Genomic DNA, 72,089 nt, shown 5'->3' with positions numbered 1-72,089 from the left:
GTTGGATGTTGGTTATTGATTTCTTTGGAGATACTGTGCTGTGAGGGTCCCATTGCATATGTTTTTTTTCCGTTTGGTCTCGTTGATGCTTCCCCCCTCCTCAGCCTGCCTACACTACCTGTATTTGAATAGACACCAGACAGTGATTCATCCTTCTGTCACTAGCACTCCCCTGCACAATAAGGATCCCCAGTCTCCTGCCAGCAAATACAAAGCTTGTAATACTGCCGTTGTGTGTGTGTGTGTGCGTGTGCGTGTGCGTGTGTGTGTGTGTGTGTGTGTGTGTGTGCGTGCGTATGTGTTTGTGTGTGTGTGTGTGCGTGTGTGTGAGTAAGAGCGGAGCAGGGGCAAGATCAGTGGACCACGGCTCTATGTGGGGGGATGGGAAAAAGGACAGGATGTGTGTGGGTCTGTGTCTGTGTCTGTGTGTGGTGTGTGTGTGTGTGTGTGTGTGTGTGTGAGTGTGTAAGAGGGTCGTACTGCACAGGAAATGAGTGCCTTTGATGAGAAGCTGTGCCACGCTCACTAAAAAAAAGGGGAAGAGTCCCTTACACATGTCCGGTGTCTACAGCCCAGCTCCCGGGCCCTGCCATCCACACAATGCCATAAAACGATGTTTGGGTTTGGGAACATCACCTCTGGCTGGGGCGCAGCCTCTATTCCCCTCCACCCCCAACCCCCACCACCCCTCTTGCTGCTACTCTCTCAGGCCAGTGACATACAAGCACTTAGAGCCCCCCCCCCCTTTCTCTTTTAAACCCCCCTCTCGCTCCCAATCCTATCTCCTGCCCTAATTCAAGGTTCATGGAATCCTGTTAAGGCCCCGTCCCCTACCATTCTTGATTGGACTGATTGAAAAGGAAAGAAAAAAAAAAACATGCCGTCTGTGGACTGACCGCTCTGGTGGATGTCCGTTTGTGGTCTAGTGTTACAATGACTGGAAACTCTAGCGTTGGGGAGGACTAGACTAGAGGTGAGATGGCCCTGGGAGTGAGCAGTTCCTCTTTCCGTTTGTGTCAGATCAGCATGGTTTGTCGTCTGGGCATTCTCATCAGCGCCGGTCAGGCTGAAACCGTGAGAACCAGGAAGTCTGTGGAGGGGCCAGTATGGTGTTGTTTCAGTGGCACTGGCGGCCTGTCTGACCTCTCCTCTATTTACCTGACCCACAGGTATGAGGAGGTGGCTGTGAAGACAGAGAGAGGGGGGGGCATTTAAAGCGACAGTGGCACTGGAGACAGACCACTTACAATAGAGCCATAGGTGTAGATTTGCCCTCACTAGGCTGTAACAAAACAAAAACTCTTTCAATATAAAGTCTGTATGTGCTTATATATTCGCTTTTGATGTGAGACGGAGCCAAAGATATTGGTTGTGACATCATTCTCAGGGTTCAAAATCTATGGCTGTGTTCCCTGATGCCTATGGGATGTAAGTGCTTTGGCCTGCCTGCTGGCAATCGAGGGCTGAGGCGGCGTGTGCCGACCCACTATAGCCAAAGACCTCTGGCTGACCTCCCTGCTTCTGTGCCTAAATGCAGCCAGGGCGGTGTGTTTTGATAAGATCATACTCACCCAGACTCATACAATTAAACCCAATTTAAGTTGTTTAACTTCCGTAATGGGTGTTCACAGAGGCTACTTTGTGTGTTCCTTGGAGCCCATAGGCTTAGCAAATGGTCCACGCATTCTTGTATTTTTTGTTTTTTTGTTTAAAGAAAGAAAAAATGGAGGTGAAGTGAAATGTGGCAGTTGGTGAAGTGAGGTGAGCTCTCTGCTCAGATCTGAGGGCATTTTGTGCAGATTACGCAGATCAGGCGATTCTAGAATGGCATCTGCTCCCACAGAACAGATGCGATGGCAAAAGCTCATCACATAAAACAGACACAATAGCAGCGTGAACTTGACCTAGTGGACGCACACAACTCGCTCTCAACCCCCCCCCCCTCCCTTTCTCTCTCTCTCTCTCTGCTCCATGCAGACACTCCCACACCCACACATTTTAAACAAACGCCGGCGCCTCTCCACGCGTCTAGTTTCACATTCAGTCTGCCTTTCCCACTCCCACTAAACCCACACCAAATGCTCATTTCCTCCGTCTCCTATATACTGAAGACTTCCTTCTTCACACACTCCCCTCCCCCCTTTCTCTCCAAACCGCAGACTAAATATTTCAGTGATGCCACACTCTAGACGTATCTAGATGATAACTTCTTTCTCTCCCATGAAGGCCATTAAATAGTGTTCTTTTTACTCTCCATAGTAATGCTGTTTGTTTGTAGATATATCTACTTAAAATTAGGAAGTGAAATTGGAGGCACTGCATTTGAGGAAGCATATGTCTATAGTTGACTGGCGATAACAAGCCTAAATCTGAGCGATGTGGTATTCAGAAGGAATAGGAAAAAAAACATGTACTTGTTTAAATTGATCTCGATACATATACAGACCATGGTTGATATCAGGAGCCAGGTGGTGAGGAAGTGGGTCAGTACAAAAATCATGGAGGCGAAGCCCGACAGATGAATCAGAATGGAAATGGGAACTACTGGGACTGTTGTGTTGATATCTTTTGACCTTTTGAACACAGGTGTCCCCAGCCAACATCTGTGTTTACCTAAAGAGAACAGAAGTCAGAGGATAAAACCTCATGAAGAGTGAAAATGCATTTGAAATTAGTTGAAAATTAACTCTTGCACAGTTCAGAGCACGACTGCCAGTGTCATTAAGACATAAGTCGTGGGCGCCCGTTGGGAGTCTGCATGAATTATCAATGCAAAAGCATAAATGTTTCCCCAGGGCACTAAGGCTCTAACGTCCCAACAGCTATATTTAATACATTTTGGCCTGTCACACAGAGCTGCATATGCAATTGTATGTAAATGGGGCACAAAACCACTGAGCCAGAGTAATTCTGAGCACGCCGTTGGTTCTGTCTAATATAATTGATGTCCAGTTGATTCTGGACTTTTAAATACTCCCAAATCAGCAGTTGCTGGGTAACACATTGTGACATCCCCAGTCGTTAATATGTGTAGCCAGCCAGGCTAATGAATAAATGACAGATAAGCCAGACTTTCTCCATACTGGAGGATGACCTGGGTCTGACTGTATTAAGGCAGCTCTTGATTAGCAAGTCCTCGTATGAGAAATATGGGGCCTGAATCCAATGTGTGTGTGTGTGTGTGTGTGTGTGTGTGTGTGTGTGTGTGTGTGTGTGTGTGTGTGTGTGTGTGTGTGTGTGTGTGTGTGTGTGTGTGTGTGTGTGTGTGTGTGACTAAGCTCTAAGACTTACTAGACAGAGAGGAAGCCTCAGCTGGAGATAAGACCTGCAAGGCAAAGGTTTGTAATAATTTAGGATTAAACCATAATAAATGATTGCAGAGACAGAGAGGGGGATAGATAGATAGAGCGAGAGAGGGGACAGAGCAATGGCCATTTTCTACTAAATACAATTTGCTACACTAAGACATTTGACAGGTATGTATGTATGTATGTATGTAAAGCTCATTCCACATTAGCTAATGCTTTCTTACTCATCCCATATACTTCACTTTAATCCAGCGAGGTTTTAGTTCTCCTGGTGATTCACTCAAAGCTCATCCTCTAACCTTTGGACACTGGGAGAATAAGTGTATAGATGATACACGCACACACGCTCTCTCTCTTTTTCTCATACATTTGACACACACATGCACACACACACGCACACACACACACACGCGCACACACACACACACACATACATGCACACACATACATGCACAATCACACCTTCATCTCCATTACAAATCCCTGCCAGTCTTAGACAAAATAAAAGTCTGACCTGCGTCTAGGCGGAGAGGGTGCGAGAGGGAGCCTCGGCTGAAAGCAGGCCGGACGTCTATGTGTCTTTGACAGCATGGGGTTGAGTTACAGACTCAAGAGTGCCCCTGAGTGCAGAGTGTGCGTTAAGTACGTCAGTGAGTGACGTTTATGGGCCTGTGAGGTCATTACTGCCATAAACATTAACTTGAAGGAGGGAACGAGAGAGAAGCTTAGAGACGAGTACCCTCATGAAGGGATGCACAGCAGTAGCACATACACAGACAGACACACACACACACACATATGCAGAGAAAGTGTTAATTCACTCCAATATAAATATACATTTTAAATACTAAAGAATGGTGAATCAGATTCACACACACACACACACACACACACACACACACACACACACACACATTTTTTCACACAAACAGACTTCCGAAAACACCATCTATTATAGTAAAGAGTGTAGCAAGAGCAGAGAGATGGAGATTATCCACAGCCTGAAGCAAATAGCATGACAGTGTGGCGTCTACAGAGGAGATTAAAGCTGGATTAATCCTCCCAAACAAGTACTGCATTTAGCTTTTGTTTGGTTCCACACAACCTTGAGGAAAACATTTACAGCATGGCATCATCAGCGTTTTGTTTGTCAGGCTTTGGTTGTCCTGCAGTCATTACTACAGAACTGCGAAAGCTTATGAGAGCTGACGGCAGTAGCGTCCTTTTGTGTCATTACCATTTTTCACCACAGATAACAGGGAAAAGAAGCCTATTGAAGGAATGAAAGTGGTGCTGATTGTTGTGACACATACATGTGCAATCACACACACACACACACACACACACACACACACACACACACACACACACCCACATGTATACACTTAAACTCAAACTCTCTCAACAAAGGCAATCTCACAGCTCAAGCAAACACACCATTACGCAGATAAGTGGGTCAGGGTCTGTGATCAGGCTATGAGTCCATCTTGGAAGATTGTCTCCTAAAAGCTCTGACAGCTCAAAGATTTGAGGGTCAATCAGCCTGACCCAAAACAATAAGGAGAAGCCACAGCGATGGAGGCGGAAGATGGGGGAGGAATGTCACGGCTTAATCCAGCCAACACGGCTGCTTCTAGAGAACTCTAATACATATTCATCTCCTTAAACAGCCCTTACTCACACAAACCTGCTGCTCTTTAGACCCAGTGAGGGCCAAAAGGCTCAATGAGGTTCCAAAGCAGATGTTTGGTGTGACCTCTTCCCCTGTTTCAGTGCTCGTGTTAAGTGGGCATAGTGAAGCACACAGATGAGAGATTATCGCTTGCTGTCTGCTAGTGGCAAATTAATTTCAATGACATTTTGTCACTTTCAGCTCTAACATGTCCATTTATGCAGTGCATGTCATATTCACGGCACACCCTTCTCATGAATTTCTCCTGCACTGGCAGTGGATCTGTAACCTACACCAGCGAAATTTGTCATGGAAGCACAGTTCACTTCTTAGGATAAAGAGCCTTCTCCACAGGTCTAAAAGAGAAGGCCTTGCTATGCACCATTAGACTAAGATATGTGCTACTGGCTGGCTACCTTAAGCCCCACACCTAAAGCGGTGAACACAATGTGTCTGCCACTCACTGTCTGGCTGTGCAGGTGTGGGGGGACTGATAAGGCACAGAGGCAGAGCTTCCCAAATGTGATGTTGGAGAGGATTATCTGAGTCCCAGTGTATGCTCATATTCACATAAACACACACACACACACACACACACACACACATTGACAAACACAGAGAGAAAAGGGGCGAGAGTACCAGGTATAGATGAATGACTGATGAAGATTATTTTTAAAATATGTGTTTACATGTGTGTGTGTGTATGTGTGTGTGTCTGTGTAAATTACTTGAGGATGCACACACATGCACATTATCTCTCTCTCTCTCTCTCTGTCACACACACACACAGACACGCACTTTCCACACGAAACCACGGCAGATCACTCTGCATTAACAGGCAGAATTCTGTACCGTTCCATACCATTTCCAGCATCTCCTCGACTCCCATACACACTCTAGGATCAGGGGGAACTGGGGCACCCTCCAAAAGGGCATCTATCAGTCTTCTGCATTAGTCAAAGGGACAGAGATATGTGGTAGACGTCCTGAAGCTGGTGGAACCCTGCCGGTTGAGGGTTTCTCTGAGGTCTGGTTATCTACTTGAGTTTTCTTCTTCTGTAATGGTGAACTGAATTAAAGAAACAGAGGCTTCACGTCTGGCCTGTAATCCTTCTGCGGTGGCACACTTCATTTAAAAGCCTCACATAAAACAAAATGCAATCTTTAATTTTAATAAGAACTCATAGTAAGATATTTAAATCATGGACGCGTCTCGCCTTTAGAACACAAAGCAGCTCTTACTGTCATTCTGGAGAGGGACTGAAGAGCATTAGCTGTGTCAAAAGCAAGTAGAGAAAACAGTGCAAGGTTTTGCTGCTTGGCAGAACTGACAAATGAAGGTGTGCATTAATAATACATGATTGCTCTCCATCCTTTTTTTCTCTTTTCTCCCCCACTCCCTTAACTCCTCTTCCCTCTTACACACACTATCTCTCTTTCTTCCCCCCTCTCGACAAATACCTTATCTCCGACCATACACACCCTAACCCCCCCCCCGCCCCTCCATCTCTCTATCATCTCTCTCTTTCTCTCACTCTCTCTCCTCCCTCACTTTTTTCTACCCATCTCAGAGGACTGCTCACAGGAAGCCGAGACTGGGGTTCAACTCAGGGTAACGGGAGCAGTGCAGCACAAAAGCTCCAAAATCCCTGAATGATTCACCGCGCAGCTCCCCGCAAACACGCTTTTGCCATCAGGCTGGCTGGGTAATTGGCTCTCAGAGTGGGGGAGCAGGGGGTCTTGCCGCTGTCTCCTCCCCCAACCCCCCCCCCCCCCTGGTGAGCTGAGAGCTTTGGTAAGATGTGGGTCGATGGGTACACTATGCATTTTTTAGATGATCGGTGGTCGGAATGTTGTCAGATGCTCTCAGTGTCTTCTATGGCATCCTGTTCAAGGTGGAGTGTATACATATACAGTACACGTCCATCTGACTTTCATTTTCCTTAAATGTTCTTTCCTTGTTCTATCAATCATAATTGCAAAATGACCACAAACGGAGACCCAACAGAGCCTTCAAGTCAGTGCTGAATGAAAGTTGAGCAGAGGCACTAGGCACTAAAATTCAGCTTTTTATTAACAATTTTTTTATAAGCACATGAACCTGTTTGAGTTGAATTATCTGGCGCCTTCGGTGAACATTCAACGCTGTCGGTGAGTTTGAGCCTTTGATATAAACCATCGACCGTTGACTGTACCCCGAGGGGGCTGCCGTCTCTTCTCCTCCCGGCGAGGCAGGAAGCAGCCGGTGAACATGAAGTCTCGTAGAGGCAGCCATCTCGAGAGACCCGCCGCTGAGTCAGTTTGGGGTTTCACAAAGCTGCCATAATGGCTGCAATAAACATTCATTGCTGTCGGTGGGTTTCCCATGGATACAACTCACCGGTCAATGAATGCAAACTGCGGTGCTAACACCACAGGGCTTCCTCCAGATCAGATGGTGACTACGCTGGAAAACTGATAAGTGGGAAAATGGGGCTCCCACACTCTCCCCACCTCCAACCCTGATGATGGAGTCAGCACCAAATTATTGCTGTTGTGGAGGAGGGAGTATCCTGGACTCCCCTGACTTCAAGATAAGGTAAATACAACTTCCAGTCGTAATGATTTACTTCAGTTGTTGTTCTAGTTAATCCTGGGCACTGACCCGAGAACAGCCCAATAGTCCCGTACTGCTGTTTAAAGTGCTTTGCTTTCTCATTTCAAGCCTCATTGTGTGATTACTTCTATGAAACCATAATGATTCCAGGCCATGTTCAGGACAGTAAAAAAGCACTTCTGTGAAAATCTACAATCATTTACAGTTACTGTGCTCTGTGTCAATTATAGTCTATTCAAAGCAATGGCTGATTTTGTTTCACAAGCAAGTCAGACGAGGGATCCACAAAACATTGTGAAAATATGCGTTTATTTACAGCATAACTAATGTCACTTTGTTATGTTTGACCCACTACGGCACTGTCTATTTAGTCTTAGTCTTCCTGCCATGTACAAATGCAGGCCCTGGACTCCGATTGGAACTTTCATGTCATTAAAATCATTATTTGTTTAGATGAAATAAATCAGAAGATGGGAGTTTACTGGCAAATAAGTGTCACCACCGTCCTGAAAGGGAGAGAAAATATTTATTTCCCCATATTTGTCCATCACCAAGCACACGGTCACACTCCCTACTGTGGTTTTCTCCCCTCAGACACCATGACGCATTTAGAATCAAAACAAAAAGTCATGTGGAAATGTTCTCACCAAACCCATAAATGAACCAAACGGATTGGATGTGCTGCAGTCGAGCTAAAAGAGTTCAGCAGCTGAACCCCTTGACTCTGCTCTGCTGTAGATGTGTGTTTTCAACATGGTGAAGAGCGCCCCATGCCTTCATGCTGATAGGCCTGTAAATGGCCGTGGATGTTGAAATGAAAGCAGGCTTTGCCCTGGAAACACAGATGTGATCATTTAATGGACCTTGACCTGGGAGCCTGGCAGAGCACCAGATTACTGATGTTACAGATAACACCGTTTGTAGTGCTCGCACTAGTCCAATTACCATGAGCTTGTGTCCTAAAGGTGAAATGTGACTTTTTTTCAGTGGTATGTGAGTGTGTGAGAATGTGTTTTTCAAACTAGTGATTCTGACCCCACTCTGTAAGCTACAAATCTCCAGAAACCATACAGAGTGTTCACGCTATCATTATACTAAAATAACAGCTCCTAAAATAGATCTTGACTCAGCAAAAACATCCTGCTTTAGAGAAATGAGTCATCTGAAGCTGAGCTACCACCTTCTCTGAATGGGTAGTTTTTTCTTTTCAGTTTCACTTGATTTTGACCTCCACAAATGAAATGTGAAACAATCAGCTCAGTCAGTGCCTGAAAAGACCATTTCCCTTCTTTTTTTTCTTTTGTCGAGCCAGAGCTGATAGAATCATCTGGAAACAATCCCGCGGTAATTGCCCTGTAAAGTTTTCTTAGCATGCTGGGAAATTTCAGACATTGACATTTTCCAGTCAGTCTAAACCAAGGCCCTCTCTCTCTCACCCACCCACCAACCTTTATCCAGGCCCTTTCGTATCAATGGTAAGTGTCATACATAAAACAAGCACCTGGCTATGTTTCTGTATATGCATGGACAGCATAAAAAGACCTTCACACAGAACACTCCTCCTTAGTCATATGTTACTTTAATGCCTACACTTTTGAACTTACTTAACATAGAAGGCTGCATGAAGATACCCCATTGTCAACTCCATTAGCGAACAGAATATAAACAGAAATTATTTTGGTCAGATAATTCCTCTGATGTGAGTTTAAGAGTCAGCAATTTAACCATGTAAAAGTTTACAGCATTTGGGATGTGCAATGTAGCTAGAGGAACATCCATACGTAATGCACAGTAGCACAGTTTAGCATCCTCTGTCATTAGCTACACTGATGTTACAGGAACTGACAAGAGGAACAATCTGACCCATTTCTGCATGACCTGGAAACATTCCAACGCTGTGACCCCTCCAGTCAAACACAGGCGCAAGGTGCTCCAAGCAAAAGAGGAAAACAACAAATGAGATAACTTAGAAACCATGAAGTGGAACAAAGAACTGCATATACACATATTCAAAGGTGAAAAATATAGAAACTGAAAAAAATACTATACTGTACTGAAAAAAACACACAAGTGCTTAATAAAAATGTGCAATATCCAAATTACTATTAATTTGTCTGTCTCCCTGTCTATGTGTGTCTCTTCTTTGTGTTCCTTTCTCTGCACATGTTTAGGATATGTAATGCTTGTGTGACACATGCGCAAAGAATAGTGCAACATGAGCTGACAGAGGATCAGCGGGCTCAACAACAAAGGACATTTATAAGAAACCTGATATGTTACAATACCCACATGAATTCGGTTCACTGAATCACTACCAAGCCAATGGCTCCTTCATAGTTTTGTTATTTACTTTCATTAAATCTGTTCATTTCTATAATTAAAAGTTTTATGTGTTTGAAATTAAAACCTAATTAGAATGGAAAGAAATTACCGCCCTTTACTCCCAAGTGAAGACAGGAAAACAGTCAATGCTCGATCTGGAGTAGTATAAAAGTAGTTTAGCACAGCCAGAGCAGAAGCATGTGTTTTGCTCAGTTATGTGAGGACAGAACAAAAGCATGTGCTGGAATGGGGCCAAATCTTTCCATCTGTGTGTTGGGTTCACTGAGGCCACAGTGGAAGTTAAAGCCTGTTCATCCAAAAAAAGAAAAACTGACTTCTGCCTCCCCGTGGACAGTCTGTGGCATTACAAAACCACTGAGTCCAACACTACATTTGGAGGTCAGCATGTGCATAGGTTGTCTGTTGACATAAAGGTTTGTTTAAGGTTAAAAAAGTGAATTGTGTGGAAATATATTTATTTCTAAATGAATGCATAATATATTATAATCTAATCTAATTTCTTAATTTAATTCCTTACAATTTAGCCCATATAGGACTCCTATGAAGCACTGCATACACAATACAACACATTTTTGAATCAGAGTTCTTTGGGATTGGCAGAACCACCATGACCTTGATGAAATGTCTGTACTTCACTTTACACATATTATCTCAGTTTCATTGCCACTGTGAAGTCTTTGTTCCCAAGGCTCTGTTCAAACTCCCGACCCTAAAGAGGACTAAACTACTCATCCCTCACGGGGCACAAACAAGAAATGAAAACAACAACAAAAACATCTCATCAGCGTCTTACTTTAACATCATATCCAGAGTACTGCCTGGTCCCCATTCACCCCTAATCCAGTTGGTCATGCCTGCCTCTGAGCTCAGCCGATTGGCTGCTGAGTTCAAGTATCCATGGCAACTGGAGGGATGGATCAGGAAGTTGACAGGTTGCAAAGATTAAGCGCTGCCTGGATCGGCGTTCTCCTTTGTTTGGGGCTTAGGCTTTAAACAACTCTATTAGCCGGGATGCTCATCATTTTGGCCATGGGCCCCTAAACATGCCCATACTGTACACAAACAAAGAGATTCAAGCGAAATACCCTGCATTCTCTCTCTCTCTCTCTTTCACACACACACACACACACATATATGCACAAACAGAAACACTCACAAACCACAGAGAACACAGCTGTTTGCTTTTGAGGACATTTAAAATGTGTTTATTACATCATGAAGAAGACACGGTTCAAAGAATGAGCAGATTTAAATCGGCGATTACAAGACGGGGCGACAGGAAATGAGACCCCTGTGCATCCCTGATATGAGTGTCAGCTAGGTTTGCCATGCCCTGAGTTGTTAATTAAGAACACAGACAGACATCTGAGCTGAATCCTGTGGGCAGAATGCAGATCAGACACAGCATCAGAGAGCCGGACACACAGCAGTGAGTCGTTGCTGAGAGCATTTATGCAGTCTGGGTGAAGCCTAAGCATAAGCCCCTGCCCCTTCTTTTTGTTGCCCAGTCGGACTGTGTGTTATCAATCAATTGTCTCCCCCTGCTTTTATTAACAAGGAGCAACAATAGGATCCTTTTTTTTGTAGCTGTACACTGGTTTAACAGGTCTCCCAAGCTTTTGATGCCGCTGACCAGTGGTTCCCACAGGATCTCTAAGGTCAGGGCATGGGAATAGAGGGGTTGCTCTGGAGGTCGGAGCAAAAGTGGGGGTTGCGGGTCAGGGTTTCTGAACTGAAACTGACCCCATCCATCCCAGCAGGGACCACCTGCCATACGAGTCTAGGAGGCACAACGGAGCGATGGAGAGAGATGAGTGAGAGAGAAAAAGAAAAAAAAGAAGGGGGTGCCGTTGGGCTGAGAGAGAGGGACGAGGGGGTAACAATGAACTTCAGTTGAACCTGGACCTGACCATCAGAAGACTTGCCACCCCACTGATAGCGGAGCAGAGGTCTGCCATCGCTAACCCATATGAATGCCGAGAGGTGAGGGTTCAGTGAAAGAGCACAGCTTCACAGGCCTTTCCCCATCACAGTTACAAGCACACACACACACGCATACGCACACATACACACATTGACAGTCTGACAACCTCACAATAAAAGACATATGTTCTGTAATTTAACTTGTTTGTCCTCTCACCAGACATATTGTGTGTAAATGTGCATCCAAATGTCTGCAGGCTATGATCATTGCCTATGGACAATTGTACATTTTAAAACTTTAGCAGAATATTTAGGTATTTTTTTTCACAGTAAGCAACAACACCACAGCCATGCTTAAAGCCAATAAAAAATAATGAATGAATACCTCAACATACTGTTGAGTTGACTCCTGTCAGTAGATGACTGCACATGCTTTCATGTCACTACAGGTAGGACTCAGGATACATAGGGCTTGTGTAGTGGTGTGTGGAAATGAACAGCATTCATATTGTTTTGGTGTTACCATTATATTGGTAAGATACAATAGTGACCAGCTAGTGACAAAATGTGGATCTGATAAAAGTTGAGAGGGGGTTGTAGCTCACACTGGTCATTTTTGTGAGCAGTATCTTATACTTTTTGCAGGGTTAGGGCCACGGTCAGAAGTCACGGTGCAGTTCACACCATTGTTTGGACATACCAGTTTGCTATAAATTCAACACAACAGGATAAAGGCAACAAAAAAATCCAAATACATAAGTCTAGGTTTCTTTTTATTTATTTTTAACAGTCATAGTGTGATTGACTAAGTCAGATGCCAGTAAGCTTGAGCTAAGCTTAGCCTGGTATGTTACTAACTTGCTAACAGCTTTAGGTTTCTGGCTGGAACTTGCTCGTGAAATTTGGTTCAGCATTACATTCATCAATCTTTGCACATAGGCTACCGTGTTTTGTCCATACCATGATGGTTCGGGAAGAATACACATACTATTATACCCCTACATAATACAACTACAGGGAGCTCCAGGGACTGGTTACTTACTGGTCAGTGCCTCCAGCACCTTGCACTACAACTGGTTAGTAACACTAGGGAGAGCCCCAAAGAATGTTCAGTGTCACTGACTAGTCAGTGCTGTCATCAGCCAATAAGTGACGCTGAGCTCCTGAAACTGGTCAGTGACCATACTGGGGAATTTGGCACTTGCCATAGAAAAGCAGAGTAGCTCTGATCCTGTTGTTCAGACAAGCATTATCAGGAAGTCATTTAAAAATGTCAATATCTTTTTCCTGAGTTTACCTTTTTCATACATTTAAACTTTTGTAATTTTGGTTATAGCTTACTTTATATGTTACTGTGAGATGTGCAGTCTGTTTTCATCTATAAGCATTGTTTCTTCACATTACAGCCTGACAGGAATTGGTAAATTTGGTACGCGCATTATATATGTGACAACAAATCAATTTAGAGGCTTACGTTTGTGATATTCTCTAAAGTAGTGTGACCAAAAAAAAAGTCTGGTTCATTCTCTGAAATGAAGTAGGGTCTGTATTGTATTTCCACTATTTTTTCTTTTAAAAATAGTATCTGTGATTTTAAGTATATGCTGCATTAACATTGCATTAGCTTTCTAAAGTCTAGTCACAGCATTCAGTATTCTGAAAATGTTTCAACTTAAAGTGCCCATAAAGTGCCAGTGGCCCCATTTGGTCACTGACAACTTTCAAGAGGTCCTCCTGCTGAAATAATCCCTGTTAGTCAGAAGTGGATGGAGGTATCAGTGCTTAGTGCAAGGTGTCAGCCATGTAACCATTCCCTGGAACTCTCTCTGGTACTCATTAGTGGCTATTACACTGTGTCAGTGGTCTTAAGCTACAGCTGCTTCTGTAAATGTTATTATTTAACCCTTACATTCTCCACACAAGCTTTGAAAACATATAATCTATAAACAGAAAAAAAAAACCCATTACATTCATTTCTGATGAGTTGGATTCCATTGTCACTTTGAATGGAATCAGTCAGGAGCAAGGGGGTCCTCCCTCCCTTAGCATCCCCAGTGCCCTGTGTACAGAGACAGCCATCACCTGCAGCTCTGGCCCCTGGAGGGCTTCAGGGGATCCCTCAGGCTGCACACATAAAGCCATTTCCCCTCTTTTAGTTTCACCATTAGGCGCGTATTCGTCTCCCACTGGGCTAGGCGCCAGCTCATCAGAATATAAAGGTTTGGAAACCTGCTGAGTGACAGGTGATGACTACAGGGGGTTAAAATAACAATGGCTACCAACCAATATCCTTACTCATCTAAAATCAAACCCATTCTCTATAACATCACTAGAATGATAGGATAACCAAATACATTCCTCTCTATTACTGACAAACAAAAATGTGAAGAGGGATTGAGAAAACTGCTGTTACTTGACAGTTTGGGGAAACTGTGCCCTCTTGTGGAATCAGGCCATCTGAAGGGCCAAACATTTGAAATGGAAAAGGCTTTGTTAATCTGTGAAGAAAATGTGTTACATTTTTCCTGTAGTAGGCATGCATGTTGGTCCCATTGGGGCACACCTGCTCTTTTTTTGGCCTTGATTAGTTGATCACATGCATGAATCTCTGCTCTGAATGTTAAGTTTCAGTCAATTTCCATTCCTCAGTCCACACCTGTCTCCAGTCTCTCTGACCAAAAGTGATTTTGATCAGTCAGGTCATGGAAGGGGAATAATGCATTAAGAAGACATAATGTATATCGTTCCGATGCCAGTAAACAGAGAAAAGAGGAACATTCATAGTGTAAAATGGTTGTAAATTCATCAGGTCAGGGCAGATGCATTTCCATAAATGTGATCAATCATGCTTCATTCTTGCTAACAGTGTTCATGAACTGAGTCCAATGTATCTGTTTGTATAGTTCGAGTACACCTAAAGGTGACATCTACTTAAATGACAGTTAAGTTAAATTAGCTGCTAAGTTTTGAAACTCCACAGAACACACAGAACCCTTCTGTGTTTATCACAGAGTCCCTCCCCCTACGTGCATACTGCCTTAGCACTGACGCATGATTAATGGCCAAATCATAGTCCTTATTAGTTGTCCTTGTTTTGATTGGCTGAACCTTAGCCAAATTAATTTCATCTCAATTACTAGCCTAGGGAAAAATGTAAAAAGGGGGCAAAAGAACCACTGCTCTGTGGTATGCCATGTCATTAATATTTAAATAAACAATCGCCCCTTTAATTCACTGACAGGTGAAAAGGTGAGAATATAATACAAAGCAACAATGCCCCAAATAGTATCGATTTAGAAAACTGATAACTTCACTTGTGAGTTCCATTATGGACTTGTGGCTAGTTCACTAGGTGGCATTATAACACAATCTCAGATGCATCATTTGCTTCACAATCAAACAAAGTGATTTAGTTCTGGAATACAGTGAGTAACTGGAAGGTAGGGCATTAACCTTTATTCATTTGGCTGTCAAATATTTTTGTTCCCATGTTCAATTATTTGGCCCAGGTTTTGACCAACAGTTTTTCACTGGCCAAACAGTATTGATTCATCATTCAGCTCTCCTACTAAAATAGGTCTAAAAAGATTATACCTGGACACCTTTGTGTTATCTGATATCTGCATTTGTATTTCAAAGTAATTTGTAAATAAAAAAGCTCAGTGTGAGCCTGCATAAACGTAGCTGTAAGGTAATGTTGCCAGCAGTATTTCTTATGGCACATTCCATGGCAAATGTTATGATAGGTAAATGTTCATATACTTTTCTTCTAAAGGTGGAACACATGCCTTTCTATGTAATTTTGAAACAGTTTTACATATTTGAATTGAAGTGCATCACTGTAAAATTACATTTATTTTAATATGCTGAAGTGTATTTATGTGCATACCGGTATTCTATCTATAAAAATGAGCACGATAAAATCCAAATAACAGCAAACTGTCAAACTTGAATGATTGACTTATTATGTAAGACTAACTGTCCGATTTGTGACTAATTTAGCACCTGTCTGGCTACGGGTCTTGTTTAATTGGTTGGATTTCTTGCCTCAAAACGGAAAAACAAGGAGGTATAATATAAAATGTCATCAGTAAATCACCATGTGATTAAAGACCAGGTTTCAACTTGATTGGCAACCTCCAGCCAGAGCACAGCAGTATTCCAGTGTTTGCTCTAGCGTTCTCTGGAGGGTTAGAATGCAGTCAGCATTGAGTCACACCATTCTTACAGAAACACTGATTTCACACTTTTTCAAAACACAGTTTTTCACTTTGTTGATATCATTGTTACCATAATTCCCTGCCTATTAACCTATTATACATTGATTTTACAAAATGTAAGCAGCCTTGCGGTTAATACTCGGGTGCGTCCTATACACAGAAGTAGGGATGTCACGAGAACCGATACTTACGATACCTTTCGGTACTAAAATAACAAAACACCAACGATACCAATTTTTTTGAAGTACCGTAAGTACCGTGAGCGCCGATACCAGCTGTTTTCCACATGCAGATGTCATTTACTATTGTAAACGATGAAACTAGTGGAGGCGGCCAGGTGCGCACTGTTTCCAGACTGGAAATGGCGAATCGTATCAAAAGGCTCAGTTTGGAGGATAATTATCATATCTGGCAACACTGGGAAGGCGGTCGACCAATGACAGTCCTCTCTACAGTCAGAGCTCGCGCAAAAAGGTGGAATGTAATGGAGATACCCTTTCCAAAACTATGTAATAATTAGTTTGTGAAAGATCCAGAGAAACGCAAATATCCGACGAGGCAAAACCCCGGACGCTTTTGGAATCCCTGCCGGACGCATTTTTTAGCTCTCGAAAAGAGGACATGTGCGGGTAAAAGAGGACGTCTGGTCACCCTACTTATGCAAACAATGCTACCGTGTTCCTCAGACCAAAGGAGGTAATACTTCCAATTTAGCTAAGCACCTGAAAGACCGTCATCCGGATTTGTTTAAAGAATTCAAGGAGAGTTTTGATTCATATTAACAACATCCAAAGAATGCACTTTTTCAGTTTTTTTAATCTGTCATACTGAAATACACGTTACATGATGTTTAAGATGGTGAGCACGTGTGTTAAGCCATTGTATGTTATGTACGTAGTTTAGGTTAGCTATGCTGTAGTTTTAACGTTAGCCTATAGTCTAACTTGGTTAGAAGGAGAGAGAGAGAGAAAGAGAGCATGTATCTTGCAAGTATCATGTCAAAACTAGCGAAATTCACTGAATGTCCTAGTTTAATATAGTTACAACTGAATATGCAATTGGTTTGAAAAAACACGATTACCCAATTTATTTATTGTTTTCGATGCATTAGACACAATGTAGCCTAAAAGACGATTTGCGAGTGACAGCTGGAATTTCGCCGCGACCACACTGAACATTGATTTATTTTTGTATTTAATACGTCCTTTAAGAAGCTTTACTCTTTAGGGCTGTGAAATGCTGTGAAAAATGATGCAATTTTGCCCAAACTCATGTTCATCTTGTTAGCTGAATGGCTGCACTGTTATATCCACTGTTCTGTTTTGCACTGTTGTTGTTTTTGCACAGTACCTTTTGAAAAGATGTCTGGAAGTCTGGAATGTGTCTGGGGACACTAGTTGTTGCACTATGACCATACATTTCACTTTATTATGTTGTATATTGCACATGTTTTGTATGTCTTATCAAATATTTTAATAAAGAAGTTCAAGTTTCAAGTTTTAGTACATGGAATAGTGGAAAATCCAACCCCCCCCCCTGGTATCGAAATTGGTATCGAGAATCGTGTTATTTTACTGGTATTGGTACCGACTACTGATTTTTTGGTATCGTGACACCCCTACACAGAAGTAATTTCATATTTTCATTCATACACATTCGGTCTTAATTAATGATAAAGTAAGGGGTGTTGTGTATTCCCACCAGACTGTATTTAACAGGATGCTAGAGTGCAGACCTCCGCAAGAGGTGTGCAAGGTCTCATGCCAGTTAACCTGGCTATTAACTATCCTAGCTATCTCTAGCTTAGGGAACCATCTTAACAGTTCGTAGTTACTAGTGTGTGATGAACTCCTGTTGATATGTTTGAATATGGAGCTGCACAGGCACCCTGAGGGTTTCTATCTTTTCCTATCATTATAAGTTAAATCAAGAAGACTAGGATATTAAAAAGTTTCCTTTGCTAGTCAATTAACATAGCTACTAGATAACCATAGCAACCAGGAAATACAACATTAGCTGCAAAGTTTAACTCCTCAAAATCAGCTCACCAATAAAAGGTGGGTTCAAAGTCATGACAACCACTTACCACTTGGCTTCACATTAAACAATCCTGAGAGAAATAATGGGGCATCAATGGAGTAAGGCTTACTCTGATGTCAATGTAATGTTTGCAAGTCCCCCTTGCCCTTCTCGAAAATGTTCATTTAATGGTTGCTATACAGTGAGGAAGTCGACCAGAGGTTTGTAGTTTTTAGTGTTAGCATTTTAATACTTCCTGGTTCCAAAGAAAAAAATCTCTATGGAAAAAAAATGGGTTTTCACAAAATACAAAACTTAGCTTAACGGTTTGGTTAGTTAAAATGTGGTTATCTTTCGTAACGTACTGTTGTCTTGATCAGTAAAAATAAAGATGTTTCTACCGATATGCCAAAGTAGAAAAAGAATGGACTACATGGAGTGCGTACGAAACGGAAGGTTGCTGCCTCGTTGCCATAATAGACAGGTGTCTCACAATACATGACTTCGAGTGAAGGCATTTTCAAAAACCATTGGTTTCAAACGACCTTTTAGGATAGCATTTACGGTAACGTGTGACGTCAGCACGCTGTGTAATTAAACTTGTTTGCTCCCTCCCGGCGTGCGCTGTAGCTTCTTGTATCCTTTCTGATTTAGGTATTGCTTAATGTTCTGAATGAATGAATGAACGCATGCATTTTCTAACCAATTTTGTTAATATTTTATAATTGCAGGCAGTTTCTAAAGAATGACCAAGGAGGGTGGTCGCTCCCTGAGCCTAGGCCCGCCCTCGCCACTGTTGCCCAGATTCATTTTGGCTTGCTTGGGGAGCTTTTAAAAAAAAAAAAAGATATTTTAACTTAACTGAACTCTGTTGTTGTGTCATCTAAAAATCTACAAAAAAAAAACATAATGCTGTAAATGTTTAATTATTTATTACTTTTTCAGCAATCCTCTCGAGGATTGCCAAAAGTCGGCTGAACCGCTCCTCAGCCTTCTTCTGCCTCTCCTCCTCCCTAGCCTGCTCTGCCTCGATGCTCTCCCTCAGGAAATCCATGAAGCTACTAAGCTCCCTTCCCCTTTCCTGCCTCTCCACTTCACACTCCACTCTCTCCTCTCGCGTTGGTGGGGAAGACATGGCACATGAGGAATGTAGCTCTGCCATGGATGAGATGCAGGCCATTGAGGCACGCACCACGGGTGGTGATGTAGAGTGCCTCTGGCCAAGCAGCTCATCCATGGCAGAGTACCATGACCACGAGGCAGCCGTGTCCACTTTATTATCCGTACCTGTCCCTGTGGGTGGACACTTCAGCTCCTACAGATGAAAGTACATACTTTTTTCACACTGCCGCCAGTACATTTTGGATCATTACATGTAATATTTAAATGGTAGATCTGTTACTATCTGGTCATACCTTATATTTTCTTTTTAAATTGTCCCACTTTTTTCTCGCTTGTTGCGGGCTGACCTTGGTCCCAAGGCCAATGGAACTGAGTACCTGTCTGAACATACAGCAAATTGTATTGAATATGTGAATGCCACTACTTCTCCAACTGGCAACTGTGGCTGAAGTGTACATTTGTTTAACTTCTAACTTTGTCATTAACTGGATTACTTAAATTTTCATAGACACAGGTTAGGCTTGCAACACTTACTTCCACCCTTCCACAGCACTGTTCCTCTGCCCGGTGAACAAGTGTTCTGCCTGCCCTCTGGCCCGGATAAATTTGGCTATATCATTAGACGACCCTACATGGAAAACATTTTTAACCATCACAAGACAACTGGGTAAGAATTTCGTGTTACAGGACCTGAGTTGCTGACTGACTAGCTAGATACCGATAGCTGACAGTTCTGACAGTTGGATGTCCAACATTAGCCTTGATCCTTTTAAATAACAGATTATGTTTACGGTAGATTTGTCTACAGCTAGAATGCAAATTTTCTAGATGGTCATAAACAACAGTTCACTTGTTAACTATTTTGTATTTTGGAGATTAACAAATAGCTGAACTAACGCCAGCTAGCCAGTTAACAATCGCTAGCTAACGTTAGGGACCTGGCTAACGGATGCCTCGCTAACGAAATCAGACACATTTTGTTAGTCAGCCATAGCATTATAACATACAGTACAATGTTTATTTCTCGGTAACTTTACAAAAAAACTAAGCTTAAAAAAACTTACATTTGTGAATGAAGTCGCAGGAGTCGACAATTTGGCCCAACATCTTTTTAAAATGTGTTCGGTCTTGAGGGATCTGGTGCGCAGATTTATGGGTTCATAGGCTTCGATGCTGCCTTCAAATCGGACCGTCACGCGGAAGAATTGAAGTCATCTTACTAAACAGGAAAAGACAGAACAAACCACTCTTAACAAACAGGACACGGGATATTACGTACTCTAGTAAGTTGTATACCCACATCTCGCTGTCCAGTTAGACACCCAGTTAGAAAGCATTTTAGCTAGTTTTAAACGCACTCATGTGCCTTGCTTCAAGCAACATGAGAGATTCCAGAGTGGTATCCATGGTTACAGACAACGTTTAACTCACACCCTGTGGTTTCTTATTAAACTTAATGTGTCAGCTCTAGCGCATAAAACATCTGATTTATTTTATTCATCAGATTTGGGTAATGAAATCCTTAGGTAATCTGTGTGTTTACTTAAAATTACTTTGTGGTTGTTGTGAGAACACTTGTAGTCCCCGGCCCGTTCCGTAAAGTTAGCAATGTTTAGCTTCACTGGTAACAGAGGGATGGCAACAGACATATTTTAGAGATATACTCTTACCTGTCCAATCTCATCACTGACATCATAATGTATGATGCTTTTTATACTTGTTGCAAGTTTAAATATTTAAACTTTATTTTTTTATTAAACTTTATTACAGGCTCAAGGCCCACATGGAAGATGCACAATACATATAATCAATGAATTACATATAAATACATACAATCATAAATACATATAAATATACAAGGAAAGAAGAGCTAAAAAATGCACTCATGCCAGTGTTCCCAGATCTTAGATGTGTACTTGACAGAGCTGCGGCCAGGGTCTGTCATCAGATCAATTATAAAATTTCTAGAGCAGTCCAGCCGACTCATAAACTTAAAAGTAAGGTTCCTCAGCAAGGCCATGAAGGTGGTTAGATCCATATTACAGAACAGCTGACTGGCTCTAGTACTCATGGGTTTCTTCAGGAGTATCCTAAGACAGTCATTATAGGCTACTTTCAATTTACGCAAGCTCTCCTTCTTGTAATTCACCCAGAGTGGCGCTGTATAGAGTGCCCTAAGTATTTGGTACTATTGGACACCCCCAGAGCTTGCCCAGAAAGATGAAAGGCAGGGAACTTAATATCCATGCAAATCATTTTCTTTACAGCATATTGTAATTTGAGTAGAAATACTTGGTGATTTAAATTAAATTAATCCATGTTAAGATTCTTATTTTCCCTGAAAATCTGCATGTTTGTGATGAATGTGTTCTTACTTGTTAGTGGCTTGACATGGTCCTTTGACATAACCAGAGGACCATGTCGTGCATAATGTGTGCAACAAATATAACTAACTGTGAAACTGAAGTGCATTACACCCAGAGACATTGACCATCCAGAAGGCAGGCATATCAACACATTGTGACCACATTATGGAAGCACTAACAACTTGCACTACACACCAGCTGGCTGACATGTATATTCAGTGGCCATCACAATTCAGATGTCTCCAATTATCCAACAACACATCCTCAAAGATATTTGTTTTAACAATGTTTGTAAAATGATGCAGCAGACAGCTACGTAAAGATGCACTAAGGAATGAAAAAGACCTGCACCATTTAAGTGTTGGTTGCAGATATTGGGTAAAATAGAATAGAATAATTCAATACAATTTAATTTAATTTATATAGCTCCACAACAATACAATTATCTGAACCCCCCTAGAGCAAGCACAATGGAAACACTCCCTAACTGGAAGAAACCTTGAGCAGATCCTTGACTCATAAGGGGTGGCCCATCTGCTTGGAGCCGGCTGTGTAGAGTGGTAGAGATAGAAAAAGAAGCGGGGGGGCTTGTGGCAAAAGCGGATGAAGGAGAAGGGGAGGGAAGACAATCAGAAACATGGCAGATGAATTCACACACGTAACAGGATAAGCATGCTAGCATACATGTGGTAAATGTACACAATATAGAGGGTATACAGTGTGCTCATAAGGTTACTATTACAAGGGGAAGAGTAATGGAACATAAATGTATGTGGCAATTATTTACATTGCAGGGAAATGCTAGCACATAGTATGAGGTAATATAAGTGCATGGCAGTGTGGTGGGCGTGGATAGGTGTAGGCCAGGGATTTATGCAAGTAGATCAGGTGGAGAGACTACAACAGCAGCACCCCACAGCAGAGATAGTCTACACTAGGAGGGGAAGAAAGAGACAAAGTGAGTGGGTAGAGTTTGGTGTCCTTAATAGATACGGTGATGAGGAACAATGTTTCCACAGCCATTGGCATTTGCAAGCAAAGGTCACACTATAAGAGAGAGGACATTTGGTTAGTAAACATCAATTTGCTAAACAGATGAAGAGATACATTTAAGTAAACAATCAACAGTAGGTAATAAAAGAGCACTCCTTCACAGTACAACATGTGCTGTCTGTAGCCCAGTTTTATTGATATTGGGAATTTCGTATTTCTTCAGTTCTGATGAGTTATGTTTAGTTATATTGGCTGACTTGGTGCATGGAGATTTTAGTTATACAAGCATAGTAAGGGTGGCAGGATAAAACAACAGTGCACAACTGGCTGGCGAATGCCGCAACACGCGCCCATGCTGTACCTGGGATCCGTAAAGGCCCTCCTACACAGTACAACATGTGTGGTCTGTAGCCCATTCCTGCTAAACACAACAACATGGCTGACAAGAAGTATGAAGAATGTTGCGACAGTTGGTAGGTTTTTGATGCATTATTCATGACTGTGATTGGATGGCTCATTGACATGAACAAACTGAAGACAGTCAGAAAGGTAAGACCTAAACCAGGATAGGACACAGTCTTTGTTGCCAACATGATGTTCAAGTTTCTGTAGCAAAATATGATAATCTATTGTGTCGAAAGCAACACTAAAGTCTAGAAGATCCAGTATTGAAATACACCCATGACTTAGGTCATACCGAACTTTTACTAACACCATTTCAGGGCTGTGATGGGCTCTCAAGCCAGGTTGGACGTCTTCTTGGATATTGTTTTTAAGTAGAAAGGAAGTGGATTTGCTATTACTTTTTCAAGTATTTTTGACAAGAAAGGGAGGTTGGATAGGCCTAGTTAGCCAGATCGTGGAATGTACCTTGAATTTAGTAAATTGTTCATTACTTTAAGTAGTGTCTCATTTAATAAGGGTGTTTAAGTAGTGTTGTAGGGATAGGGTCTAGTAGGCACATTGATGATTTAGATAAGGCGATCAGGGAATTGAGTACCGGGAGGTCGGTGGGTGTGAAGGATTCTAGGAGTGCACCAGGTTGTGGGGGTGTTACAGAGGTAGTCATAGTACATCCTGGATGAGATATAGGGTCATAGAGGATTATTTTTTTCTCTTCTTGTTAAAATAAAAAAAAAGTTATTGAAAAAGGTCACAAAATCGTTACAGCTACAGGTTATAGGAACAGAATGTTCGATGGTATTGTGTATTTTTGTTGTGTAACAGGTGTATCTTCAACTAAAACTTTAAGTTCGTAATGGGCAGGCGCAAACACATTTTTAACCTCAAAGTTAAAGTTAAGGTATAGTGTACTGTTCGATTTTGTAAAATTCCTTATTCACATGACGCAAATCGAAGAATGAAGCATTATGTAACAGATATTATAATTCACCCCTGCTTTCAACTGCAAAAGCCTTTCTGCCCTCAGACAAAACCCCACTATTTATATAGCAGATATATTTAGGACACAGGCTTCCCCTTATGATACCTCTGTATAAACATGCATTCATAAATTCAAAGTAGGTGCAGTCCTATTCGACAGGGAGCTCTTTGTCAGAAAGAGCAATAAAATAGACAAAGTTTGTTCTTTAACTCTCATCAGACACTCTCACCTGATCATTGGTGCCTGAGTCTGCCTACCTAGTCTGTGGAGCTCTGATCGAGCTTTGCCGTTTGATGCCACCATGTCGAGGCCAGTGATAGACGTGGTATCCAGTGTCATCATGGGCCTCTGCTGTCTCGTGGGCATCCCCGGGAACATAGCAGTGATGGTGATTTCTCGGAAGTATCAGCTGGACACCTTCACCCTCAAGCTGATTATGAGTCTGGCCATGTCAGACCTGCTGTCCCTTCTCTTCCTGCCTGCGCAGATCTACAACCTGATGTTCAACTGGCTCCTGGGAAATGTCGCCTGCCGGCTGCTCTTTTTCATGATCTACTGGAGCATGCATGCCAGCGTGTTCACTGTGACCCTGCTCAGCATTCAGCGCTACCTCCAGGTGTTGCATGCCCACTGCTGGACCAGGCTGCAGGTGTCCGGGCAGTGGGCTCTACTCGTGGCTGTCTGGGCCATGGCAGCCTGCATAGCGTCGCCATGCCTATCGGCCAGGAGCCTGCAGGATTCCCACTGCAATGTGAGTTACCACAGTGATGCTGAGGAGGCAGCCATCCTCCTGTGTCAGACTGTGTTCGGATTTGTGCTTCCATTCACAACGCTGGTTTGTTTTTACTTCTATCTCCAAAAGCGCGTGAGCAAGATGGTTTTTCTCAGAACTCGGAGGATGACACGACTGGTGACCAGCATAGTCATGTCGTTCAGTGTTTTCTGGATACCGCTGCACCTCTTTAACCTGCTGGCACTAACTGCGCTGGCTACCAAGTGGGAAGTGCTGAAGGATGTATGTGACAGTAGTTGGGCCACTCTCACAGCTCTTACTTTCATCAATGCCTGCCTCAACCCTTTTCTCTATGCGTTCGCACAAAGTCAACCCCAAACAGTGTGTCAACAGCATAATATACAATTGTCCACACACATACCCACGTCTAATCCCTTACCTCGCTGACCACTGGATTTATTTTCCAATACCAAATATGTCATATGTAAATATATTATTCAGTTAGTTGTGCATGACAGTAACCCACCTTGTCATGATTAATTTAGTACGTCTGGGTTTGTTAACACTGTGGCTACTATGTAAATATGTTACACACATATGTGAAAATATGTTCATAAACTGTCATTTTGTGTATGGTGCATTACTCTGTTATAGAAAATGAAAACAGATGTGTTCTTTATTTATGTTTAATCCCCCTCCGATACCATTTCAGAAAGATAATTTTGTTAATACATTTATCTAGGTGAATTACGTTTTTAAAAGCCTTTGAAAGCAGGTTATTAGGGCCCGCTTGAGTGTTACAGAAAAGCGCTAGATCTTGTGCGGTGGAATAATTGTCCATCGCTGTTAAGCGAAGGGATGCGATATTTGTTTTTGTTTTGTTTTTTTTATACTGAAAAGCTTCACGAGGAAATGGAAAGGGGTCAACTGTTATCTACAACAATGTGCTAGAAGGTGATATTCACCGTAAGCCAGTAGGGTGCGCTCTGACTACATCATTTCAACTGTTGTTGACCAAGAAACGGTGGTTTAAGCGGCTGTGAATGAGTGAAGATGCGTTTTTGTTACATAAATTATTGTGATTTTTCTCAACATTTCAGAAGAACGTGGACAACAGTTCTACACTGTTTAATGGATATTGTATGTGTCAAACGTTGTGCATGAAGCAGAATGTTGAAGAACCGAATTTACTCACCTCACAAAGTTCATATTCACAGCAAATTGCAAGCAGATGTGTTTTTATTTGTAGTGTTTCGGAGCAGCCTTTGTGTGCCAGTAGGAAACAGAACTGAGACAGATGTGAGAAGATGGCAGGAAAATAGCAAATTAAGGTTTGTCACGTATATTATTAATAAGACGAGCAATGCTGTTTAGGCACGCAGGTCTCTTTAGAGATCCGACAGTGGCTTGAGCTGATAGCTTATCAGAACATTCAGATTTCACATGTTTTGCACTGTTGAGACAACCGCAATGGTTAGAAATAATCACTGGCGAGAAGTGAGGGTAGATAAACAACCGGTTCACTAACATCTCAGCACATGCGTATGTCTAGGGCAAACGAATGTTCATAAACTGTACATAAATGTGCATTTGTGGATTTATCTCATACAGGCATACAATGGGATAGGCAAGATATTTCAAAGCAATGCCGGTATTGATAATGCGATCTTTCCCTGCTAAGGTCACCACGTGTTACAACTGTTGACGTTTCGTAGTAGACACAATGTGTTGCGCTCTCATGCTCTCTCAGTCCACGCCTACAAAAAAAGGTTCACTAAACCATTGAGTCAATTTGATGCCGGTGTTACGGATCTACTATTAAAATCTTGTATCAGTTGTCTTACATTCTTTTTTCATTCATGTTCAACATAGTCAAGCTGTTATGGTGGTGCATTTAAGATCATAAAAGATGTGGTGACCAGGTTAAGAGTAGCTAGTAGACTAGTTTAAGCATCCCTCTCCTAAGTTAACATGGGCATTTATGGGTAGCCTACGCTTGAATTTCACGATATATCCACCAGACCATATCACCTTCTGACATTTTTAATTATCATGGATACCAACAAAGATCACATTGCAAAAACAATACTCAATCTTTTCTTATAACATACCACATAATAATGAACCTGTACGTTTTCCCATTTGTCGAATCAGTGTCACATATACTGTCAAACATATGTACGATTATTGTGGTCACATGCCCACGCTCATGCCAGTTAAAAAGAACCCCAGTAGTTCCTGAACACCGTCTCTTTCCTATAGGAAAAAAAAACTTAAAAGCAGTCAAAATGCTTCAATTGCTCGTGTCCATGGCTCACTATATGCCGCTGGCGACTTGAGGAACCTTTTGTTAAGATTTTGTTCCACGTCCGTCTGGATGCTCATGAATTCTGTTAAACTGAAACCTAAAATAGAGACGATGTTGGAAACATCGGTAGTGTCCGAACTCTCGTGATATGAAACATAGAGTCTGTCTCTTTTACAAGAACTCGAATCCAAACCTGGGAGTTCTTCGTCAACGTTGAAGTCCGCCTTTCGTTTTCTCCAAGCGTTATTAGGCAAGGATAATTGCGCAGCGGGGCAGTCCACATGGGAACCACTTCTGTCCACAGTTGTGACAACGTGTGTATCCAGGTCCAACATCGTGGTCTGACAGCATTCTGAGTCCAAGAAGTCAGAACTAGGCAGATAAGATTGTTCGCTGAAGTTTTGAAAGATCTCACTCTCTTTATAGTCCTGGTGATGATGCTCAGTAAGTATGCAGGCAGACCCCGACAGAGACTGCCGTGCACACATGGTCACCAAATTGTTTCCTCGTACCCCGTCTGTCAAATCCACGTTACAATTCGAGTTGTGAGCTTTAAAGTCACAGGTAATGTTATGTTTAAATCTATTTTCATCAAGAAGATTCCAGCGTATCTCCCCTTGCTTGTCAACCCTGTACACCTGCCTGGCATTTCTTAGCACATAAGAAACCAAGAGATTTTTATATAGCTTTAAGCCCCCTCGTTGCGTCCGCGAACTCTGAATTTTCCTCAAAGAAATCGAAATCAAACTTTGCGCGTCGACAGTATTTTCCATTCTCCTAGATTACAAAATCCAACAGTTTTTTTAGGAGATGTGGTCCATCTTAACAGGCTGTTATTTACATCAGTGATATGTGCCGTGCCTTTGCGCAATACGTTGGACTGGTGCAGTTTAGGCTATGGCCTGAGCCTTGAATGATACTTTGAAACGGTTCCCGCCCATCAGAAACTGGCCAATGGTAATGTTGGCCAATATTTCAGCATAAGGAAAGGTGAGGCTCCTAACCATACACCTACAAGACCTGACAGGACTGCAAATGTGTAAACGAAGTCGAGAACATAATTTAATCAAACATTATTCAACAAACTATTGTTATTTTATTCAAGAAACAATAGGCACCAGTGTTTCAAACAACCAGTTGTGTCAATGAAAGGGATGATCACCACACTCTTTCCATCAGTATTATCTACATCATGCAACCTTTTTTCTAATAATTAAATGAACAAATGAATAACCATTGTTTTTCTTTTACTCTTATTCAGCATGCAAGTCCTTAAACATGTTATAGTAGCCCTCTACAAACAGTTTCATCCGAAAGGGAGAGAAAACGTTCCCCAGCAGTCCCACTCATATTGTTTGTGAGTCATGTGTGACATACTAGATCATTCCTCTAACTGTCTGGGACATTGTTTCCCTTCAAAAAAGACATAACCGTTAAGCCTGGATAACTGTCTCATGGAGTCTTTAAAACAGGATAGCTGTGCTATAGGGGCAGGCTTTGTCAGAGAAGACTATGGTCTGTGGACTGTAAAAACTCACTGTAATGTACTTCAGGAAGGGTAGAAAATGTATTGCTTTAAGAGCAACCATGGACACAATCGTTTTCACAAACACGCTCCTGAGCACAAATGTTAACCTCTGGTGCAAAATGCACTACAACAGTCGTTCTCAAAGTGTGGTCCGCGGAAGTGCCCCGTAGTGGTCCGCGACGGCCACAAGTAAATTATTGCGACATTTCTAGCATACAACTCAGAACGATAAGAACACAGTCAGTAGAAGCCTAATTTATTAAAGAGTAGCCTGATCTATTAAGAAGGTCATGGATCGGTGGCTTAAGACAGGGACAATGAAAAGAAAATTAAATGAGAATGCCTCTGACACAGACAAGGAGAGGGGTCACTCCCGCCGCGGAGCTGCATTGGAACAGCATTTTTTTCTCCCGCTGCGGAGACAGCAAGATGATAACTGTGTTGTGTGACGTTGGATAATGACGACTCATAATTATGAAAAGTTGACTACTAGGATGGCTATATTAATGCCAGTCGGCTAGCCTACGATTGGTAGGTGAATTACTGCGGTCGTGCGGTCGGTATGCGCATCGTTGTGTTTATTGGTGTTTAGTGATACATTGGCGTGTCTGAGTGTGTGATGGGAGTATGAGGCTGTGAGCGAACTATAGTTTGTAACTTAACCAAGTCACGCATGGAGCAGGGTTCCAGATGATTTGCCTAGCGCATTGTCATATCTATAACTAGCCTACCGATAAAAAAAGGAGTGCCCACCCGCGAAAATCACGTGCCGCTAACAATTGTCTGGTGCCAGGTCTGGGTAGGAGGCCTGTTGTTCCGGGGATATACTATTTAGTTAGATGGTCCGCGAGGTTTTTTTTATTGGCTAAGTGGTCCTTGGTCTGAAAAAGTTTGAGAAACACTGCACTACAACCACCATGACACCATAACAAAACCAAAAGTGACTCATGCTGCTCTAACTATAGCATAGGCTCTCTCCCATTAGACTGCTTTGTCACTCAATGTACAATTAACTAAAAAACACAAACAACTAGAAGCATTGCAAAAAATGCATACAGAAAAAAGACACATCTTACAGTTCCTGTGGAATACTACAGTATACAATTTTTACAATAATTTTCGCATTTGTGTCAATACCATGTCTCCTTTTTCTAAACTCTTCACACAGTGTGCTTTACAAACACACACCTGAGCACATCAGTTAAGCTTTTGTGCAAAATATACTACAACCACCAAAACACTTCAAACCTCACCCAAAAGTGACTCATGCCACTATACTCTCACCAACCAAGACTACTGTGTCACTCAAAATACAGGTCACTCAAAAGAACTAAACTGTGGATACTTTTGCATTGTTTAGATAGAAAATACATTTAATGACCCACTTTTTCCAAAATTCATGGATACCTGTCTCAGTTAATGTTCACCACCAGCAAAACTATGTGCAACTATAGCAAGTTTAGCAAACATTTAGATACTCTGTTCAAAACAGTTAACTTCTAGTTCAAAACAGGACAAAATTCAGATCACTGTAGATGGAAAGATGCTGTATTTTGACAGACAAATTAAATTATACACTTGAAATACAGATTTTCGCTGTAAATTCATTCAGTTTTCTGCTTGTTTTTTTTGTTTGTTTTGCAGTAAAGGGAAAATATAGATTAGTAGTTGTCACTGAATACATTTTCACACTATTACTGCTGTATATGTTAGTCATGAGCTATCAATGAGACAGAGTGACCCAAGAATGCAACTGCAACAAACACTTTTATCCAAAGCAACTTACAACAACTTACAACTTACATCTTGCATCGTTAAGGAATTGAACCCAGGTCAGCTACTTCTTATTCAAAAACACTAACCACTGTACCACTGATCACATGTGGTAAAACTGCCACACTCAAAAGTGGTATCTACAGTATTGTGAGAGGCAAACCAACACGTCAAAAAAGTTTGTTCTGGATGTCATGACAACAGCTTGCCTTGAAATATTTGTGGAATATGGGGAATTTTAGATGAGGATAAGATGTGCTTAATCTTTTTTCTTAAGATTCAAGGCAAGGGAGAATGTTGCGATACTGTAAATGTAATGGAATGAAAAGTCAATAAAAAATCTACCACGGATCAGCATTAGGGCTGCAGGACACTTCTAGTAGTAGTCTCATGTGTTGTTTCACTTACTGTACTGGGAAAGAAAAGTGTCACACTTTTTGTACTATAGTATACCACAGATAATTTAGCATGGAGCTGTCTTGAGGCATATAGCTGAATTTCATAGTTACTGTATTTTATTTTATATTACAATATGTACGAGGTGTCATATGTTTTTATTTTATTTTGCAAAGCAACACTAAACTGTGCAAAAATAGAGGCTACAGCAACACATAATATATACATTTTGCAATGCTTCAAGTTGTCTGTGTTTTTAGTTCTTTGTACATTGAGTGATTTCAATGGCAGAGAGCAAATGCTATAGTCATTGGGAGCATTAGTATTTTTTTGGTTGTTATAGTGCATTTTGCACCAAAGGTTAACTAATGTGCTGAGGTGTGTGTCTGTCAAGCCCACTGTGTGAAGAGTTTTGAAAAAGTGGACATGATATTGGGACAAGTGTGAAAATGATTGGAAAAAAACTGTAGATAGTTAAAGCAGCTCTGCATACAGTTAATATCTGTATCATAAAACTAACGGTAAAGTAAAGGTCAAAAACTTGACATCATGCCACTTTTGGCGTCATAGATTTCTGCCTCTGTGTCTCCCGTTTCTCATTACAAGAGGCTTTCCTTATACAACCATATCTCTCAAAGAAGTTGAGTTTATTAAAGAGTGATGATCAGACCAAATCCTACAATGATTACAATATATGTGTGGTGAATGCTTAAAATCAACCGACTTGAAGTATTTACATGAGGAATGACATTTTGTTATAGATAGCAGAACATAATTTAGTAATTTATAGTATTTTGATTACATTACAAGCCTATAGCTACGTTCAGTTGAGTGAAATTAGTAAAACCCACTGTCCAAACTAAACAGGGTGAAGCAGCACTCAGCCACTATGCGGTTCACCTCTGGAACCAACTTCCAGAAGACATTAAAAACGCTCCAACTACTTTCAGTTTTAAATCTAGACTAAAGACCAAACTTTTCTCAGATGCCTTCTGCTAACTGGCCATGAACAGTTCCTTTGAAGTATTATTGCTTACTCTAATAGACTAGTGATTGTTATTATTCTTTTTATGCTTTTATTTCCTATATTTTACTATTTTTATGCCTTAATGTTCTCATGCTTTTATTTTCTATAATTTACTGTTTTTATGATCATGCACTGACCTTTTGCTTTTTTTTAATTAATTTTTTTATGTGAAGCACATTGTTGTGCATGTATGTGAAGCACATTGAATGACCACGGTGTATGAATTGTGCTATATAAATAAAATTGCCATGCCTTGCCCTGCCTTGCCACATGTGTGCAATTCAATCACTGCCATACATTAAGACCACATTTTTTAAACTATAGGCCTACGCTCTGGGGAAAAAAAATAACAGAGAAAATGGGAACAGGATGGGGAAAGGTCTTATTCTTCCCAATAGCACTTCCTTTCTGGAAGACTGAATGAACTTTCTGGCGCCATGAGAGAGGGGAAGTAACTGAAATAACATCAACCACAAACATCAAATGATGTCTATGCAGTGTATGACTCAAGAGGTTCTGTAGTACGTAAATCATAGTCAAAATAATCTGTGCAACTGGTTTTGTTATCCTAAATTGACAGTGTTATATTTTGACAATGTTTTAGTTTTTCAGTATTTAAAAATCTTTTGTAATATTCTGTATGAGCTCCTTATGAGTTATTTTAGGACAACAAACAATCATGTATTGACAGTAAGAATATGGTTTACTATACTATACTAACTCCAACCATATTGATCTGAAATAATAATCACAATTGATATTTCTCTTTTAGTTCCTGTGTAATTTGCCAGCAGTGCCACTTCATACAACATTCTTCCCATACCCACATTCTCAATGACACTGATGGGTCAGGAACCTTGGCATCACCAAGGACACCACAATGGATTCGGTGAGATGAGTAATGAGTTTGTGCTGGTCATTGTGGGACTTCAAAGAACACATCCATATGTTCTAATTTCTGACCATTAAAAACCAAATGACCAATGAAATTGTGGGACATAATCTCAGTATATGGGATGCGGAACACCGGGTCAAAATGCTGTGCATTAAAACGCAGAGTAGGACACCTGATCACCCTATCATACACACACACAAACACACACACACACACACACACCACACACACACACACTGTCTCTATTAACATTTTCAAAAGACCCACTTTAATAAGTATGCAAATGCCATACTCTCTGTGTTTTTTTTTATTGTTTGTCCTCTCGCAGTCAGCCGGCGTGAAAGGCGTCTGTATTTATGAAGCTTCTGCTCCTGCCAGCCAGATGAAACTTTGAAGGTGAGAGATACCCTGCACTGGAAGAGAGGCAGCCATTATAACGTTTCAGGACCTGGCTGATTAGAATGGATCGGTGCATTGTGCATCCGTGGCTTTTAGTATCCCCGGCTCAAATCATTTGAAAATTGAATTGCCTGAATTAAACCCAAACATTAAAAATGTTTTATGTATAATAGACATATTGTGATATGGATTGCCCTTTTTGTGAGAAAGCTACGTCCTAAAATGAAATTGAAAGAAAGACAATCTTTCGCCTCAGTTACTCAGTATTGCTTAGAGCAAAGGCTGTGATAGCTTTTTTTGTTCCAAACAGATGAAAGCTCTGACATGACTTAAAACTGTGACTTAAAAACATACAGTTACTATTATTTGAACTAGTATCCTCTACTGATTTCACCCATGCACACCCATTTAGCACCCAAACACACACCTTTTTCTTCTGCCGCACATCACAGCAACTGTTTATAGGGCTTAGGTTTTAGTATAATAGCCCCTGCAGTTGATGGATGAGATGTGTTGGGCACATGGATCTCATCCAACTCCAGCGCAGTAGTTATCCACAGGCTTAGCCTGTTCTTTCCCCCAGCCACTATAATGATGGGCATACGGAGGAGCTAAGACTATTCGTCCAGCGGGGCATCCCATTGGGAATGAAGATCACTGTCTGGTGCTGGCAGCTTTGACAAGGCAAGGTCAAGCTCAGCAGAAAGCAGTAACCATCTCCAGGTCCATCACATTTTCAACACACATGCATGCACACACACAAACACACACACACACACACACACACACACACACACACACACACACACACACACACACACACACACACACACACACACACACACACACACACACACACACACACACACACACACACACACGCACACACACTACAGGCTGGGACAAAGAACAATTCTATTGTGGGTAGTCCAATATTCTCCATTGTTTTAGACGAGCTGTTCACGAGCAACTTCATTTTATGCATTTTATTTAGAAACGAAATATTAGTCCAGATATTTAAAGAAAAATATGAAAAATATATCTTTTTTAAAAGTGCATAAAGTGTGTTTATGGTAGGGATTTTTGTTTTTACAAACAAGTGAGCTTAAACTGGATGTAAAGATCATGTATTGGAGTTAAATTGAATAAGTGAAAGACTGAAATTGAATGACTGACTAAACATATATAAATCAAATAAGAAAGCAGTCCTGATATTGTTCTTTACATATATGCTTCCAAAGAATAAGCACAGCAGTGCACTAAGGTTACTGGAGTCATTGTGATAACATATTCATATTGTTCCTTCTTTAGCACCCAGCTGTCCAGACACATTTGGTGACTTTCGAATGCAATCAAATTCAGATCCCCTTTAAACAGATCTAAACTACAACCTGTGTCAACCCATGATTATTATTTGTATTCGAAACTGCATACAAATACAGTAATAGTGATATAATTTCTGAGCATATGTTTTGATGAATCTATTTATGTTTGTTGTTATTCTCATTCAATCATTAATTTGTTATTTGCGTTAGTTATTATTCTCATTCAAAAGTCTTTGGGTTCCTTTATAATGTCAGTTTTGTGTACAGCTAGACACATCCCAGTGGAAACCAATTGAGAGAAGAAAGCGGCTTCTCTGCTGCTCTCCTCCATGCATATCCACATATGCTTTGTGAGCGGAATAGCACTGGTCTAAAAAAAGCAGCCTTTCTTCCACTGAACTGGTTAATGAGTACCCCATGGTGCCCGTTACGCTCGGCGGGCCAGTAATGAATGGCAGAGGCGTTGCATGGCACGCAAAATCAGCCAGCGCCTCCTTCACGTGCACACATCAGCATAGATTTCAGGAAAAAAAAAGAATTATGCAGATTTTTTTTCAAAGGAAGAAATGAAAGAGGAGAGTGGGGCGGGGCCGGGGGAAGAAGGCAGAGTGTGGTGAGCTTCAGAGCGCCATCCAGCTTGGGTTTATGTTTAATATTGCAATGAGATAACCTGATTATTTTTCATAGATGCATCTGGAGGATCCTGTGAGGCTCATTTGAAATGTATGGAGAGCACTTCTTGCCCTGCACAAAGATGTGTGTGTGCATGTGTGTGTTTGTGTGTGACTGTTTAAATGTATCCATATTCTAGAATAGTGAAGTGGAGCCAAAAGTGGGAAGAAATTAATTGCACAACGGAGGAAAGATATCCCTCATGCACTAAATATTTCATCCAAACACGTTTGTAAATAACAACAGTCAACACCATGGAGGGTAAACTGCGTGGATGGTGATAGACTTTGCTCTGTGTCTTCATTCCACCTCTCTTCCCACACACCTTCATCCCAGATGAGTTATGCACACTTTGATTGAGGACATGACTGACTGATTCTGCACCATCAGCTTCTCTTCCCAAACCCCCCAACCAATTGAAGTGCACTACTCACTTGAAGCCTTCTCTCTGACATTGGAAGGCAGGCACAAGTTGACATCTTCGCACGTCTAAACGTAATACTCGCAAGGATGTGCAAACATACAATGGAACCCAGATACCTTTCTTCTGCAGTAAAACATTCTCTGCTGTTGCCGCGATTTGGGCTAGCCATACAGTGACTCCAGTTGTTAAAGAGCTGATGTTCAGGAAGTCATCATGCTCATCCGGAACATGAGATGACAGGGGGAAATGAGTTAGCTCTTGGACATACAGTTGTAGTTTATTATGGTGTGGTTTTAGTGTGCTGCATCACCATGGACCGTGAGCATAGTAGTATTAGATATCTCAACATAACAAATGGTTAGGGGAGAGATGACTTAGAAAGCAGAGGTGTACAGAGACGTTATTATCTGTATCCGTATCTGTTCAACCAACAAAATTACCTGTCTTTGTATCTGTCTTTCGGATAGACAACCAGTGGTGGTGGTTTATAAGCTACCGGAAGTCATGTGTTGTATGCTGTCTGTTCTAAACTAATTGTGAGGTTCCACGTTTTGGAATGTGGCCTACTGGAGCCGGTGGTGAAGTCAGGAAAGAACACAGTGCAGGAGAAGGTGGCTTCTGATAAAATATGTATATATATTTATTTTACAAGGGGACTCTCTGGTTTTGACCCCAAACATGTACACAAAATAAACAAACATAAATCACAAACACAAACAGTACTCCAGGTACTTACAAAAACGAGGCAATACTAGGCACAAACTAGGCAATACTAGGTAAACTGTGTTCACACATCTAAACAGAGTGTTTCCACCTGACCTCACAGCAGGTAAGTGTTCCTTCTCTCACGCTTTTTCATGCCTCCCAAAAAAGGAATGAAGCCACTTTTAAATAGGCTGGCTTAATTGGTCCAATCAATCGAATTGGACCCAACCATTGTAGTGAAGGATCAAATCCATTTAAGTGCCACGGTGAGAAGGGGGGATTTCCCCTTCTCACACTAATATTCATTGGAAATGCAATTGCTGTGCTGGAAAAATATTTCCACATCCTCAAACTGTACCTTTTGTTTCTTTCTCTCATCTTTTATTTTTAATAAACTAAGTTGTATGAACTGTCTGAACTCCACCAACATGGCAATTGCTTTTCAATAATGTGTAGTAAATGAAATGACTAGTTAGTGAAAACATTGCATTATTTGTGCTTTCCTGAATAACGTATTTGCATTCAGGTACATCCCTTTAGATAACATCAGTGAGTAATGTTTACTTTTATTCAGCATTCAAAACTTATTAGTAATTCATTTATAGGAATAATAGGCTACTTGTCAAATGTCAAAACTAACAAATGTATCTAAAAAAAATTGACAAACAAATATAACAAACAAATATAATAATACATATTTACATATTTCCTAATCCTCTTATTCAAGGTATTATATGTACAGTATGTATAGAAAACATATAGGGGAGAGTGGGGTAAGTTGACCCTACATCTGGCAACCATTCACAACTTTTGTCAAGTGACCCTAAATTCAGTTTGCATTCTCCATTTTCATCTTGCTGTTGAAGAAAGAGCCATGTGGATAAAGTGGAATCATATCTTCCTCCATATGAGGTATAATCAGTCTCACATCAAAAGTAATTTATCTCAGTTTAAAAGAAAAATTGTGAAAGATATGTTGATGAACTGACTGAGTGAATAAGCAAATGTCTAGTTATGGGTTGCTAGACTAAGCACTGTTCACAAAAAAACAGCTGTTAAATGAAAATATTTGGTGTTGAAATTAGTGCTGCATCCTAACCATGAATAACTGACATTATATTTCATATTTAATCTTCACTCGTTTTGCCATTTTGAATAGCATTTTCCGTATTTGTGTGACACGTTGGTGTTTATCTCTTTGGTGGCAAGGTTTGCGATTATATGGATATTCAGAACATTATGTGACATCTTGGGGTTCATGTTATGTTTGTAGCTTAAAAAGTTTAATTCAATAAGACTTCCATGTCTATTTCTTAATCGTAGAGCCGTCCTCATGTTTAGAGACCATCTTCAGGTTTCAGAACTGTAGACCAATTGTAATGTATTTCATAAGCACCAAAACAAATCAGAAGAATGGGGGATTTGATTATTTATTTAGAAATTATATTTAGAATTATACTTGAAAATCTGGTTAATACAATAGTTTTTCTCAGGTGGTTCAACTTACCCTGTCAGCTGGATCAACTTACCCCTAACATGTGGCAAGTCGAGCCACAAGACCATATTTTTGGGATCCAATATTTAGTTGTCTAATTGAGTTTAGCACACTGCTAAGGTCTCGGCTGAAGGCACACATCCTGAACTTGTGTTGTATGCATTATTGTTTCTCATTCCCATGGCCCTAGGGCGACTTCAGTAAAAAAATATTTTTTTAAAGTCTCACCTCAACCCATTCCCCCTACTGTGTGTTGGCTTAGATAACCATTGCCCTAGTACCTACTTTGCTTTGTACTTGCCAGTTGTGAGATATGAAACATGGAGAAGGAGGTTGATCTTTTCCTCTATGATGCAGCTTTGTAAGTAAAGGTTCCCGCAGCACAGAGAACAGATTATATCAGCAAGAATGTACATTGAATACATCGGTGTTGCAGTGATGTTTCACTCAGTTCTGTGGTCGTTCTTTTGGTAATGGTTCGTTCCGTTTATCTCAGACCATCACTCCTTCCACTGCCTGCATTTCCTCTCCTTCCAACCTTCCTCTCTCCTTCCCTCAAGTGAATAAAGGTCATTGCACAAATGATTACTGAGACCTTGGTTGCCATAGAAACATAGTCATGTGACAGGCAAGCTCCATGCACAACAAAGAGGTCTCCTGGTAAGCCAGTGCTGAAGATGAACGCTAGCTTAGCAGATATGTGTCTTTCCCCTTGAAAAGGGAGAGTGGCAAAAATGAGGGAGGCTTGAAAGTTAATCCTACAGATCATGCACACAAAGCAAATACTTGACAAATTATAGATAAACAAATACTTGGTATAAAGAAGGAGTGTCATGAACAAGAAGTAGGAAACAAACACGATACACACAATGCTCAAGTTAAAAGATTTTAAATGATCTGATACACACAATTTAATTCATGTTTAAGGTCATTCATAATCATTGGTTTTAATGTAACCATCCCTTCTCAGTGAATAGTTTTCATATTTCCCCTCTAATTTTTACCACTTGTTTTTATGATACAATAAATACTGCTGATAAAATATGGTCAAATAAAACAGAATTATAACAACTTTTTCAATAAAAATATCCAGAATTATATGAGTGCAGAATGTGCTAATCCCAAACTGCATAAGTGTAATTTCCTCACCGTCTCCCATCATTCTGTGATTCTGTATGGACGTGTTACGGCATAAACTTGACTATATGTTCTCATAATACCAATCTGTTCCATGTTCAGCTTGGAAGAAACTGCAAACTGCAAACTTGACCCATCAACACTTACAAAGCTGTGTTTCAGGTAGACTGGTATTAGGCTTAATGCTCTGATTTAATAATGTTGACATGCTAATATATCTGTTAAACCTAACCTGTTTCCAATGTAGGACCATGTGAAGGCCATAGTGCTTCATGCATACATGAATTGCATCAATAGTTATTCAGGTATGCATACATCCAGCAGAAGGTTTCGATCTTCTTGATCTTCTGGATCACATCCCCACTGCAGTTGGTCAACCATATGGAGGACTTTACAACAACAAGAAATACATATGATTATGATCTTTTGCTGTTGATACAGAAATACATGATCTCGGGACATATGATTATGATCTCTTGCTGTTGATACAGGCACACAACTTCATTTTGGTGAGCATTTTGCAGAGGGGACATCACGTGTGGATGACAAATTCAATGACCTGGATCCAACCAGCCATTCCGCCTCTTCGTGATGAAGCCGGAATGATGCGCACACACACTCGTCTAGACTCCTGACCACTAAGGAGCACCTCCATCTATTTTTCACTCCTCTGTTGCTATCGTGCCTCCCCTCCGTCCATCTTTGTTTGGGTCACCCTCTCTCTCCCCCCCAGGCTGGGGCTGTCCACTAAGCACTAAAGGTTTTAGTAATTGCTCCAGTCTAGACCCTGTCTGGTTTGAGGAAACAGTAAGTGAAGGCGCAACCTTGAGTGAGATGGGTAACCATGGGGCGCATACTTTTTCGTGTGAGGATCCACATTGACCAAGCATAAAATTGTTAAATTGTTCATCCATGAGGAAACAGCTTTTTATTTAGTATAAAGGAACACAGCATTTCTTATGTTAATAAAACAAGAAGAAGGAAAAGAAGCTACTGCTTTCGTTGTCTATCAAACACGTAGAAATTAAAATATGACAGTGCTGAGATTGCCGAGCCACTATTTTGAATTTTCAACCATAATCTAACAAAATGTAGAAAATCAAGGTTTATCAGCTTGACCATTGTTCGCATTTCCACAGGCCACAGAGAGCAGATGAAGAGGGCGCTGGGTAGAGAGGACCTAGCATGGGGAAGCAGCAGACTGTGTTCTGATGCAGTGCAGCCGGGTTCTCGCGTGCGCAGCCTCTTTCCCTGGAGGGCCTGTTCCATTATCCAGGGTAACTGCAGCAGAATAGTGAAGTAGCTGAGCTTGGCCAAACCTCTCTCTCTCGCTCGCTCGCTCGCTGAGTCAGTTGGTCTCTGTCATTAGACACCCCCATATACACAGGCAGATACACACATAGAGTATATACACCCATAGAGAAGCACACACCACACTGTTTTCCTACTGCAAGTATTCTCCATCAGTTAGTATGCAGATAAACTCATGTAGCAGTACTAAGCCAATCTTGTGCACTGACGTTAGGGTATCCTGGGCTGTCAGACTATCTGAAATATTCATGTATGGTTCCGTTTCCAAGAGGCGGTTGACTGGGTGATGCTAGCAAGATGTATAAGAGTGTTTAAGTGCAGAGTGCAGTTCACACTGAAATGTACCAGGCATGGATCTGCCCGGATTTGTTCCGCTCTGAGCCCTCTTGAGAAACTATTCTAGTTCATGTACACAACACAGTGGTAATAACCGAGTCTTATAGGTCTGAACACAGTTGCTTCAGTTTTCACTGAATTATATTACATGTTGACTCTCATGCCCATTTGTTAGTTTAACCACTCTATATTTGAGCATAGCCTTATAGCATAGCCTCTTATTGTGTATATATGTGCATTGTTTTTTTTGAATGACCTAATTTACAGTCATCTTTGTTGTTGTTGTTGTCGTGATTATCAGTGTGTAGGTACAATTGGGACTCCACAGGTAAATCCTTCCATTGTGTGATTAAAAATTGACTTTTTGCAGTTTACTGCGAAGCGTAATCTATTACAAATACACACGAAGGCAGCACAAAGGAACACACACACATTCATCCATGGTACCATGCATTGTTGGTAGAGATGGTAGAGATGCCAACAGCCAAACACTAAATTGCCACCCTCCCTTACCATCATCTGACAAAAGAGGTTATGAAAATCCAAAGAGCCCATGGCTGCTGGACGGGATGGACCGAATATTTAATTGCTGTTGAAACATTGCTGTTTAAATTCCAGCTTTATTCCATTTCTTCATTCTCCCGCAACCCCCATCTTCACCCCTCTGCATACACCCTTGCATCCCCCTACTCCAAATCAGTCTCAAAGAGCAGGAACCACTTAAAGGAGCAGACCTGAGGTATGACGTGGGGGAAGGGAGAAGTGTTACACCTTCCTGTCAGAGAGTCTTCTTCCAACAGCTAGGAGGCAGATGATTGAACAGCAACATTTGCACTAATTGGCTTCTCCAGTTTCCTTCAATACTGTTTTTTTTGCTGAGAAACACCTATTTACATACAAATATTGACATTTCATGGTAATTTTCCTGTTGCTATAGTAATTATGCACGTCCTTCAACTAAATGACCATCAGATTTAATGGCACACACACACATCAGAGTTGGTGCACATGGAACTCAAACAAAAGGAAAAAAAAACATTTGAGAAACTGACAGTTTGCATGTGGAAATGAAACTATGCATGAATGTGCATAGGCTTTGCCTACTCTGCTCTAAGCCTCCGCAGTGTGCCAGAGATGGTCTTCACAGGGTGATTGATGAAGGGTTCAGAAGAGCTTTGAGTGGTGCATAAGACAGACGGCAGAATAAGCGAATGCCTGGAGAGCTCTGCATTTAAATTGCTGGGATTGCACTGGCTGATTAACGGGAGTGTAACAGGAAAACATATGAGAAATCAAATGACAGGAGAAAAGGCAGGAGAAAATAGACTGAGATACACAAAGCATAAAGATTTACATACACTATATAGAAAGCATGTTGGTGTGTGTGTGTGTGTGTGTGTGTGTGTGTGTGTGTGTGTGTGCACGCGCCTGCGCTTATGTGTGTGTTTAAAATCTGAAACGCCGTCAGTGGAAGAAAAAGGAAAATGGGATATGTACTGTGGATGAAGGAAAGACAGAAAGAGAACAAAGCAGGGGTGGATGGGGGTAAAGGAAAGGGGTTTGAATCCCATGGATTTGTTCACTGGGCTTGTGTGAGGGAAATCAATAACTAATTCCTATGCAGTGCTTCAGTTGGACTGTTTTCCAATAAATGCTGGACAGGAGGTATAAGCTTCAGAAGGTCTTATGGTCTTACCTAAGACTTTTCTTTTGCACATTTCTCCTTTTATCTTTGTCTCAGAGTGTACCTAGACTCTTTTGAAATACACTACACATACGTACCAGTATAGGAAATTAATTTGAAATAGTGCATAGTCTGTATATACAATACATTATCTTTACATTGCATCATATAGCACTACAACACATGGAACATATACAACAATCATCTTATTTAACCTTGTGAATGTTTCATAGACCTATATATGTTACACAAATATATATGGTACAACCTAAAAAACATACTCCATACTCCACACTAAGCAAGGTGTTCAGATCATTCATGTCTAGTATCTCTAAATGTTGGATGATACAAGAGCAAGTCAGTCCTTGGCCAGTCCTTTGTGCTAGTAGCCATCAGACTCCACAACCGAACATAACTTTTATGTAATTTACGCCAGCAGAGTTTTACAATGTTATCTATTTATTTTATCTATTTATTTTATTTCTTATTCAAATTTGTATTCATTTATTTTGATGTTTATGTATATACTTGATTCCTACTACCTTGTTGCTATAACACCTGAATTTCCCTCACGGTATTAATAAAAGTTTATCTTATCTTATCTTAAGTCCATATTTGTGGGGCTTGAAGGTAACCTTATGGTTACCCTATGGTATCTAGAAGGGATGCAACGGTACAGTGGGCCCACGGTTCTGTATTCTGGGCGTTTTTTGGGCCACAGTAACAGTACAGTTGCAGTATCTTAACATTTAAGAAAAAAATAAAACCACCCTGTAGACAAATAAAACTTTCTTTTCAGAAAAAAGGCAACAAGACATTTGTACCCAATTTGAAAGCTCTGCGAACACAGCCTATTCTGCTTGGGCAGGTTGTCTTTAATAAAATTAATTAAAAACCCTGACAATGAAATTGTCTCAAGGTGCTTTACAGAGCCCTGTGCCTGAACCCCCCGTAGAGCAAGTACAATGACAACAGGGGCAAAAAAAAACCTCCCGGTTAATCAGGAAGAAACCTTAAGCAGAACCGCTGCACATAAGGGGGGACCCATCTGCTTGCCTGAGGCTGGCCGGGTAGAGATGGGGGGAGGGGGGGTGTCATGTGTCAGAAGGGGAGGGAAACAACAAGTGGTAAATGTACATGATACATAGAAACATCATATGGTTTATACAGTGTGTTCATAGGGTTACTGTTACAAGGGTAAGTAGAGCAGAAACAGAAAAACATGTCGATGGTGGCAATTATATACGTTGCAGGAAAATGCTAGCATAGAGTATGGGTTAGAATCAGTGTATGGCATGGGATGGGATTTTAGTTAGGATAGCAAGGGTGGCAGGATACACAACAGTGCCCAACTGCCTGGCGAACAGCCGCAACACGCGCTAGGCGAACAGCCGCAACACGCTGCGTATGCTGTACCTGGTATCCGTAAGTTCACTCCTTCACGGTACAACATGTTCTGTCTGCAGCCCAGTTTCATTGATCTGGGGGATTTTGTGTGTTTAGTTGTGATGAGTTATGTTTAGTTTTGTTGGCGGGCTTGATACATGGGGAGTTTTAGTTATACAAGCATGGTAAGGGTGGCAGAATACAGAACAGTGCCCAACTGGTTGGTGACAGCCGCAACACATGCCGTATACTGTACCTGGGATCCATAACAATAATAACTTATTTTTACTTGTAATCATATATTGTAGTGTAATTAGACTTTACGAAATTCTTATACATAAAATGTTACTCAGTTACATGTAATATTTTGCAATTCATGTTTTACATTTTTAACTTTCAAACAGTAAACCATGACTTCCTGTTTCACTGGGGTATAAATATGAGGTGACACAGAGGCCAAAGTCACCAAGTCTCCAAATCTACCGTGATGCCACCTCCATGACAACAGATTATTTGGAAGACATGTCAGAAAAAAAGCCTTTCCTGTCATTTAACCACAAATATAAGCAGCTGGAATTTGCTTAACATTAGTGTTGTGTTCTATGGTCTGTGTTCTATGGTCAGATAAAATGAAAATGTAGCTTTTTGGCAATAAACACTCATGGCGGGTTTGGCGTAAAGAGAAGGATGGTTGTACTGAAAAGGACCTGATCCCCACTGTCAAGTATGGTGGGAGGTCTGTGATGTGGGGCTGTTTTTCCTCCAAAGGCCCTGGGAACCTCATAAGGGTTCATGACTCAATGAAATACCAGGACATTTTAAATCAAACTCTGGCTGGCTCTGATAAGAAAGTAAAACTGGGTCGCCGTTCTTCTAGCAGGACAGTGATCAAAAACATGTCCAGATCAACACAAAATGGTTTACTGAACACAAAGTCCAGCTTCTGTCATGCCCATCTCTGTCCCCTGACCTAAACCCCACAGAAAGCCTGTGGGATGTAAGAGGAGAGTGCACAGGGAAGGACCTAGGACCCTGGACATCCCTGCTCAGCATTTGCCAACCTTATCAGATGTTAGTGGAGAACACTCTTTGCTGTTTTATTGTCAAACTGAGGTTGTACAAAATGCAGGGGTATTCAAAATCTCAATCCTTTTTTTTTTCTAATAATTTTTGATCGTTGAAAGTTGATTTTTATCATTTATTTCAGTGTGAGACTAAGCTAATTCACCAAAAGGTGAAATTCGTATAGCTCTTATTAATCTATCTCATGGGTGCAAATAATTGTGTATCGTAACACTGTCACATTTACTTACAGACTGCCAATTTACAGAGGCCAAACTTGGATTTAAGGAGCATATTAAAAGCAGAGTGTGTAGTTTTTAGTGGCATCTAGTAATGAGGTTGCTGACTTGCAACTAGTTGAATACCCTTCCCTTTACAAGTGTGTGCGAGTACCTATGGTAGCCGTCAAATGCCATAAAAACGTGAAAAGCGAGCCAGGGTTTTGGTTTGTCCGCTCTGGACTATTGTAGAAACATGGTGGACTCCCTGGAAGAGGACCTATGTAGAAACGAAGAGCTCAATCTGTGCTAACAAAAACGCAACTATTCGTAGTTGCAAGACATTATACACTAATGAAAACATGATTAGGATATTATATTCCCTTTCTGCTAATATAGTTGCAGGCGTAGATTTACCTGGACAAGACAAGTCAAAAAGGAGAAGGTCCAACCATTAAAGAAAGCAGTTTTATTTTTGATCTTATTTTATTTCAGTTTTTTATTGACATGAACACTGCATGTGTAAGAATGGATGCAAACAGATATGTTTAATAGCGCTATTTTTCCACTAGATGGCAGTACAAGATAATTCGATGAGAAAAATTTGAAAAACACTGACCTCCCATATTTAATTTCTATCTTTGTTACTGATTTGGTCTTATGCTCAAGACAATGTATTAAAAGATTGTGTCAATATGACTGCTAAAATTGGGTTTTAATATATAAACTGTCTTCTCAGGAATAGTTATGATATCAGTTCTCAGTTCTCATGTTACACACACACACCTCTCCTCACCCATGGTATTTTAGTACCACATTAGTCAATCAAAATGTCATCCTTGGCCATGACTAACTAGTTTCCTTTATTCCTTTTATGGTCACCAACACTTTCATTTCATTCACACAACATATATATGAACAGCTGATCCTGCACTGTAGGCAGTGTCCACGTGCACATGGATCTGAAGCATATTGGGGGTTTTCATGTATTACTTTAATTCATTAATTCATTAATTACGGAGTTAAGGGGGAAGTCTGTGGGGTGTGTCTTGGGGGCTGTTTGAGATGATACAGGGTGTGAATCAAAACTGAAGACCCTGTCTTTAGTCCTTTTGGTATGGAAAGGTTCAGGTATGGAGGTGAATGTGGTTTCAGGTGTTGATGCTTAATTAGTGTGGATACAGTACCGATTCTCGATGCCTAATGTAAATGCATATGTGGGGGTAAAGGAGTCTGACTGCAGTCATTTCACAATTATTTTGTAACATGGGAAACAGTCATACAATAAAATGTGTAGTGAAGCTACACTTGTAGTGAAGTCTGTTAAAATGTGGCTGAATGGAACTGAGCTGAAAGGAATTCTGGGATATCAGACCAGTGGCATGCAGACTTGTATGAGAGCAACTCAAAGAGAGAGTCTGAGGATGAGTGGAAGTTCCCCTGTCTGAAACATCCTCAAATACGTGACTCTACACTGTCTGGAAGGGACAATCCAAGAGCTAATGATGTAAATTGGGGGAAAAGGGGAATTGAACAAAATAGAAGTAATCATTCCTTAACGTGTCTCCAAAGCATTAGGTTAGCAACACTGTTAAAAATACTATCAAAGTTATTTTTTTATGATATTTGTTTACATTTATTTTGGAAGGCTAGTATCCACTTTACCCAGGTAAACTTCAATACAAATGGTAAATAACAAAAAGTTCAAATATCTGTGTGATCTGTGATATATAATCATAATAAGCAATAACCCCATAACCATTTCTAAAATCAGAATTGTGTCATAAATCCCCTCTCTGCATTTCTGATATGTAGGAAATGTCATTTTTTTTATGTCATACTGTGTTCGCAACATGGTTGTTGTGGTTCCAGTCAGAAATGACCATCCTGACGTAAATGTTGATAATTCCTTTTGTAAACATTTGATTTTGATCTATTTTGATTTGAACCTTTCTAAAGATGCAAATAGTTGTCTTTAAACAATTATATATTATTTCTAGTTTTAAGCCTCCTTTTAATGTTGTTGTACCACTCGGTTTTACTTAAAAAAAGGGAAATTCTGAATTTTTTTTTAACATACTGTACATACAACAAGTACAAATCTAAACAATGTATTTAACACAAATTTGTAATTTTGCAACATAAAATGTGTTGTGTCCTCTGTCAAAAATGACTAGTGTGATTTATGACCAAAATGTATACCTATTCATATCAACACTCAACCGACAACTTTACCATTTGTTTTCACTCATAAAACTATAAAAGTATTACAGTTTTGGACACAACACATGTAACAATTTTAAATGATTTTAACTTCATGATTCTTAATATAACTAATTGTATTCATTCAAGTAGGTAGGGTGAAGGATGTCAAGAATCCTTGTGAGTTTAAGATGAAAGTGATGGACATCAACCCCTCCTATATGGTGCCAGAGGATGCAACCCATTTCCACAAGACTCTGAAAGCAGTGTGTGATCAACACCATGCCAGCTACTACCCACGCTTCAAGAAGTGTGTGATCAACACCATGCCAGCTACTAGCCACGCTTCAAGAAGTGGTGAGGAAGTCACAAATATTTCTCAATGAAATGTATTATGACTTGCGGTGCTTTCAGGACGCCCTCACCACTGGAATAAAGCTTCACTGAGAGATGATGCTCAGGTGTAATAGGACTTTAACTGTGACAGGTGTGACGAGTACTTCTTCAACCCACACCGAGGAGAAACTCGTGGGCTAGGAGGGAATCTCCTTTGATAATCTGACATCTGAGGCAGAGGGAAACTTCAGTTTCCTGGTATCCTGTGCGAATGCCATCCTCCCAGCCTACTTTCCGATCCTGAAGGCCCACTTGCACAATGCCTTTACTGCCCAGGAGGTGGCGTGGAAACAGATTTGAAATGCCAGGTTGGACTGGGCAGTTTCCAAGCTTATCTATCTTAGCCCCATCTAGCTTATGATTAGCAACTCTCTTTTTTATTTGTAATGATTTGATCCATTCTTTCCCTGTTTTATGCCCCTTGGATTGTGTGATTTATCTTTGTTTATTATTGTTTATAATTTTTTTTCTGAAATGTAAGAGCACTTTGAGATGCATACTTTGGATGAAAAGTGTTAAGGGGTAATTCCCAAATGACAACTTTCAAACACGTAACCCTTGCAAATGTACTGTATTTACACAAAAAAGATTTGTCTCATTAGTTGAAAATTGTTAGAAATAAGTCTTGTTAAGTCAGCATGAGTAGTGTATTCACACTTACATAAAGTGTTCCTTGATAATTGGCCTGGACTCTGTGTAAAGCCTGTGGCACCATCCACTGAGGTTTTTTATAAAAATAACTCAAAACTAATCTTTTATGACTGCTTTAAGTGACTATGGTTCTGTATACACGATTAAATAACTAACTGGATTATTTGTAAAAATAAGACCGTATTGTTCACACTAGACACTTCACTTTCAGTTGATGGAATACCGTAAGTGGTTCCTTTGTGAACACAGATGAGTCCTTGATGAACGAGTAGTAAACGCTCAGAGAGACATAATATTGCTGATTGTCATTTGGTAAATACAAGCCACGGGCGTATCCTTTTTGTTGTCCTTGTTGTCAAGTTGTCAACCATTTGAAAAGGAAATTAAAAAGGAATCAATAGGAATTCAGTTTTTCTATGTTTTTGTTGCCATTTCAATTGAGGTATGAATAGTCTACATATTTGTACAATTTCCTCCATGAAGCTCTATTTTCATAGCTTGCAACAGAGTCCTTCCTTCAAACGTTTTCCCAACCCGGTACTTATCAAAGTTATTTGAAGTGAGGATCTAGTTAAAATCTTCATTGTGCCACAATAGGCTCATATTCTCTTGACCATGTAACAAATATAACTTGTGGGACTGATCTGTAAAATGACACCAAAAGGAGCCGGTGACAATGAAATGGGGAAAAGATTAATACTGTCCTGAGCAAATTTGAAAATGACTTATTTTCACTTGGGGGACATTTCAGGATGTGCGATATCAAGAGCCCAGAGCTTTTCTCCACCACCTGCACCAGAGCCCTCAGTCCTTACCCTCTGTAGACATGCCGGCCATTAGGACATGGAGGAGTTGATGCCCTTATGAATAAGGGAGGTGAAACTGAAACATGGACGCACGTCAAGACTGAGAAAGGGTGCAACATTATTAACCTGGTACACCACAAGATGGATATAGAACAGAACTTAACAGATCAGGCAACCAGACAGGTAACTGACACTGACTGCTGTGGGTGAGGGGAAATCCTCTCTTAAACAGAAACTGAGAGCAGTTCAGGTGTCATTCATAATTTGACAGTTGCTCGAACTGCTCAAATATCACTTGAAAAAGGGGCTCAGACTCAAATCACTGGGCTGGACTGGACTGCTATGTCAAAACAAAAAGCGAGTTGTATAGCTACATTGTCCTGACATCATCTCCAAGTCCTTGGGGAAAACAGCATTGCTCACTCCCAGCTTGGGCACACAATATTTCAAACAAACTGAACAGACTCTTTGTCACCAGAAAAACGTCATTTAGGAGGAAGAATTACATTGGCTGTAGTCTCAATGGACCCACTCTAAAATGATTCAACACGTTGGGTTTCAGAGAGGTCTGTTGAATGAGCCGAGAGGCAGGTGGAATCTGCCAATAGCGTGTCCATTCTGTATGGCATAAACTGCCAAGAATCTGGGTTCCAGATCTCTCAGTCATGTCAATATTTCAGAGAGAATTGTTGATGAAGCCCTCTTCATAAAAATACAAATAAAAAACATATACATTTTACCACTCATATTCCAAAGAAGTCCAATAGCAAAAGATCCCCATATTACAGGGCAGTACAGAGCAAACACTGTTCAAGGCATACATGACTGTCGCTGTGATACAGGGATAAACGACTTTTGTGTTTGATTTGGTTTCAGATCATCAGATTAAAACTAAAGAGAGGCATGGCAAATACCCCATCTATCCCCTTATTGTCCAACGAGAGTCTTTATTTTCATCTTAATAATGACTAAAAAAAGCACTTATGTTTCGTTTATTTAAAATATGGCAATACAGATAATATAGGTCACAAACAGTGCTAAAAACAAATGTACAAGCTTGTGATAAACATCAAGGTAGCTCTTCATTTTCTGACTTACTAAAAAGAAGAGAGCTCCTGAACTCCTGAAAAAGCCTGTCCAGTAAAGTCCTACAAATAGTGATAAATAGTGATTGTACACTCACTACTGCAACTAGCATTGGTCTGAAACAGCTTTTGATCACAACAAAGTTGAAACGTAATGTGTAATAGGGCCTATGTCCTATGTGTGTAGGACTTGAATTAAAGTCCCTATCTTTGGAAGACTCAAACATATAAAACGAAATCATTGAGACAACAATAACTACAACTCAGGACAAACAGCATTATCAACAAAACAATTCACAGACTGAATGTGACTCACATTGGTTGTTCATTCATGAGAGGAAAGTGTGAAACACTGCAGTTCATAGACAGAAGAGGTACTTACATGTAATGTATATGACACCTCTCAGAAGATTACTTACAAAATTATAAAACTTCTTTCAACTGCATCAGTTCTGCAGTCCATCAAGAATGGTCAGTTATTTCCTAAATTATGTTTTTCTTATAAACACTTGAAAAACATGCACACATGAGGAGTTGTGAAAGAAGATTAGTTGGCACAACATTTGATAGAGAACCAAATTCCTTACTTAATACCTACTTAGTCACAAAATGTACTTATTTTTAGTACCACCTTCTTTTGGAACTTGAGTAGTGCCATACCTTATGACAGACTACTATAACAAAAATGAGCTGTTATTGTTATTTACTGGTAGACCAATGTGCTAACAACACCAAGGTCATGGGTTTGTTACCCAGGTGTGTACATACTGATGAAACTGCAAATCTGTGCTGTACTGTGGATGGATGCATGTAATCGTAAAATGAAACTTTATGATGAGCATTTCTCCAGACATTGAGTGCTGAGACTAATAAATGATTGAATCAATTGTAGTTTTTGCATGTCCTGTTATAGCAAAATATTAGACACCTACCAGCCAATCTGAAACGAGGATTTTGTGTGACTTGTATTAAAATGATTAACAATCCAGTTGTTTCTTTAAATTAAGAATTTTATGATTTTATGGTGTTATGTTATGATGGAGATGAAACCAAAGTGTGGGAACAATCCCATTGACCTTGCTGATTTTACTCTTCCATCTGTGGGGTTAACTGAAATTAATTTGTGGAAGAAATGGTCCCATTAGATCAGCACTTTACCGCTCGACCGCTGTCGACAAACTTGGGAGTGGCTAAGTTTCAAGTTTCATTATTCTGTCTTTAGGCTAAATAAACATCTATGCAGTCGTTCCCAAGACAATCAGATTACACCGGAAATCTGTCATGTTTAATAAACCACAAAAAGGTTCAGTGAGTTCAAAGGAGAAAACATGAAGCTTAACTCCTTAACAAAAAACTGTCCTTGACTGGTGACTTTTAGCTGTGCCTTGGTCATTTACAGGACTAGCAAAATACCACATACAACAAATAACTACTGTGACTTTTCTGGACAGTTTATGATTGTTGGCACATTTGTTGCAGAATTCACTCATGACACACACTAGGCTAAACATTTAGTTTGTTTTTGTTAAGGACCACTTATCCATTGTTCGAAATAACAGTTGATGGTATGTAAAATTCAGTGATTGTGTCTGTGCATGTGTGTGTATGTGTGACAAACCCATGACCTTGGGCATGGTACTTGGTTCCGCTAGCAAGGAGGTAAACAGATATGGCTAATAGCCCCATTGTTAGCATGCTACTTGAGAGACTGGGATTTACAGATTTCTGACTCATTATCATCCTTGAAAGTCCCGACCCTAAACTAAACTCTCAATCTGGGTTGTCATGCCATCAGCCTCTGTTACACTGAGTTGGGTACATTTGACTTGACTAATGTTGCACACAACCTGAGCTAACGATGCTGATCCAATCACCTTCAATCAAACCGTGATTTATCTTTATTTACTGTCATCAGGTTGAACTAAACTAAATTTCTATCGAGTGTGTCCAGGCCACAATGAACTATGTGAAAAATGAGGCCTGGCAGCATCAAGCTAACAGTTCTTTAATTCGATCAAATCTATATCCTCAAGGGAAGGAACTGGGGAATGCTAGCAAAACAGGCTAAAAGCCATGACAGCTGAGAACCTTCCACAGGGGCCCACAGGTTGAGTTTTTCATGTGTGTCTGTGTTTGAACCACTAAACTAAAACCCTTTAACCAGTCTCATTCACTATGTGTAAGAATGATAAAGCAGAACCACTAAGGTCGGGTAAGGCACCAGTTTCACAAAGTAGCACAAGAAAAAGGAGTCATTACTAAAAAGTGAAAACTACTATCGACAGAACAACACTCCCAATGTTCTGGGGTTTGATTTTTTCTCTGAAGTTACAACAATGAAAACTCCATAACATTTTCAGTGTCACGTCCAGCAATTTATCCAATGTTGTAGTAGTGGCTCGTGACCAATAATATGGCATTGGTGTTGAAATGCAATGACGTTAGTAATACGTGTTCTCTTGTGGACACCTCATGGGTGTGGCTGTCACAAAATTGTTTTCAGTCCCTCTGGTCTGATGTTTTGGAGTGTAAGAAAGTTTAAATGGAAAAACAGCAAAATATGAGTAGGAGTTTCAGCAACTGACAGAGTGTTACTGGTTGAATCCAGCCATTGTCTTTGTCTCCCCCACCCATCGAGGGTCTTACTCAGGCCAGCAGGGGGGTCGTAGATAACTCAGCAGGAGGGAAGAGAGAGAAGGAGTGCTTCACAAAGTGTGGGAGGATTATTCAAGGGAAAAATAGGGCTGCTGGGCAAATGATGGATCAGCCATTATAGTGTCTTAAAAGTACTTCAACGTTTGGAGTAGTGTAGACTCCATGCCTTGTATTTTCCAGACAGTCTTCTCGAAACATCTATAGATAGGAGAATGCTCTCTAGAAGGGTGATGTAAAGTTTGGTTTTAAAATATGATGCTTGTTTTTTTTTTTTTTTTTAAAGCCAAAAGAAGCTTTCAAAAAAGCCAGTGTTTCTCCAAGAGGCAAAGAAGATGCTTGTGTAGTGTTGTGGTCCTCTCATCCTCTCCCCTCCAGCCCGCCCTATCGGGACAGATGCAGGGCAGGGATTGGATCCTATACGGCAGACAGGTCCATGCGATTGGCTGAGTTGTCGCTTTTTTCCCACGTGTTCATCTTTGTCGGGCTCGCACCCCCCTTGGGTCCATTCATCTAAAATTAGACAAGAGAATGAAAAAAACACACTCCAGCCACAGACTAGGATTTGTAAGAGCCGTTACACCCATTTTCTTCTATGCAGACACAAGATGGTATTAACAGGATTCTGGTAGATAGTAATAGGAGGATTCTATCACAGAGAGACTTTCAGAGCGGGGATGTGTTTCCTGCGAGTGACAGTGTTTCTCTTGGGACTCACCACGTCGGAGTTGAAGGGCTTGACATTGATGTTGCGTATGGAGCTGCTGGTGAGGGACCACACCTTGGTCTTGTGCTTGAAGGCTGCTCTCACCTGTAGCAAATGAACACAGTGACCTCACAATAGCAGCTGGATACATCACACAGAACAATCCAGTAACACTTTATTTGAGCCTCTATTATACGACTGCCATAAGCACGTTATGGAAATATACCATTGATGTAAACAGATAGATACCATATGCTGTTTTTAACCATCGTAACATCCTGTGTTCAATGATATGTCCGTGCCATATTACCATTGTATCGACACTTCTTCAGCATGAAAACTTATCATAGCACGTAATACTAAGAACTATCATGACACAGATAATGGTGACTTGACATGGTTATAAATCTGACCACTGATAGATATGACAAGATATGGCATCTTCCATGACATGCAACATTGTTATGTAATTCTTGTGGAAGTACTGTGTTACAAACGCTCCCTGTCAATTGTCTGACCCGTCTGGGGGAATTCTGTTAGCTAAAACTAACCACAAGAGGGCAGTGTTGACCACTGAACTAATTTGAATGGTTGTTCTAAACTAAACTAAATAATGTTTGAGACTAATTTTGAGACTAACATCATCACATGTCAACATATATCAGAAATCATTAAAGATAAGCATCATAATATTAAGGCAAACAAGGCAATGATGATCATTCTCTATGAATAGTTTTGTATTTTACTGCTATCTCCCATCAAGTTCAAATCACTGACAAGTATTTCTTGACAACATCAAATGGTGAGCTACAATGCAAGGTTCCCTTTACCTCAGAGTTGAGCAGACAGTGGAAAAGGAATATGAAGAAGCCCTATGCGAAATAAAAGAAATTTGAATATCACAACATGTACTGAATGTGCAGGTACTGTCCAGACCTCTGCTACTAAAGACAGTTTGTGTTATTTCAAGTCTTGTTATCCAAACATTACGCCTCTGTGACATATTGTACATGTTATCATCAGTGCATCAGCAGTAAAATAGGAATATTTATAAAAAATATAACGGTGGAAGAAGAACTGTTGTACAGTCAGTCTCACCTGTAAAGAATTGAAAACTGAAAACATGTACTGGAAAAGTAGGGACTGATCATTGATGGCCAAAACCCCAAAGATCCAGGAGATGCCCAGAATGGGTAAAAGAACAGCGACAGCCTTGGCCGTCAGCCTGAGGAGGTAAGCCACAGCCATTACTAAGTACGAATATCATAAGCTGGTTCTGACAGTGCTGTAAATGTTCAACGCAGAGCAGTTTGCAGTATATATCGGGGACACTAACACATCTCAATTGGTCGAAAGGTATCCGTGGAATCCGTGGAAAGATATTGCAGTGTGATAGCTTTGATACCATAACCCATACCATAATTCCATAAACTCACTAACAAAAATAGGGAACTCTGAGTAGAGCTGCGTGGTTACGCAGCATTTGCGACTAAAAATGAACATGAGGGGCACTCACTTGAGAGCATTGGAGTCCCCATGCACTTTGTAATTTTCAGCACTTATTCTTGAAATGATCCTGGTCACAGCAATGAGAATGCCAATGTTCACCTAAAGAGTAAACACAACTCATTACAATAAGCTGTGAGCCATGAGATAAGAGAGAGACATGAGATGATTTATCCTCACAGGTCCTCTTATATTGTCATGCTTTTCAAGTTTTCTGACTGTAACCATATGTCAGTTTAATTCATGTACCTTAATAGTTGGATATTACTACATGAAGTCTTAAAGAAGAGTTTAACATTTAACATAGGTCAGTGTCGATTGAGGTTAACTAAACTGGAATTGTTCATCACAACTTCATAACTGTCCCTTAAGAAAAATAAATACATACCATTATGACAAACAGGGCAGGGGCCACAAAAGCCCAAATGGCCCCATTCTTAAGAGACAACCAACAGCTGTGAGGGAGGAGAGAGGAAGAGAGAGAGAGAGTTCTTCATTTTATGACAATCCAGAATATAAAAGGACATCGGAAATACCAACTTAGATTGTGTTGTTTGGTCAGTAGAGTGGTGGTACAAAGGGTAGGGTATGGTAGGGTAGGGTAGGGTAGGGTAGGGTAGGGTAGGGTAGGTTAGGGTAGATTAGGGTAGGGTAGAGTAGGGTAGAGTAGGGTTGGGTAGGGTAGGTGCACAGCTCTTTGTGAGCTTTGCCAATGTTTTAAGTTCTCTCATGGGGACTTACTTGCCAACTTCACCATAACTGTTTAGAGCTGAGGTCACAGACACAACACAGATCACCAGAGGGGATCCTGAAAACAAACAAACACACATTTGTTTGCATTATATAACCCATCAAAGCCCTTCAAAAAACGGTAATTGGCCTTGTATTACAAACACTGCAAAAGTTTCCCCAAAACAAAACAGTTGGGTGAGTTGAGTGGCTTGCATACTTTGTTTTGCGTGAGTCGTGGGTGTTCTGTACCGTAATCATTTAAAGGTCGATAAGTCAACAGGGACATGCAGATACCAGGCCACAGAGCCAGAGCCAGAGCCAGAGCCAGAGCAGTACCATTACGACTCAATGACTGAATCAAGAAAGCGCAACATCAAAACCATTCCACAGCCTAAAATAACACACTGTAAATGGTCAACTGAGCCAAGCTTTTTTTCCCCTTCTTTCTTTCTACCTCTTTTATTTTTACAATCGTGTCCTATTAACTATAATAAGACCATCTGGAAGGAGGTCTGTTTCATTCTGGTGAGTGTGCTGCAGAGATGGATGAAATCTTCAAAAACAAGGGCCTTCCATTTTGATGACTTAACATGGTTCTCTCTCAGTAAGCAGTGTGTGTGTGTGTGTGTGTGTGTGTGTGTGAGTATGTGTGTGTGTGTGTGTGTGTGTGTGTGTGTGTGTGTGTGGTTGTGTGTGTGTATGTGTGGTTGTGTGTATGTGTGGTTGTGTGTGTGTGTGTGTGGTTGTGTGTGTATGTGTGTGTGTGTATGTGTGTGTGTGTGTATGTTTTTGTGTCTTTCTTTTTGGTGTGTCTGCATCACTTATCCACTCCATTTCCTGTTATACTACACCCCACAGGAGGTGAAAAGTAATACTAATGGTGTCACCATGTCTGAGTGATGTGAATGTATACTATAGGTCTGCGTCAAAAGGGAAATGGGTGGTTCTCTGGAAAGAGCCCAACATGCCTATGGCCCTAAGTGCTGTGTGTAATTCAAACTCCATTCATTATCTGAAAACACGTTGATAGGTTCGGTGTGTTGTGACTTAACGCTGACTCAGTTTTGACGCAACAGAGTCAACATGTTCAGGAGGGGGGAATAGAACAATGGCATCACTGTCTCGGCCAAAATGGAGAAGTCTGCGATAAGTCATTACTCTGAAACCACCACACAGTCAGACCCCATTAAATAGTGGTCTGCAGAAAGCAGATCAACTGACGTTCATGGGGATCTCTAAAAAGAAACAGAACAATAGACAGACATGCATACACACACACACACACACACACACACCCACACACACACACACCCACACGCGCACACACTCAAACCCCCCACGTGTTGTCCCACAGAGAGCAGAACAATAAACAAATAAAGGTGATCCACAACAATCGGAGAACAACGCTATCCATGTCCAATCCACATCTCCAAAGAAACAGAAGCAGGGCAAGCACGCAGATCTAGACCCTAAACTAAAGCATGTTTTCCTCCGCAGGGTTGCCCCACTTTTTACCTGGGCCATTAACAACGGAAGGGGGTTTAGTTTGATGAAAGTTATGATGATGAGGAGGATTACCCTGCAAGGAGGATCATTTGTGGAAACGGGTGCTAGTTTGGATGCCTAATTTGTCCATAATTGTGTGTCAGTGTCATATTCCTTGACTGAGAAACGGAGCTAGATGCGAATCACATGTTGAACATTTGAACATCTGTGTGTGTGCGCGTGTGTGTGTGCGCACGTGTGTGTGTGTGACTCGATTAATAAATGAGGCAGCTGTGAGGCCAGCAGCACGCTCACGGCTTCCTTATGATGCATAGCCTCTTAATGCACTCACGTCTCTGACAGTAAGATATATCTATACCTCTCTGTACACAGCAGAGGAGGAAGAGATCCCGGAGTAGCCTACGCCAGGGGAGGACTACATCCAGTCAGGGGAGGCTTAAACACAGATGCAGCGCTGCTCTGTTAACCATTACTCTCACATATATAAATATATAATGCACATCACAGAGAGAGGATAGAATGAACAATGAGCATATGGCTTTTGAAAAGAAACTTCAGTATTTCAGGCTTTATATTATATTTATGTTTTTTTATGTTGAGTTATGTTTATTAACTTACTATAGTATATGTATATAAAATAATTTAAAGGAAACGTACTCAGGTATTTTGTATGATACGCATACTGTACTACTAAACAGTACACATATATAAGTATAATTTAAAGGGCAACATTTTAAAGGGCAATATTTCCTGTCATTGATAGACAACACACAACTGTTTTGAAATTAATCCTTCCAGTGAGAAGCAATCATCAAGCAATAATTAAAACCAGCCCAGGCCACCCAGAGATGAACCGTGATCCATTCATCATCTATTCCTCCCTCATCCATCCTTTCTTGATGGTTTTCGAAAAAAAATGTCTTCTCAGACAGTTCTCCTCGTTCCCTTTCCTTCCTTTTCTGACAACCTCCCGTGACCCCCGGGGGCAGACTCACCCCAGCCGATGCCGTAGTAGTAGAAGTGCTTGCTGCCCTCGGAGCCGAACACCTTGACCACCATGCTGTAGAGATGCAGGCCCTCCACCAGCATCCAGGCGAAGGCGCTCAGGAAGAAGAAGTGCAGGAGCACCGCCATCACCTTACACGGCAGCTGCAGGAGTCCCAGAGAGATAAGGGTCAGCAGCAGCAGCAGCAGCAGCAGTGAAGGAGTCAGAGGCTAACAGTATCTGTGCAACAATAAGGTCCATCTAGGGATGAAGGGTTGGTCTCAAAATGGCCGTGTGTTTGTGGATGTATTTGCAAGGATTTGATATGACTGGTGTGAGAGTCTACATGTGTGGTGTTTTTTCATTTTTTTATTTAGCTGTGTGTTGTGTATTCATAAGTGTTTGTACAGTATGTACGTGTACGTGTACAATATGAATCAGTCTATGGATGTGTGTGTGTGTGTGTGTGTGTGTGTGTGTGTGTGTGTGTGTGTGTGTGTGTGTGTGTGTGTGTGTCTGTGTGTGTATTTGTCTGTACCTATGTCTGTGTGTGTGGTCCACTGAGCAAGAGGAAGACATTCCAATTTTAATATCAGACGTTACTGACAACAGCAAGGGGGCCAGACTGTAGCTGTATTGAATTTGTGACGGCTTTATTAGATTTCAGTTAAGCATAGACGGGTCAATGAGGGTGGGACCGAGTTCGTGGAGTTTGAAGAGTGTTTCCTCATGAATCATAGACTCACACTGGCTCTCATTACAGTCTGTGGCTCTTTAATCGGCTTCATTTATCAGGACCCTGGAGTTGATGAGCACGTTTGAGGCATATGTCTAGCAGGGCTATCAAACCAGGCACACACATGCATCACCACACGTCCACACGTGATCACAAACTCACAACTCAAGTACGCACACACCCGCACGCACAAATGCGCAAATACGTGCACACACAATCACATATGCACATTTGTGCACATTTGTGCACATTTGTGCATATGTGGGCACACGCACACACAAACTGCATTCCGCAACAGATACACACAGGAGAAACAGCTAACCAATTTCTTCTGACATCACGCATACAGCAGTTTTCCTTACTCCTATTGTCATGACCCTCTGCTATCTTAGACGCCCTCGTATTCCTGACGGACCTCCGGAGCGACATGCCTATGGTGCAGTCAACTTTGGCATACACAGCTAATTAAGAACTGGCAGCAGAAACCTACTCCCTGTCCTGTGGGTGTATGAGCGATAAACTGCCCTCAGCAGGAAACAAACATAAGTAGATTCATTGTGTTGTCACATTAGCAGTCACAAAGGCAGTGAGGCAAAGGGTGAATGGGGTTACCAGTGGGTTTTTTGGGAGAGAAAAAGGGACAGAAAGGAGACAGTGAGGGTTCTTACCGTCCCTGGCTCGAAGCGGAAGCTGATGAGGAGAAGGATCTGTGCCACCAGGATGGCGAAGGACAGGTTGGCATGGATGTGGTAGCGCTGGTTACGGATGGTGCTCACCGACCTGCAGGAGGAGGAATCAGCACGCAGAGTAGAAACACTTAGCATTCATTTGGCATTTGAATATAAATTATGTTTAGAGGATAACTGTAAGGTAAGTTACAGAACCATGGCCATGCCATACAAATGTGACTGAATGAAACATTTCAACATGTTCGGCACTGTTAGCTTTTAGCTGTTAAGCTGCATGAACGGCACACTGGTTTTTGCTTCAAATGCTTATTTGGGGGGTTGAACTTGAGCTTGAATCAGATTGGGATCTCTGAGATTGACATAGTCTGCACGTTTGTGACCACTTACACTGGTTCCACGTATGATCACAAATGAGACATGGACAGATCAGAAATCCATTGCTTTCGAGAATTAATGGTTAACGATTGAAAGCTCTGCAGCCATGCAAAACCAGATTTATTTCCTGGATAAGATCAGGATGTAGTTTATTTACGTCTTGGACTAAACTGGGTTCTGTGAGAAAAAGCGAAGTCTTGACTCTGTGCCAGACCCCATCCCATCCCAGAGCCTTACTGGGGTTTCTTTAGGGAAACATTCCGTATGGGAAACATGTGGCATGCATCAGCAGAGGTGAATACTCACGAAAGTATGGCGAAGGTCACCAGCGTGATGGCCAGACAGAAGATGGAGATGGAGCAGCCAATGTAACTGATGGTGGACAGCGCCACCTGGTGGGCTTTGGACAGCTGTGGTGGAAGAGGAAGTAACAGTTGGCTGATTAGAGGTGACACCCGAAGATTAATGGATGCATGATGCTCAAGCAAGACACACCGATATGTCTGTCATGACAATTGTGTATCAGTCTTGTAGGCAAACCCAGAAACACTGACCATGACATTATTATTTATTAGGCTAGAACAATTGATGGACTGTGCATGCGGTCAAGAATAAGCACACGAAAGCTCAGGCAGACCAGAAACCCCAAACCAATACATGTTTTTTGTCCCAACATTGTAAGGGCAGATATAGCCGCTTGAAGGAAATTAGTACTTGGTACATTTTTTTCTTCAATTTTTTTCTGCTCCTTTTTCTAGCTTGTATGCTGCACACAGGAGGTAGTTGTTTTTCAAAATGCAGCTATTTCTGGGGGGGTTCTGTGTATGATTCCACATTAACTCGTATGCGTGCCTTGTGATTAGAGAGTCGACCGAGAATATCCGGCTTTTCTTTTTCTGGCGAACGCTGGAGTGGGATGTTCCCCGCAGCTTTTACAGGGATGGAGCTGGCCACTAATTAGAGCTGCGAGACAAGACAGAATAGCATCAAAGCCCAGGGCAGCCATGCCATGCCATGACGTGACATGACTGACTGACTGACTGGCTGACTGGCTGGCACAGTGGGACTGCGACATGTTTCACATACTAGGGAAACATAGCAGTCCAATCTGGCCTTACTGTTAGCATTCTTTATGTTCCACTAGAAGATATATATTTGAGAGTGAGGTAGTTTGAATGAACTGCTATTTGAGAGTGAGGTAGTTTGAATGAACTGCTCTATGTTTTTTTTTCACAGTGCAGAAGAGCTGGGCCGTGAGAATGTTCTATTGAGAATGTATCTGGTTAGAAACAGTTGTCAAGTCTTGGGTGGGAACTGTGCTTTTGCCTCGTCAAGGTTCAAGAATCCAGAAGTTTGAAGATACTGTGGATGTCTGGGCCAACATTTGGAAGGACCAAACCACAAATATCTGACCACTGCTGCATTTCTCACAATATATTCACCTCCACAATCACCGCTCATTCAGGAGTTCCTGACAGCACGAAAATTACTTTTTTATTCTTTTTTATCCACAGAATGCCTCATCTCTTTTCCCGGTGCGTCGGACAACAAGCCTCTTCTCTGTGCACAGTTCAACAACAACACTGACATTCCAATTAGCCAAGTTTAAAATATCCCGATGCAACCTGGGAACAATAAAGCACTTCAGTGCTGGAGCTCTCACTGGATCGAGGCGAAGATTTACTGAGCTGTTTATCCAGTCCTCGCTTCCAACGCCTCCCCTCTGAGACAAAGTTCCCGCTCTGGTTTGTGTTGGAAACAATGGCTGTTGTCTCAGTCAAATCTCAGTTTAGATAGCAACAGCGGGTTGGTGGGGAGGAGGGAGTTATGCCGTTTTGAGGTAGGTGAATGGTGACTTGATGCTCTGATGTTTTATTGCCCAAGTGTAAAAGAGGTCCACTCCCCCCTGTGATCTGATCTTCACATCTGGGCTTTAAAGTAGAATCCGGACCAACTGGGTGCATGTCTGGCTGGGTAGAGAGGGACACTCCCCTGGTGCTCAGGGTCGGGGCTCCTTTCAAAGTTTATGGAGAACTAAGCACTTAAAGCCCTTTGACTGATTTGTTTAGTCACAAAATGGTTTGCTGTAACAGAAAAACCTGCAGCCTGAACCATGATATGGGTCTGTAGGATGAGACATCTCATCTTGTGTTAATGTAGGTTGAGTCCGAGGAGGTGACATCTCATCTTGTGTTAATGTAGGCTGAGTCTGGAGGAGGAGACATCTCATCTTGTGTTAATGTAGGTTGAGTCTGGAGGAGGAGACATCTCATCTTGTGTTAATGTAGGTTAAGTCTGGGATGGCATCTCTCATCTACAGAGCAAGGTTTTCTCACGTTTGCCTTTCTTTCATTCTGAGCCTATTATCAAGTGCTTATATGATTCCCTTAATACTGACAGTTCATTTAATTATGTGTTATTATGTGTACTTAAAAACAGAACAGAACAGTTAAAAAAAACATGGCTCCAAGAAAACCATAATTGCAAGTTATTATGAGTCTTTCAGAGCCCCTATCTCTCCTACCTCACTTTAAAGCTCCACAGGGGATTAGCCTCGAAAGAGGGACAGAACGACCTCTTTGGCAGGACGCACAGCCCAGTGTATAAACAAAGAAAAACAGGGACCCCCTTCTCTCCCAGGGCCAGACCCTACTGACTAACCACACTTAGCCAGGGATCCCCACAAACCACCAGCGGAAAAGCCAAGAGCCTCTGCTTTAGTGTTCACACGCCCAGCGTCAGCCCTCCATCCGCCCACTGTGGTGATCAAGTGACCGCGGGGTGGCAGAGAGGGCTCCGACTTCGGGCCAAACCTCAAGCTAATCGCTGGAGGAGCTCCAGGAAGTGGACACGAAGGGACATGGAACAGCCGGAGAGGCCTATATAACCGGGAGAATCTGCGGTGGTGAGTGTGCTTTATATTGGGTCAGCTTTATCTCTCTGGGGTCTGTAATGTGCCACATGGCTGATGGCTGTTCTCTGACCAACCCCGTTATTTACCATTCCAAGAATTCTCATTGTTAAGTCCCATTGTTTGAGCTTCACCACCAAACCTCCAAGCAACAAATGACCCAACCAAGATGTCCTTTCTTTCAGCGCCTCCCAGAGATGAGTCTTCTGTCTTTAAGTCATTAATCACCATTGTTTTGTGGTAGAAGCAGTTTTAGTTGCCGTTTCTTGCACGCCAATTTAACATTTCACCCGCAAAATCTAGCTGAAAGTACTGAGACAAATTCTTCTGCATTTACTAAGAATGCTCTTTCCACCACACAGAGATACTACTCAGCCCTCTTTGATCCGCTTTTCAACGAAGCACCTTCTCCTCTCTCATTTCCGGATCCTGCTTCATCTGCTCCTTTCACATCTCCATGAAGAGAGTGGGTTGAGTTGAGACTCCACTGAGAATGGATAGTAGTGATGGAAAAAAGTACCCCCAAAAAGTGAGCCAAGTGTATTTAGAAGGACTGTCCATTAGGCACACACATATACACACACACACACACACAGAGAGGCGTACACATGCACATATACACACACACACAAATCATGTACTATTCATTGGAGTCAAGTCTCAGTCAAGAATGCAAATCATCATGGATTAGCTGCAGGGTGCTGCTGTGTTTGTCATGTTTGTCTCTGGCGCAACTATGTGTGTGTGTGATTATGTGTGTGTGTGTATTTGTGTGTGTGTGTGTGTTGAGAGGGAGTGGAGCTCCTTACCTCCATGGGGACGACCTGCATGAGGATGGCGAAGTTGGTCAGGTGGTTACACAGACACACAGAGTAGGACAGGTTTCCTCCAGTGCGAACACAGCCCTCGTTAGACCACACACCTTCTTTAGAGCTTTAACACACACACACACACACAAACACACACACACACACACACACACACACACACACACACACATTTATAGACACATATATAATCACAAATGTATACACAAGGAACATACATCTACAAGGACATCCTACAATAGAAACATACATATAATGCTCACATTCAAATAAACAAATACATAAGTATAATGTAACACACACAGAAATGCAGTGATGAAGCACATACTCAAACACAATTGCACGTTGTGAAAATGCCAGGATTAGTTTGACTTGAACACAGCTTCAGAAAGACCATCACGTGCCTGACATTCCAGCACAGACCCATGAGATGGGGAATAGAGTATGGGGGGGGGGGGTTCTTGGGAACGTTCCCTCTCCAAATGAAATCCACAGCATTCAGCCACACTCTGGCCTGATTTACAGCTCAAAAAAACGCCACACATTTGGCTGCAGTAACATGATTTTTTTTTTCCTGGTGGCTCAGGTTATTGCCTTTCTCTGCTCACAATCCATCTTAATAAGAAAAGGCTGTGGTGCAATTCTCCACAGGACCCTCAGAGGAAGTCATAAATGACAACTGTACTAAATGCGTGAATAAAAGGGTATGTGCAGGTACGTCTTCTTGAAAAGGGGCAAAAATCCTCCACAAAACAGATCACTCTTAAAATGGTGTGGTCATATAACTTGTGGGCTAGTTCTGATGGTAGGAATATGTATAGCCACATGGGGTTAAATTCTACACTCCCAACCACCTTCTCACTGTGCATTATAATCATATTTAGGTAAAAAAAAGCAGAAATCACACATGGAAGGGTTGGTGATGTGGAGAATGTCACGCATTCCTACTGTAAACATGACTGATTGGAAGGCATTACAAGGGCCAGACATCCATATATCGCATGAATGGCAACTTGACAGATGAGTCAGCATTTGCCTGTGAATGAGAAGGAGAGGAAACTCACCTGTAGTCCAGGAAGGCACAGTATAGGTTTACTTTGTTGGTCTTGTTCAGGGCTTGCATCTGTTGCTCTTTGGTCTGAAGAGAAGAGGAGGAGAAGAGAAGAGAAGAGAAGAGAAGAGAAGAGAGGAGAAGAGAAGAGAAGAGAAGAGAAGAGAAGAGAAGAGAAGAGAAGAGAGGAGAAGAGAAGAGAAGAGAAGAGAAGAGAAGAGAGACAAGAAGACAGGAGAATAGAGGAGAAGAGAGATTAAGTCTTTATAATGGGACTTGAAGACCAGCTCCACAAGGTAGGCCATGCTTTCGAGTTGTCAGAAAGAAAAGAATTTGCTCTGCATAACACTGCTGGATCTCTTGGAAACCAATGAACTGCACAATGACTTTTAATAAGTACCTCATGCACAAAGCATTTAGGGTCTGAAATCACCCCTTATTCATGATGGTGCTATTTGTTTTAAGCAGAGCAGAAAATGCAGCGACTAATGAACAAACTACACAGACTAAAGCAGAACACTAGACGCCAAAATTCCAAGGTTCTGATTCTCTAACCAGACTGGAGACTGAATAGGACTGAGTGCTGCATACCAATGCTCCGATGAGGGCCTGGCCTGTTAAGCTCAATGCTGACTGGGTGCGAAACACGAGAACGAAACAGGACTTTCTACTGCAAACACACACCACTGCCACTTGCCTTTGCTGTTTTATTTTTTAGCCTTCATTGCCACTTGGAGTGTTGCCTGTATCATGAGACATTGAACGTACACATGCTCACACACACACACTCTCGCTTGAAATTACGCAAAATTACAAGTGCAATTGTGTCACAAATGTACACACACACATTCATGAAAATAAACAGAGGCTTTCTCTTGTTCTCTCTCTCTTTCTTTCTTTCTCTCTCTCTCACACACACACACGCATACACACACGTACACACAGTCACCGTGGTTACATGGATTCGAATAACTGGCTTAGTCGGACTGAAATCGAATTATCCGTTTCATGTAAACACCTTTGTCCGACTATGTGCGGTCCGACTACGATCCGACTAACACCCCTGGATAACTCGATCCGATCTAGTTGATAGTTCGACTATTGCGGCATGTAACGGTGAATTGGATAAGGAACTGGACTTTGCGTCTTTGCGCATGCTTGAGATCCCGCCGCCCTCCTCCCTCTCTCCCTGCCAGGTCGTGACCCGGAAGACGAAAGAGGGATAAGTTGTCTCAACTGTTCATACTAATGACACAGTTTTTTATGAATATCCTGCAGACTGTCTCACAAGCTTATTCTTGTTGATTATGAACAAACATAACAGACGAGGTCCGAAGATATGAGCACCTTTACAACCCCTCCTTAAACACGTATAAGGACGTTCCACATTTTATTTGCTTAAAACACACAGCAGTACTGTCAAATCAGCTGTCACTCGGCTATTACCTGACCAAGGTTCCATGGCAATGTTCCGAAAGCCCATTATTCCGACAGCCCGCTGCTCCGAAATTGTGAGCACAGCAAGGTGAACCACTATAGCCCACATGCACATCCCAATGAATCACACAATCATAAACATATAAATGCCTTTATTTCACAAGCATTAACTTGAATTCAGAATATTATTATACACACATGCATTTGCATCGCGATGATACAAAAATATTTTTATGATTGCCAACTGCGTAATGTCCTGCGACAATCTGCCGGTGATTTCCTTCGCATGAGTGGTAGCCTACCCCATATTCAAAACCAGAGTAGGCTAAGTTAACAAATATTGCCTAGGAAAAGTTATATGCGTGATAGCCCAGTGAGCGTCTCCGCTCTGCTGTGCAAACGAAATGCTGTGTGTGTTTTGTGCCACTTAAAATATTTCTAAATTTTGCCAGGGGGACTATTTTTCGGAATATTGAGATTTCGGAATATCGGGCTTTCGGAATACTGGGCCGTCATCAAAATATCATCAAATATGATGAAATTTGGTATTGTGCCCGCAAGGCAAGCGTGATTTTAGTTTTGTTCAGTCATCTGGCGCTGAAAAAAAACACGAATAAGTACTGTCAAATCAGAAAGCAAATCAGCTGTCACTCGGCTATTACCTGACCAATACCTGTCAAACTCGGTGATACTATTCACAACTAATTTGTCCTTCATTCTATCAAATATGATGAAATTTGGTATTGCGCCCGTGAGGCATACGTGAGTTGAGTTTTGTTCGGTTATTTGGCGCTGCCCTCTAAAGACAGAGACGTGACAGGTGGATCGAGATATTTTCCCGTTGCAACACCTTCCTTTATAGACAACATCGATCATACACTCCCATTGCACTCAAACAACCACACTCAAACGAGGAGATATTGTATCAATTAGCCTATTATGTATTGTATTAATTGCACAGAGTTCCAGTGGCCCATGCAGCCGTACACACTGTGCGTACCTTCTGCTACGCGAGAAGAAAAAAAAATATCACAGTACAGACAACTAATGCCCAGCGTTGACGATGCAGATACAGAGCTGGAAACAGCTAAATGAGTTACAGCCAAAACGCAGTGAACTTTATCAAGCCCTGGAAAGTTCGGCAAATTTCTACCCAAACATTCATTGCGTCCTGAAGGTCTTGTTGACAATGCCCGTTTCCACAGCGTCTGCTGAGCGGTCATTCAGTACAATGAGGCGTCTTAAGACATATCTACGAATTACGATGACAAAAGACTGACTGGACTTGCTCTCATGAATATTCACACAGATTTGGAAATCGACAGCGAAGAAGTACTAAAGCAATTTGATGCAACTGGCAGAAGGGAAATGCGTTTAGGCTGTAACCCATTATTTGCGCGCGTGTGTGAATGTGCGTGCGTTTCTCTCGCCTTTTATCTTTCACCTTTGAATAATGTAACTTATAAACACATCGGCCCAGCAGAAACAAACAAACAAACAAACAACCCAAGAGGCAACACGCATTTCTGGACCGATGAACAGATGCGATTCATGCTCAATCAACTGTTGTTGTTATTGGTAGTGGTGAAGAGGTCAAGCGGAAATGGCTGTATCACCACTAGTTGTAATGAAAACAGCGCCACCTATCGTATCGGACATGACATGCTTTCGGCCAATGATTCGATTTATTCACTGCCATGTATATTGGGATAATAGCACTTGCCCCAAAAGATAGCATAGTCCGACTAAGCAAAGATTCGAATTATACCATCATGTAAACACACTGAGTGACACACACACAATCAGCCAACTACTTCCAAGCACAGGGTATCTCAAAGCCATTCTCTCAATAGGTGGCTCTTCCCCTGCTGGTGATTTCTGCTGCACACACTCCTCCCCCCCACCAGCCCACTCCCTCTATGTGTGATGACTCCATTCTGCTCTGGAGAGGTAGGAGCTCAGCTGGGTTTCTGTTTGCCAGCATAAACAATCATATTGCTGCTTTTGTTGTTCTGAAAATGGACTAGTATTGCCTGACTGGTGCTAAGAGGCTTGTAAAGATCTGAAGAAGGAACACCAGTTGCCAGCCAGGTTCCCCCCCACTCTCTCTCTCTCTCTCTCTCTCTCTCTCTCTCTCTCCTTCTTCTCCTTCTCCTTCTCCTTCTCCTTCTCCTTCTCCCTCTCTCTCTCTCTCTCTCTCTGGTTTGATTATTACACCGATCAAGCCTCACTACTGTCTCTATGTGTTTTATATGACCAGTGCTCATTTTTTCCGTGTAATTTCTTAAATCTGATTTAGAGTCTCAGGAGACGGTGAGCTAACAGGCTGAGGAATGCAAATGTGGTAATTAGGTTTTGGCCCACGGTCTCGGCCTAAATCCTCGCTGTTACGGCTAAACCTTCTTCCTCAACACCGCCCCTCCCCCCCCCCCCCCCCCCCCCCCCCCCCAACACCCACATATACACATACGAATATATACAAACATACCCCCCAACACAACCCTCTAGCTCTCCTGTGCTCCCCCCCCCATCTAAATCAAAACAGGGTTTACTGAAACAACCTGGCGGGCGGCATCCTCCCCGGGCAAAAACACACAGACACACACACACACACACACACACACACACACACACACACACACATACACACACACACACACACACACACAGACACACACACACACACACAGCAGCCTATTTACTCTGATTTCTCTCCCCAGTGGCCCTAATTGGATTAAATGTTTGTGAGGATGGGCTGAGTTACCTTGCGGAAAAAGTGAGAATGATGAGGGCCACACCTACGGCCCAGGCTCTCCAGTTTCTCTTTCTCTCTCTCTCTCTCTCTCTCTGACGTCAGTCCGAAGTGCTCTGTCTCACACTGCCCTCGAACACACTGTGTGTGTGTGTGTGTGTGTGTGTGTGTGTGTGTGTGTGTGTGTGTGTGTGTGTGTGTGTGTGTGTGTGTGTGTGTGTGTGTACATATGTGTGAGCCTAATGGATAGTCCTTCTAAATACACTTGGCTCACTTGTTAGATTTTTGGGGGTACTTTTTTCCATCACTACTATCCATTCTCAGTGGAGTCTCGACTCAACAGACTCTCTTCATGGAGGTGTGAAAGGAGGAGCTGATGAAGCAGGATCCGGAAATGAGAGAGTTGAAAAGAGGAGCAAAGAGGTGGAGGACTGAGTAGTATAAGTGGTTTTGGGAGGAAAGGAGAGTCTCTGAGACGGGGGAGCAGAGTGGAGCAGAGGAGAGAGAGGAGGTGTTAAGGGTTCGGGGGCCTATGGCACAGCAGTCCATTCAGGCTCAGGAACTTTGACGCTCTTGTTGTGGGTAAATGAAAACAGATGAGCAGACGAGGCACCTTGCCACGAGTGCCATTTTACTACGAAAACAGAGGGAAGAGAGAGAGAGAGAGAGGGGAGAGGAGGAGGAGATACACAGCCACAGAAAACAAAGAACTCACTCTCTTCTTCTGATTCACCCTCCCTCCCTCTTTTTCTGACTCTCTTTCGCTGTCTGTCTTTTCTTTTCCACCTCTCTCTCTCTCTCTCTCTCTGTCTTTCTGTCTTTCTCCAGGGTATTTGTTCTCCCCTGTCAGAGAGGCTTTGATGAAATTATGCCATTGAGTGCGAGGCTAATTTTCCACATCGAGTCGATTCAGGACAGGGAAAAAGTGAGCCGCGCTGACAAAGAAGGCCTGATTGCAACAGCAAGCGGGTCTGTTTCTCATGCCAGAAAGACTCCTTCAGAAGAACCTCTGCATCTCCAGTCCAGGTCTGCTCTCCTAACCTCATGCCCCATCAGAGGAGCCCTGGGAGCAGACTCATCCTCTCCCTCCATTCATGCACACTTCTTTCCCAGGAACTCCTGAAGGAGTGATTCTGATTCTGTGTTCAGTTTTAGATCTGGCCTGTCACAGATCTTTTCGATCAATCACTTTATATTTATCAGCGAAGACGAAGTGGAAAGTCAAGAAGTTCTATGTCCGAATGGGAAACGTTCACTGCTCGCTCAAACTCCTCCTCTCCATCCATTCGTAATGTGTGGCCGGACCTCCTATACCAAAACAAACCAGCTGGCAGCTGTCTTCAAATTTTAAGGGCATTTTAAAGGCTTGTGTGTCTCTGACCAGAATGTGAGAGTGAACTGCTTGCCGTCTTTTGGGAGAGTTTTTGAGAGAGTGAGGGGTGTGTGTAGGGGCCCAGTCTGGCTCTGTTCCCTAACTTTGGTCCCTCAGCGCCCCCGGCACACAATCACACAAACACACACACACACACACACACACACACACACACACACACACACACACACACACACACACACACACAATCACATACACACACACAGACACACACACACACACACACACACACACACACACACACAGACACACACCCATCCACACACACACACACAGAGACACACACACACACACACACACACACACACACACACACACACACACACAGCCTGCCAGAAAGGAGTGCTGAGCTCCAGCCACTTATTAACAACAGAGGTCTCGCAAAAGATGCCGAGCTCTAGAAATCACTTCTCAACCTCCACCAAGGAGGAAGAGAGAGGGAGAGGGAGTGAGGTAGGGGAGAGAGGGAGAAGGGAAGGAACGAAAGAGATTAGTTAGGAGGTAGGAAAGAGGAATAGGGCCGGCGAGGGGGGCGGTGGTGGATGATTGAGAGAAAGAAAGAAAGAGAGACTGGGATTAAGTGAGCGAGAGATCTTTAAATAAACCACTAGAGTAACTTTAACTAGCCCCTCGCTAGGACCCAGTCCTCAGGTGTAGAGAAGCCAGAACAAAATGAGAACAACACACAGCCATCAGAGAGCCAAAACCAACACACATACTGTATGTGCGCACACGAACACACACACACACACACACACACACAGGTACATATGTATGCGCACACACAGACACACATACAGACACAGAAACACACACACTGGCACACACAGACACTCAAACCCAAAAACCTGTCTCTGCGATGTTACGCAACCCAAACCTACCACCCCCCATCCTCCCCTCCTCACCCCCACTCTGTTGTTTGAGGGAGGCTTTTTTTGAGCTGCCATGACATCATCGGTCCTGGCCTGTTGGTTTGCAGTAGGCTTGTGCAATGGCGAGTCAGGCCGCCACTCAAGGTGACTGGTATGTACCCGTGGTTACGTGTGAAATCCAGCCCCCCTTCCCCCTCCCCCAAATACGCTGTCATGGTGACAACAACAACTCTGATTCTGATCGCTGGGGTGAGCAGGGTGGGCTTAAACACTGCATGCACATACACCTGTTGCCACACACACACACACACACATATTCTAGAGATAAAGAAATGACCATTATAAACAAGCACACATATTCCCACCTCACTGACTACCTAAAATGACAATCAATTACATTCTAACTACAGTTTATTGAAACATTTACACACAATAGCCAAAACCCTGACACTTATTTAAGGTCAGGGTGTGTGGTATATAGTACATGGGCATAATTGGTGGAGAACCATCTCTGAAGGCTGGGAAGATGTCGAGTATAGTTATTAAATGAGACATGATGTGAATTCTCTGAAGTTCAGTGGTCGTACGTGCTCCGCTTGGCATGCTGGCCTGGGATTGGGTCATGGTCCTATGATGGCAACAGCTGCCTGCCAGAGTCTGCTCCCACCACACCATAACACACTTCACAGCCAAATGACAGAATGCACACCGCTCTCAGAAGAGGACACCACACACACACACACACACACACACACACACACACACACACACACACACACACACACACACACACACACACACACACACACACACACACACACACACACACACACACACACACACACACACACACACACACACAGACCCTCAGAGCCAGCTGTGAATTGAGCTTTCTCTGTGAATTGAGCTTTGTGCCATAACAGATGTAGAGACTGATACCGACAATAATTACTGGTTGTTGGATACATAGGATGTGTCATTTTATAGAATGTTACAGAAAATAACACACTAACACACATTCTCTGTATAACAGTAACAATAACATACAAATACACACAT

General features: G+C 41.8%; 3 protein-coding genes and 1 long non-coding RNA gene across 7 annotated transcripts in view; 1 reads left to right on the top strand and 3 right to left on the bottom strand.

Annotated features, from left to right (window-relative positions):
* Positions 1 to 9,685, top strand: part of LOC116221102 — a 12,163-nt gene extending 2,478 nt beyond the window's left edge. Inside the window, exon 2 of the long non-coding RNA XR_004164020.2 lies at positions 6,552 to 9,685. This is a non-coding gene — a long non-coding RNA (uncharacterized LOC116221102). The remainder of the gene's footprint in view (positions 1 to 6,551) is intronic.
* Positions 9,686 to 18,326: 8,641 nt separating this feature from the next.
* LOC122132994 lies at positions 18,327 to 20,574 on the bottom strand. Its single transcript, XM_042708147.1, has 4 exons — positions 20,268 to 20,574; positions 19,738 to 19,831; positions 19,497 to 19,584; positions 18,327 to 19,396 (listed from the first exon to the last, which is right to left on the bottom strand). Exons 1-4 carry the CDS (start codon positions 20,308 to 20,310, stop codon positions 19,004 to 19,006), a joined length of 618 nt encoding a protein of 205 aa, XP_042564081.1. The 5' UTR covers positions 20,311 to 20,574; the 3' UTR covers positions 18,327 to 19,003.
* Positions 20,575 to 25,569: 4,995 nt separating this feature from the next.
* Positions 25,570 to 27,815, bottom strand: LOC105901086 (immediate early response gene 5-like protein). The gene has a single exon (XM_012828480.3). The coding sequence runs from the start codon at positions 27,758 to 27,760 to the stop codon at positions 26,963 to 26,965; it is 798 nt and encodes a 265-aa protein (XP_012683934.2). The 5' UTR covers positions 27,761 to 27,815; the 3' UTR covers positions 25,570 to 26,962.
* A 21,976-nt stretch (positions 27,816 to 49,791) lies between these two features.
* Positions 49,792 to 72,089, bottom strand: part of adgrd1 (adhesion G protein-coupled receptor D1) — a 62,202-nt gene continuing 39,904 nt past the window's right edge. For all 4 annotated transcript variants that reach the window (XM_012828481.3, XM_031570696.2, XM_031570694.2 and 1 more), the window contains 12 exons: positions 64,590 to 64,663; positions 63,508 to 63,631; positions 60,094 to 60,197; positions 59,392 to 59,503; positions 57,998 to 58,151; positions 55,506 to 55,572; positions 55,153 to 55,219; positions 54,775 to 54,866; positions 54,357 to 54,483; positions 54,089 to 54,130; positions 53,271 to 53,363; positions 49,792 to 53,065 (listed from right to left, as the gene is read on the bottom strand). In XM_012828481.3, coding sequence (XP_012683935.2) covers positions 52,970 to 53,065; positions 53,271 to 53,363; positions 54,089 to 54,130; positions 54,357 to 54,483; positions 54,775 to 54,866; positions 55,153 to 55,219; positions 55,506 to 55,572; positions 57,998 to 58,151; positions 59,392 to 59,503; positions 60,094 to 60,197; positions 63,508 to 63,631; positions 64,590 to 64,663 — 1,152 coding nt within the window. In that variant the 3' untranslated portion in view covers positions 49,792 to 52,969. The remainder of the gene's footprint in view (positions 53,066 to 53,270; positions 53,364 to 54,088; positions 54,131 to 54,356; positions 54,484 to 54,774; positions 54,867 to 55,152; positions 55,220 to 55,505; positions 55,573 to 57,997; positions 58,152 to 59,391; positions 59,504 to 60,093; positions 60,198 to 63,507; positions 63,632 to 64,589; positions 64,664 to 72,089) is intronic.

The sequence above is a fragment of the Clupea harengus genome, chromosome 7 (genome assembly GCF_900700415.2).
Source record: "Clupea harengus chromosome 7, Ch_v2.0.2, whole genome shotgun sequence".
NCBI classification, from domain to species: domain Eukaryota; kingdom Metazoa; phylum Chordata; class Actinopteri; order Clupeiformes; family Clupeidae; genus Clupea; species Clupea harengus.
This window is presented reverse-complemented; position numbering and strand designations above follow the sequence as displayed.

Excerpts from the sequence above, each read along its gene's own strand:
- LOC122132994 (XM_042708147.1), bottom strand. The coding sequence starts at position 20,310 with ATGTTGGGCCAAATTGTCGACTCCTGCGACTTCATTCACAAAT. Across the intron at positions 19,832-20,267 it reads CTGCGACTTCATTCACAAAT|GGTCGTCTAATGATATAGCC; the intron begins GTAAGTTTTTTT and ends TTTTCCATGTAG. Across the intron at positions 19,585-19,737 it reads AGTGCTGTGGAAGGGTGGAA|ACAGGTACTCAGTTCCATTG; the intron begins GTAAGTGTTGCA and ends CTGTATGTTCAG.
- LOC105901086 (XM_012828480.3), bottom strand. The coding sequence starts at position 27,760 with ATGGAAAATACTGTCGACGCGCAAAGTTTGATTTCGATTTCTTTGAGG.